This window comes from Rutidosis leptorrhynchoides, chromosome 5, assembly GCF_046630445.1.
Source record: "Rutidosis leptorrhynchoides isolate AG116_Rl617_1_P2 chromosome 5, CSIRO_AGI_Rlap_v1, whole genome shotgun sequence".
Lineage (NCBI taxonomy): Eukaryota > Viridiplantae > Streptophyta > Magnoliopsida > Asterales > Asteraceae > Rutidosis > Rutidosis leptorrhynchoides.
This window is the reverse complement of record NC_092337.1, coordinates 94,192,829-94,264,917: the sequence shown is the minus strand read 5'-3', so window position 1 is coordinate 94,264,917 and position 72,089 is coordinate 94,192,829. Positions and strand designations below refer to the sequence as shown.

At 33.8% G+C, this 72,089-nt stretch overlaps 1 protein-coding gene and 1 pseudogene across 1 annotated transcript; both read left to right on the top strand.

The window, feature by feature from the left end:
* The first annotated feature begins 41,099 nt into the window (after window positions 1-41,099).
* LOC139850493 (uncharacterized) lies at window positions 41,100-44,710 on the top strand (annotated as a pseudogene).
* A 2,190-nt stretch (window positions 44,711-46,900) lies between these two features.
* LOC139846826 (putative glucose-6-phosphate 1-epimerase) lies at window positions 46,901-49,429 on the top strand. Its single transcript, XM_071836360.1, has 8 exons — window positions 46,901-47,077; window positions 47,422-47,496; window positions 47,648-47,704; window positions 47,793-47,950; window positions 48,073-48,204; window positions 48,354-48,456; window positions 48,864-48,963; window positions 49,055-49,429. The coding sequence occupies exons 1-8, from the start codon at window positions 47,000-47,002 to the stop codon at window positions 49,270-49,272; spliced, it is 921 nt and encodes a 306-aa protein (XP_071692461.1). The 5' UTR covers window positions 46,901-46,999; the 3' UTR covers window positions 49,273-49,429.
* The last annotated feature ends 22,660 nt before the right edge of the window (window positions 49,430-72,089 follow it).

The following is a 72,089-nucleotide window of genomic DNA, read 5'->3' as shown; positions in this document are numbered from 1 at the left end:
GCTAACTTCTCCATCTTGTCATCTTCTCTTATTGGCAGGAAGTGTGCTGACTTGGTGAGACGATCAACTTTTACCCAAATAGTATCATAACCACTTGCAGTCCTTGGAAATTTAGTAATGAAATCCATGGTAATGTTTTCCCATTTCCATTCCGGGATTTCAGGTTGTTGTAGTAGACCTGATGGTTTCTGATGTTCAGCTTTGACCTTAGAACACATCAAACATTCTCCTACATATTTAGCAATATTGGCTTTCATACCTGGCCACCAATAATGTTTCTTAAGATCCTTGTACATCTTCCCCGTTCCAGGATGTATTGAGTATCTGGTTTTATGAGCTTCTCTAAGTACCATTTCTCTCATATCTCCAAATTTTGGTACCCAAATTCTTTCAGCCCTATACCGGGTTCCGTCTTCCTGAATATTAAGATGCTTCTCCGATCCTTTGGGTATTTCATCCTTTAAATTTCCTTCTTTTAAAACTCCTTGTTGCGCCTCCTTTATTTGAGTAGTAAGGTTAGTGTGAATCATTATATTCATTGATTTTACTCGAATGGGTTCTCTGTCCTTTCTGCTCAAGGCGTCGGCTACCACATTTGCCTTCCCTGGGTGGTAACGAATCTCAAAGTCGTAATCATTCAACAATTCAATCCACCTACGCTGCCTCATATTCAGTTGTTTCTGATTAAATATGTGTTGAAGACTTTTGTGGTCGGTATATATAATACTTTTGACCCCATATATGTAGTGCCTCCAAGTCTTTAATACAAAAACAACTGCGCCTAATTCCAAATCATGCGTCGTATAATTTTGCTCGTGAATCTTCGATTGTCTAGACGCATAAGCAATCACCTTCGTTCGTTGCATTAATACAAAACCGAGACCTTGCTTTGATGCGTCACAATAAATCACAAAATCATCATTCCCTTCAGGCAATGACAATATAGGTGCCGTAGTTAGATTTTTCTTCAATAATTGAAACGCCTCCTCTTGTTCATCCTTCCATTCAAATTTCTTCCCTTTATGCGTTAATGCAGTCAAGGGTTTTGCTATTTTGGAGAAATCTTGGATGAATCTTCTGTAGTAACCAGCCAATCCTAAAAATTGACGTATATGCTTCGGAGTTTTTGGGGTTTCCCACTTTTCAACGGTTTCGATCTTTTCCAGGTCCACCTGGATACCTTCTTTGTTCACTATGTGATCGAGAAATCGAACTTCTTCCAACCAAAATGCACACTTTGAAAACTTAGCGTACAGTTTTTATTTCCTCAATACTTCTAGCACTTTTCTCAAATGTTCTTCGTGCTCTTGATCATTATTTGAGTAAATAAGTATGTCATCGATGAAAACAATGACAAACTTGTCAAGATATGGCCCACACACTCGGTTCATAAGGTCCATGAACACAGCTGGTGCGTTAGTCAATCCAAACGGCATAACCGTAAACTCGTAATGACCATAACGCGTCCTAAAAGCAGTTTTTGGAATATCATCCTCCTTTACTCGCATTTGATGATATCCAGAACGTAAATCGATCTTCGAATAAACCGACGAGCCTTGTAGTTGATCAAATAAGTCGTCAATTCTCGGCAGTGGATAACGGTTTTTGATGGTAAGTTTGTTCAACTCTCTGTAGTCAATACACAACCTAAATGTACCATCCTTCTTCTTGACAAACAAAACAGGAGCTCCCCATGGTGATGTGCTTGGTCGAATGAAACTACGTTCTAATAGTTCTTGCAGTTGGCTTTGCAGTTCTTTCATCTCGCTGGGTGTGAGTCTATAAGGAGTACGAGCTATTGGTGCAGCTCCTGGTATAAGATCTATTTGAAATTCAACAGATCGATGTGGAGGTAGTCCCGGTAATTCTTTCGGAAATACATCGGGAAATTCTTTTGCGACGGGAACATCATTGATGCTCTTTTCTTCAGTTTGTACTTTCTCGACGTGTGCTAGAACAGCATAGCAACCTTTTCTTATTAGTTTTTGTGCCTTCAAATTACTAATAAGATGTAGCTTCATGTTGCCCTTTTCTCCGTACACCATTAAGGGTTCTCCTTCTTCTCGTACAATGCGATTTGTATTTTTATAACATACGATCTCTGCTTTCACCTTCTTCAGCCAGTCCATGCCAACTATTACATCAAAACTCCCTAACTCTACTGGTATCAAATCAATCTTAAATATTTCGCTACCCAGTTTAATTTCTCGATTCCGGCATATATTATCTGCTGAAATTAATTTACCGTTTGCTAATTCGAGTAAAAATTTACTATCCAACGGCATCAATGGACAACTTAATTTAGCACAAAAATCTCTACTCATATAGCTTCTATCCGCACCCGAATCAAATAAAACGTAAGCAGATTTATTGTCAATAAGAAACGTACCCGTAACAAGCTCCGGGTCTTCCTGTGCCTCTGCCGCATTAATATTGAAAACTCTTCCGCGACCTTGTCCATTCGTGTTCTCCTGGTTCGGGCAATTTCTAATAATGTGGCCCGGTTTTCCACATTTATAACAAACTACATTGGCATAACTTGCTCCGACACTACTTGCTCTGCCATTACTCGTTCCGACACCATTTGTTCCTTTCGTTCTGTTAACCCCTGGTCCGTATGTAGTGACCCGAACTTTTCCATGTTTATATATATTAATTGAGATTGATATTTACATGATTAAATGTTTCCAACATGTTAAGCAATCAAACTTGTTAAGACTTGATTAATTGAAATATGTTTCATATAGACAATTGACCACCCAAGTTGACCGGTGATTCACGAACGTTAAAACTTGTAAAAACTATATGATGACATATATATGGATATTTATATAGTTAACATGATACTATGATAAGTAAACATATCATTAAGTATATTAACAATGAACTACATATGTAAAAACAAGACTACTAACTTAATGATTTTTAAACGAGACATATATGTAACGATTATCGTTGTAAAGACATTTAATGTATATATATCATATTAAGAGATATTCATACATGATAATATCATGATAATATATTAATTTAAAATCTCATTTGATATTATAAACATTGGGTTAACAACATTTAACAAGATCGTTAACCTAAAGGTTTCAAAACAACACTTACATGTAACGACTAACGATGACTTAACGACTCAGTTAAAATGTATATACATGTAGTGTTTTAATATGTATTTATACACTTTTGAAAGACTTCAAGACACTTATCAAAATACTTCTACTTAACAAAAATGCTTACAATTACATCCTCGTTCAGTTTCATCAACAATTCTACTCGTATGCACCCGTATTCGTACTCGTACAATACACAGCTTTTAGATGTATGTACTATTGGTATATACACTCCAATGATCAGCTCTTAGCAGCCCATGTGAGTCACCTAACACATGTGGGAACCATCATTTGGCAACTAGCATGAAATATCTCATAAAATTACAAAAATATGAGTAATCATTCATGACTTATTTACATGAAAACAAAATTACATATCCTTTATATCTAATCCATACAGCAACGACCAAAAACACCTACAAACACTTTCATTCTTCAATTTTCTTCATCTAATTGATCTCTCTCAAGTTCTATCTTCAAGTTCTAAGTGTTCTTCATAAATTCCAAAAGTTCTAGTTTCATAAAATCAAGAATACTTTCAAGTTTGCTAGCTCACTTCCAATCTTGTAAGGTGATCATCCAACCTCAAGAAATCTTTGTTTCTTACAGTAGGTTATCATTCTAATACAAGGTAATATCAATATTCAAACTTTGGTTCAATTTCTATAACTATAACAATCTTATTTCAAGTGATGATCTTACTTGAACTTGTTTTCGTGTCATGATTCTGCTTCAAGAACTTCGAGCCATCCAAGGATCCGTTGAAGCTAGACCCATTTTTCTCTTTTCCAGTAGGTTTATCCAAGGAACTTAAGGTAGTAATGATGTTCATAACATCATTCGATTCATACATATTAAGCTATCTTATTCGAAGGTTTAAACTTGTAATCACTAGAACATAGTTTAGTTAATTCTAAACTTGTTCGCAAACAAAAGTTAATCCTTCTAACTTGACTTTTAAAATCAACTAAACACATGTTCTATATCTATATGATATGCTAACTTAATGATTTAAAACCTGGAAACACGAAAAACACCGTAAAACCGGATTTACGCCGTCGTAGTAACACCGCGGGCTGTTTTGGGTTAGTTAATTAAAAACTATGATAAATTTTGATTTAAAGGTTGTTATTCTGAGAAAATGATTTTTATTATGAACATGAAACTATATCCAAAAATTATGGTTAAACTCAAAGTGGAAGTATGTTTTCTAAAATGGTCATCTAGACGTCGTTCTTTCGACTGAAATGACTACCTTTACAAAAACGACTTGTAACTTATTTTTCCGAGTATAAACCTATACTTTTTCTGTTTAGATTCATAAAACAGAGTTCAATATGAAACCATAGCAATTTGATTCACTCAAAACGGATTTAAAATGAAGAAGTTATGGGTAAAACAAGATTGGATAATTTTTCTCATTTTAGCTACGTGAAAATTGGTAACAAATCTATTCCAACCATAACTTAATCAACTTGTATTGTATATTATGTAATCTTGAGATACCATAGACACGTATACAATGTTTCGACCTATCATGTCGACACATCTATATATATTTCGGAACAACCATAGACACTCTATATGTGAATGTTGGAGTTAGCTATACAAGGTTGAGGTTGATTCCAAAATATATATAGTTTGAGTTGTGATCAATACTGAGATACGTATACACTGGGTCGTGGATTGATTTAAGATAATATTTATTGATTTATTTCTGTACATCTAACTGTGGACAACTAGTTGTAGGTTACTAACGAGGACAGCTGACTTAATAAACTTAAAACATCAAAATATATTAAAAGTGTTGTAAATATATTTTGAACATACTTTGATATATATGTATATATTGTTATAGGTTCGTGAATCAACCAGTGGCCAAGTCTTACTTCCCGACGAAGTAAAAATCTGTGAAAGTGAGTTATAGTCCCACTTTTAAAATCTAATATTTTTGGGATGAGAATACATGCAGGTTTTATAAATGATTTACAAAATAGACACAAGTACGTGAAACTACATTCTATGGTTGAATTATCGAAATCGAATATGCCCCTTTTTATTAAGTCTGGTAATCTAAGAATTAGGGAACAGACACCCTAATTGACGCGAATCCTAAAGATAGATCTATTGGGCCTAACAAACCCCATCCAAAGTACCGGATGCTTTAGTACTTCGAAATTTATATCATATCCGAAGGGTGTCCCGGAATGATGGGGATATTCTTATATATGCATCTTGTTAATGTCGGTTACCAGGTGTTCACCATATGAATGATTTTTATCTCTATGTATGGGATGTGTATTGAAATATGAAATCTTGTGGTCTATTGTTATTTGATATATATAGGTTAAACCTATAACTCACCAACATTTTTGTTGACGTTTTAAGCATGTTTATTCTCAGGTGATTATTAAGAGCTTCCGCTGTCGCATACTTAAATAAGGACGAGATTTGGTGTCCATGCTTGTATGATATTGTGTAAAAACTGCATTCAAAAAAACTTATTTTGTTGTAACATATTTGTATTGTAAACCATTATGTAATGGTCGTGTGTAAACAGGATATTTTAGATTATCATTATTTGATAATCTACGTAAAGCTTTTTAAACCTTTATTGATGAAATAAAGGTTATGGTTTGTTTTAAAATGAATGCAGTCTTTAAAAAAACGTCTCATATAGAGGTCAAAACCTCGCAACGAAATCAATTAATATGGAACGTTTTTAATCAATAAGAACGGGACATTTCAGTTGGTATCCGAGCGTTGGTCTTAGAGAACCAGAATTTTGCGTTAGTGTGTCTTATCGAGTTTGTTAGGATGCATTAGTGAGTCTGGACTTCGACCGTGTTTACTTGAAAAATGATTGCTTAACAAATTTTGTTGGAAACTATATATTTTTAACATGTGAATATTATGTGATATATTAATCTCTTAACGCGTTTGATATTATGTGATAGATGTCTACCTCTAGAACAAGTCCCATTGACTCACCTAATAATAATGAAGAGTTAAATGTAAATTGGAATGATTCGTGGACTGATTCACAAGTTCCCGAAGAGGAACCGGAAGAAGAGTCGGAACCAGAAGAAGAATCGGAACCGGAAGAAGAATCGGAACCGGATGAAGAAATAGAACCGGTGGGGGAAATAATAAAACAGTTAAGTAAAAGAAAATACTCAACCAACCGACCAAGGTTAATTATGGTCAATGGTGTTTCCGCTAAGGAAGCAAAATATTGGGAGGATTACCAATTCTCCGATGAATCGGATTCTGACGAGAATTCCGATGATGTTATAGAAATTACCCCAACTGAATTTAAAAAGGCAAAAGAAAATAATAAGGGAAAGGGCATAAAAATAGAGAAATCTAATTCCAACCCCGATGAACTTTATATGTATCGTCAACCCCCGAAGTCCTTAAGTTGTAACAATGACCCGGGAACCTCTAAACCACCAGGTTTTTCTAAACCAATGTGGAAAACGACGGCTCGTATTAGGGGAGCATCATATATCCCTAGAAACTTGGCAAAACGAACCAAAACCGAAGAAGAAGAAACAAGCGAGTCGGATTAAGATAGTTGTATTCGTGTGGTGTAATATATGTAATATAGTGTGCTTATGCTTTATGTTATATGTAAAAATTGCTTGTATTAATAAATATTTTTTTTATGAATCTAACTCTTGTCTATTTTACAGTATAAAAACACAAAATGGATAGACAACCCAATATTTTAAGAGACCTACCCGGAGACATGATTGATGAAATCTTGTCTAGAGTCGGTCAGAATTCTTCGGCACAACTATTTAAGGCGAGATCAGTTTGTAAAACATTCGAAGAACGTTCCAAGAATGCCTTGGTTTATAAAAGGCTTTCGTTCGAAAGATGGGGGATATCACATTGGGAAATCCATAAGTTACGATGTGTTTACTTTGACGCATATATTGCGGGGAACCCAAATGCTATTTTACGCAATGGGTTAAGAAATTATTTTGACTCAATATATCCGAATATTGGACTTCGTGATTTAGAAAAAGTGGCTAACATGCAACATAAAGAAGCATGTTATGCTTACGGATTAGTAATGTTCACTTCTCACCAAAGTGAGAACAAGAACATCGGGCTACAACTATTAAACAAAACGTTCCCACAAGTGACGGAATCGGTAATTGGGGTAAGAAATGAGGTTTTTATATTGTTACGGGACTGTTGGACATTACGTAACCCTCGTCCCTTTGACGACGTTACAACACGCTGTCTTATCAACGGCCATAACGGTTATGTTCCACAAGACCAAGGATGGGAAGTAATCCTAGTAAAACCAGAATGCATGACTTGTTTCTGGACGTATGAATTACGTGTCTTTATTGCCTTTGCTGAACTGTGTACTAGCTAGAATTATCTTCACAACCATCTTGTATCAAATTTATTGTGTGCTATATTTCATGCTATATGTAAAATAAGCGGTATTGTAAGTTTGTAAAATATTGTGTAAAAGTTTGAACGCGAAATATTATTATAATCAGTTTTTCATATAGAATTGTAGTAGTTGAATTGTATATTAGCTACTAAGTATGAACTTAACGGGTAGGTACTACCCGAATTTAAACTTATAAAACGCTAATATGAAGAAAAAGCTTTTATAAATGAGTTCATATTATGCTACGAAATACTATTAACTACTCTTAATATTCTGTATGATTAACTTGTTCCATTTGACTATTTTGAAGGAAATGGCACCGACTACTCGACACACCGTGAATATGAATGAAGAGGAATTCCGTACTTTTCTAGCTTCAAACATAGCCGCAGTACAGGCTGCGCTACATACCAACAATAACCTTGGATCTAGCAGTACAGGAAATCGTGTAGGATGCACCTACAAAGAATTCACTGCCTGCAAACCTTTGGAATTTGATGGAACCGAAGGACCGATCGGATTGAAACGATGGACCGAGAAGGTCGAATCGGTGTTTGCCATAAGTAAGTGTACTGAAGAGGACAAAGTGAAGTACGCTACGCATACCTTCACAGGTTCTGCGTTAACATGGTGGAATAATTATCTAGAGCAAGTGGGACAAGACGATGCGTACGCACTACCGTGGTCAGCATTCAAGCACTTGATGAACGAGAAGTACCGTCCCAGAACCGAGGTCAATAAGCTCAAGACAGAACTTAGAGGGTTACGAACCCAAGGATTTGATATTACCACGTACGAAAGACGATTCACAGAATTGTGCCTATTGTGTCCGGGAGCATTCGAAGATGAGGAAGAGAAGATCTGAAAGGATTACCGGAAAGAATCCAAGAAGATATAAGTTCACACGAGCCCGCCTCCATACAACAGGCATGTAGAATGGCTCACAAACTAGTGAACCAGATTGAAGAAAGAATTAAAGAACAGACTGCTGAAGAGGCCAGTGTGAAGCAAGTCAAAAGAAAGTGGGAGGAAAACGGTGATAAGAATCACCAATACAACAACAACAGCAATTACAACAATAATCGCAACAATTATCCCAACAATCGCAACATCAATCGCAACTACAACAAACGACCCAACAACAACAACAACAACAACAACAGCAACTACAACAATCATCCCAATAACAATAATAACCGTAACAACAACAACAATCAGAAGCAGCTATGCCAAAGGTGTGAAAAGTATCACTCGGGGTTCTGCACCAAATTTTGCAACAAGTGTAAAAGAAATGGTCATAGCGCGGCAAAGTGTGAGGTCCACGGACCAGGGGTTAATAGAACGAAAGGAACAAATGGTGTCGGAACGAGTAATGGCGGAACGAGTAGTGTCGGAGCAAGTTATGCCAATGTAGTTTGTTATAAATGTGGAAAACCGGGCCACATTATTAGAAATTGCCCAAACCAGGAGAACACGAATGGACAAGGCCGCGGAAGAGTTTTCAATATTAATGCGGCAGAGGCACAGGAAGACCCGGAGCTTGTTACGGGTACGTTTCTTATTGACAATAAATCTGCTTACGTTTTATTTGATTCGGGTGCGGATAGAAGCTATATGAGTAGAGATTTTTGTGCTAAATTAAGTTGTCCATTGATGCCTTTGGATAGTAAATTTTTACTCGAATTAGCAAATGGTAAATTAATTTCAGCTGATAATATATGTCGGAATCGAGAAATTAAACTGGTTAGCGAAACATTTAAGATTGATTTGATACCAGTAGAGTTAGGGAGTTTTGATGTGATAATCGGTATGGACTGGTTGAAAGAAGTGAAAGCAGAGATCGTTTGTTACAAAAATGCAATTCGTATTATACGAGAAAAAGGAAAACCCTTAATGGTGTATGGAGAAAAGGGAAACACGAAGCTACATCTTATTAGTAATTTGAAGGCACAAAAACTAATAAGAAAAGGTTGCTATGTGGTTCTAGCACACATCGAGAAAGTACAAACTGAAGAAAAGAGCATCAATGATGTTCCCATTGCAAAAGAATCTCCCGATGTATTTCCGAAAGAATTACCGGGATTACCCCCACATCGATCCGTTGAATTTCAAATAGATCTTGTACCAGGAGCTGCACCAATAGCTCGTGCTCCTTACAGACTCGCACCCAGCGAGATGAAAGAACTGCAAAGCCAATTACAAGAACTTTTAGAGCGTGGTTTCATTCGACCAAGCACATCACCGTGGGGAGCTCCTGTTTTGTTTGTCAAGAAGAAAGATGGTACATTCAGGTTGTGTATCGACTACCGAGAGTTGAACAAACTTACCATCAAGAACCGCTACCCACTACCGAGAATCGACGACTTATTTGATCAACTACAAGGCTCGTCTGTTTATTCAAAGATTGACTTACGTTCCGGGTATCATCAAATGCGGGTGAAAGAAGATGATATTCCAAAGACTGCTTTCAGAACACGTTACGGTCATTACGAGTTTATGGTCATGCCGTTTGGTTTAACTAATGCACCAGCTGTGTTCATGGACCTTATGAACCGAGTGTGTGGACCATACCTTGACAAGTTTGTCATTGTTTTCATTGATGACATACTTATTTACTCAAAGAATGACCAAGAACACGGTGAACATTTGAGAAAGGTGTTAGAAGTATTGAGGAAGGAAGAATTGTATGCTAAGTTTTCAAAGTGTGCATTTTGGTTGGAAGAAGTTCAATTCCTCGGTCACATAGTGAACAAAGAAGGTATTAAGGTGGATCCGGCAAAGATAGAAACTGTTGAAAAGTGGGAAACCCCGAAAACTCCGAAACACATACGCCAGTTTTTAGGACTAGCTGGTTACTACAGAAGGTTCATCCAAGACTTTTCCAGAATAGCAAAACCCTTGACTGCATTAACGCATAAAGGGAAGAAATTTGAATGGAATGATGAACAAGAAAAAGCGTTTCAGTTATTGAAGAAAAAGCTAACTACGGCACCTATATTGTCATTGCCTGAAGGGAATGATGATTTTGTGATTTATTGTGACGCATCAAAGCAAGGTCTCGGTTGTGTATTAATGCAACGAACGAAGGTGATTGCTTATGCGTCTAGACAATTGAAGATTCACGAACAAAATTATACGACGCATGATATGGAATTAGGCGCGGTTGTTTTTGCATTAAAGACTTGGAGGCACTACTTATATGGGGTCAAAAGTATTATATATACCGACCACGAAAGTCTTCAACACATATTTAATCAGAAACAACTGAATATGAGGCAGCGTAGGTGGATTGAATTATTGAATGATTACGACTTTGAGATTCATTACCACCCGGGTAAGGCAAATGTGGTAGCCGGTGCCTTGAGCAGGAAGGACAGAGAACCCATTCGAGTAAAATCTATGAATATAATGATTCATAATAACCTTACTACTCAAATAAAGGAGGTGCAACAAGGAGTTTTAAAAGAGGGAAATTTAAAGGATGAAATACCCAAAGGATCTGAGAAGCATCTTAATATTCGGGAAGACGGAACCCGGTATAGGGCTGAAAGGATTTGGGTACCAAAATTTGGAGATATGAAAGAAATGGTACTTAGAGAAGCTCATAAAACCAGATACTCAATACATCCTGGAAAGGGGAAGATGTACAAGGATCTCAAGAAACATTTTTGGTGGCCGGGTATGAAAGCCGATGTTGCTAGGTCAAAGCTGAGCATCAGAAACCATCAGGTCTACTTCAACAACCCGAAATCCCAGAATGGAAATGGGAAAACATTACCATGGATTTCATCACTAAATTGCCAAGGACTGCAAGTGGTTTTGATACTATTTGGGTAATAGTTGATCGTCTCACCAAATCAGCACACTTCCTGCCAATAAGAGAAGATGACAAGATGGAGAAGTTAGCACGACTGTATTTGAAGGAAGTCGTCTCTAGACATGGAATACCAATCTCTATTATCTCTGATAGGGATGGCAGATTTATTTCAAGATTCTGGCTGACATTACAGCAAGCATTAGGAACTCGTCTAGACATGAGTACTGTCTATCATCCACAAACTGATGGGCAGAGCGAAAGGACGATACAAACGCTTGAAGACATGCTACGAGCATGTGTTATTGATTTCGGAAACAGTTGGGATCGATATCTACCGTTAGCAGAATTTTCCTACAACAACAGCTACCATTCAAGCATTGAGATGGCGCCGTTTGAAGCACTTTATGGTAGAAAGTGCAGGTCTCTGATTTGTTGGAGTGAAGTGGGGGATAGACAGATTACGGGTCCGGAGATTATACAAGAAACTACCGAGAAGATCATCCAAATTCAACAACGGTTGAAAACCGCCCAAAGTCGACAAAAGAGCTATGCTGACATTAAAAGAAAAGATATAGAATTTGAAATTGGAGAGATGATCATGCTTAAAGTTGCACCTTGGAAAGGCGTTGTTCGATTTGGTAAACGAGAGAAATTAAATCCAAGGTATATTGGACCATTCAAGATTATTGATCTTGTCGGACCAGTAGCTTACCGACTTGAGTTACCTCAACAACTCGCGGCTGTACATAACACTTTCCACGTCTCGAATTTGAAGAAATGTTTTGCTAAAGAAGATCTCACTATTCCGTTAGATGAAATCCAAATCAACAAAAAACTTCAATTCATCGAAGAACCCGTCGAAATAATGGATCGTGAGGTTAAAAGACTTAAGCAAAACAAGATACCAATTGTTAAGGTTCGATGGAATGCTCGTAGAGGACCCGAGTTCACCTGGGAGCGTGAAGATCAGATGAAGAAGAAATACCCGCATCTATTTCTAGAAGATTCGTCAAGACCTTCAACTGTTTAAAATTTCGGGACGAAATTTATTTAACGGGTAGGTACTGTAGTGACCCGAACTTTTCCATGTTTATATATATTAATTGAGATTGATATTTACATGATTAAATGTTTCCAACATGTTAAGCAATCAAACTTGTTAAGACTTGATTAATTGAAATATGTTTCATATAGACAATTGACCACCCAAGTTGACCGGTGATTCACGAACGTTAAAACTTGTAAAAACTATATGATGACATATATATGGATATATATATATATAGTTAACATGATACTATGATAAGTAAACATATCATTAAGTATATTAACAATGAACTACATATGTAAAAACAAGACTACTAACTTAATGATTTTTAAACGAGACATATATGTAACGATTATCGTTGTAAAGACATTTAATGTATATATATCATATTAAGAGATATTCATACATGATAATATCATGATAATATAATAATTTAAAATCTCATTTGATATTATAAACATTGGGTTAACAACATTTAACAAGATCGTTAACCTAAAGGTTTCAAAACAACACTTACATGTAACGACTAACGATGACTTAACGACTCAGTTAAAATGTATATACATGTAGTGTTTTAATATGTATTTATACACTTTTGAAAGACTTCAAGACACTTATCAAAATATTTCTACTTAACAAAAATGCTTACAATTACATCCTCGTTCAGTTTCATCAACAATTCTACTCGTATGCACCCGTATTCGTACTCGTACAATACACAGCTTTTAGATGTATGTACTATTGGTATATACACTCCAATGATCAGCTCTTAGCAGCCCATGTGAGTCACCTAACACATGTGGGAACCATCATTTGGCAACTAGCATGAAATATCTCATAAAATTACAAAAATATGAGTAATCATTCATGACTTATTTACATGAAAACAAAATTACATATCCTTTATATCTAATCCATACACCAACAACCAAAAACACCTACAAACACTTTCATTCTTCAATTTTCTTCATCTAATTGATCTCTCTCAAGTTCTATCTTCAAGTTCTAAGTGTTCTTCATAAATTCCAAAAGTTCTAGTTTCATAAAATCAAGAATACTTTCAAGTTTGCTAGCTCACTTCCAATCTTGTAAGGTGATCATCCAACCTCAAGAAATCTTTGTTTCTTACAGTAGGTTATCATTCTAATACAAGGTAATAATCATATTCAAACTTTGGTTCAATTTCTATAACTATAACAATCTTATTTCAAGTGATGATCTTACTTGAACTTGTTTTCGTGTCATGATTCTGCTTCAAGAACTTCGAGCCATCCAAGGATCCGTTGAAGCTAGACCCATTTTTCTCTTTTCCAGTAGGTTTATCCAAGGAACTTAAGGTAGTAATGATGTTCATAACATCATTCGATTCATACATATTAAGCTATCTTATTCGAAGGTTTAAACTTGTAATCACTAGAACATAGTTTAGTTAATTCTAAACTTGTTCGCAAACAAAAGTTAATCCTTCTAACTTGACTTTTAAAATCAACTAAACACATGTTCTATATCTATATGATATGCTAACTTAATGATTTAAAACCTGGAAACACGAAAAACACCGTAAAACCGGATTTACGCCGTCGTAGTAATACCGCGGGCTGTTTTGGGTTAGTTAATTAAAAACTATGATAAACTTTGATTTAAAAGTTGTTATTCTGAGAAAATGATTTTTATTATGAACATGAAACTATATCCAAAAATTATGGTTAAACTCAAAGTGGAAGTATGTTTTCTAAAATGGTCATCTAGACGTCGTTCTTTCGACTGAAATGACTACCTTTACAAAAACGACTTGTAACTTATTTTTCCGACTATAAACCTATACTTTTTCTGTTTAGATTCATAAAACAGAGTTCAATATGAAACCATAGCAATTTGATTCACTCAAAACGGATTTAAAATGAAGAAGTTATGGGTAAAACAAGATTGGATAATTTTTCTCATTTTAGCTACGTGAAAATTGGTAACAAATCTATTCCAACCATAACTTAATCAACTTGTATTGTATATTATGTAATCTTGAGATACCATAGACATGTATACAATGTTTCGACCTATCATGTCGACACATCTATATATATTTCGGAACAACCATAGACACTCTATATGTGAATGTTGGAGTTAGCTATACAGGGTTGAGGTTGATTCCAAAATATATATAGTTTGAGTTGTGATCAATACTGAGATACGTATACACTGGGTCATGGATTGATTTAAGATAATATTTATTGATTTATTTCTGTACATCTAACTGTGGACAACTAGTTGTAGGTTACTAACGAGGACAGCTGACTTAATAAACTTAAAACATCAAAATATATTAAAAGTGTTGTAAATATATTTTGAACATACTTTGATATATATGTATATATTATTATAGGTTCGTGAATCAACCAGTGGCCAAGTCTTACTTCCCGACGAAGTAAAAATCTGTGAAAGTGAGTTATAGTCCCACTTTTAAAATCTAATATTTTTGGGATGAGAATACATGCAGGTTTTATAAATGATTTACAAAATAGACATAAGTACGTGAAACTACATTCTATGGTTGAATTATCGAAATCGAATATGCCCCTTTTTATTAAGTCTGGTAATCTAAGAATTAGGGAACAGACACCCTAATTGACGCGAATCCTAAAGATAGATCTATTGGGCCTAACAAACCCCATCCAAAGTACCGGATGCTTTAGTACTTCGAAATTTATATCATATCCGAAGGGTGTCCCGGAATGATGGGGATATTCTTATATATGCATCTTGTTAATGTCGGTTACCAGGTGTTCACCATATGAATGATTTTTATCTCTATGTATGGGATGTGTATTGAAATATGAAATCTTGTGGTCTATTGTTATTTGATATATATAGGTTAAACCTATAACTCACCAACATTTTTGTTGACGTTTTAAGCATGTTTATTCTCAGGTGATTATTAAGAGCTTCCGCTGTCGCATACTTAAATAAGGACGAGATTTGGAGTCCATGCTTGTATGATATTGTGTAAAAACTGCATTCAAAAAAACTTATTTTGTTGTAACATATTTGTATTGTAAACCATTATGTAATGGTCGTGTGTAAACAGGATATTTTAGATTATCATTATTTGATAATCTACGTAAAGCTTTTTAAACCTTTATTGATGAAATAAAGGTTATGGTTTGTTTTAAAATGAATGCAGTCTTTAAAAAAAAGTCTCATATAGAGGTCAAAACCTCGCAACGAAATCAATTAATATGGAACGTTTTTAATCAATAAGAACGGGACATTACACTGTAGACCTCACACTTCGCCGCGCTATGACCATTTCTTTTACACTTGTTGCAAAATTTGGTGCAGAACCCCGAGTGATACTTTTCACACCTTTGGCATAGCTGCTTTTGATTGTTGTTGTTGTTGCGGTTGTTATTGTTGTTGGGATGATTGTTGTAGTTACTGTTGTTGTTGTTGTTGTTGTTGTTGTTGTTGTTGTTGTTGTTGTTGGGCCGTTTGTTGTAGTTGCGATTGATGTTGCGATTGTTGGGATAATTGTTGCGATTATTATTGTAATTGTTGTTGTTGTTGTATTGGTGATTCTTATCACCGTTTTCCTCCTACTTTCTTTTGACTTGCTTCACATTGGCCTCTTCAGCCATCTGTTCTTTAATTCTTTCCTCAATCTGGTTCACTAGTTTGTGAGCCATTCTACGTGCCTGTTGTATGGAGGCGGGCTCATGTGAACTTATATCTTCTTGGATTCTTTCCGGTAATCCTTTCACAAACGCGTCGATCTTCTCTTCCTCATCTTCGAACGCTCCCGGACACAATAGGCACAATTCTGTGAATCGTCTTTCGTACGTGGTAATATCAAATCCTTGGGTTCGTAACCCTCTAAGTTCTGTCTTAAGCTTATTGACCTCGGTTCTGGGACGGTACTTCTCATTCATCAAGTGTTTGAATGCTGATCACGGTAGTGCGTACACATCATCTTGTCCCACTTGCTCTAGATAGGTATTCCACCATGTTAACGCAGAACCTGTGAAGGTATGCGTAGCGTACTTCACTTTGTCCTCTTCAGTACAATTACTTATGGCAAACACCGATTCGACCTTCTCGGTCCACCGTTTTAATCCGATCGGTCTTTCGGTTCCATCAAATTCCAAAGGTTTGTAGGCAGTGAATTCTTTGTAGGTGCATCCTACACGATTTCCTGTACTGCTAGATCCAAGGTTATTGTTGGTATGTAGCGCAGCCTGTACTGCGTCTATGTTTGAAGCTAGAAAAGTACGGAATTCCTCTTCATTCATATTCACGGTGTGTCGAGTAGTCGGTGTCATTTTCTTCAAAATAGTCAAATGGAACAAGTTAATCATACAGAATATTAAGAGTAGTTAATAGTATTTCGTAGCATAATATGAACTCATTTATAAAAGCTTTTTCTTCATATTAGCGTTTTATAAGTTTAAATTCGGGTAGTACCTACCCGTTAAGTTCATACTTAGTAGCTAATATACAATTCAACTACTACAATTCTATATGAAAAACTGATTATAATAATATTTCGCGTTCAAACTTTTATACAATACTTTACAAACTTACAATACCGCTTATTTTACATAAAGCATGAAATATAGCACACAATAACTTTGATACAAGATAGTTGTGAAGATAATTCTAGCTAGTACACAAGTCGTTCAGCAAAGGCAATAAAGACACGTAATTCATACGTCCAGAAACAAGTCATGCATTCTGGTTTTACTAGGACTACTTCCTATCCTTGGTCTTGTGGAACATAACCTTTATGGCCGTTGATAAGACAGCGTGTTGTAACTTCGTCAAAGGGACGAGGGTTACGTAATGACCAACGGTCTCGTAATAACCTAAAAACCTCATTTCTTACCCCAATTACCGACTCCGTCACTTGTGGGAACGTTTTGTTTAATAGTTGTAGCCCGATGTTCTTTTTCTCACTTTGGTGAGAAGCGAACATTACTAACCCGTAAGCATAACATGCTTCTTTATGTTGCATGTTAGCCGCTTTTTCTAAATCATGAAGTCCTATATTCGGATACATTGAGTCAAAATAATTTCTTAACCCGTTGCGTAAAATAGCATTTGGGTTCCCCGCAATATATGCGTCAAAGTAAACACATCGTAACTTATGGGTTTCCCAATGTGATATCCCCCATCTTTCAAACGAAAGCCTTTTATAAACCAAGGCATTCTTGGAACGTTCTTCGAATGTCTTACAAACTGATTTTGCCATAAATAGTTGTGCCGAGGAATTCTGACCGACTCTAGACAAGATTTCATCAATCATGTCTCCGGATAAGTCTTCTAAAATATTGGGTTGTCTATCCATTTTGTGTTTTTATATTGTAAAATAGACAAGAGTTAGATTCATAAAAGATACTTATTAATACAAGCAATTTTTACATATATCGTAAAGCATAAGCACACTATATTACATATATTACACCGCACAAATACAACTATCTTATTCCGACTCACTCGTTTCTTCTTTTTCGAACTTGGTTCTTTTTGCTAAGTTTTTAGGGATATATGATGTTCCCCTAATACGAGCCGTCGTTTTCCACATTGGTCTAGAAAAACCTGGTGGTTTAGAGGTTCCCGGGTTATTGTTACAACTTAAGAAATACGGGTGTTGACGATACATATAAAGTTCATCGGGGTTGGAATCAGATTTCTCTATTTTTATGCCCTTTCCCTTATTGTTCTCTTTTGCCTTTTTAAATTCAGTTGGGGTAATTTCTATAACATCATCGGAATCCTCGTCGGGATCCGATTCATCGGAGAATTGGTAATCCTCCCAACATTTTGCTTCTTTGGCGGAAACACCGTTGACCATAATTAACCTTGGTCGGTTGGTTGAGGATTTTCTTTTACTTAACCGTTTTATTATTTCCCCCACCGGTTCTATTTCTTCTTCCGGTTCCTCCTCCTCCGGTTCCGATTCTTCTTCCGATTCCGATTCTTCTTCCGGTTCCTCTTCGGGAACTTGTGAATCAGTCCACAAATCATTCCAAATTACATTTGACTCTTCATTATTATTAGGTGAGTCAATGGGACTTGTATTAGAGGTAGACATCTATCACATAATATCAAACACGTTAAGAGATTAATATATCACATAATATTCACATGTTAAAAATATATAGTTTCCAACAAAATTTGTTAAGCAATCATTTTTCAAGTAAACACGATCGAAGTCCAGACTCACTAATGCATCCTAACAAACTCGATAAGACACACTAATGCAAAATTCTGGTTCTCTAAGACCAACGCTCGGATACCAACTGAAATGTCCCGTTCTTATTGATTAAAAACGTTCCATATTAATTGATTTTGTTGCGAGGTTTTAACCTCTATATGAGACATTTTTCAAAGACTGCATTCATTTTTAAAACAAACCATAACCTTTATTCCATAAATAAAGGTTTAAAAAGCTTTACGTAGATTATCAAATAATGATAATCTAAAATATCCTGTTTACACACGACCATTACATAATGGTTTACAATACAAATATGTTACATCGAAATCAGTTTCTTGAATGCAGTTTTTACACAATATCATACAAACATGGACTCCAAATCTTGTCCTTATTTTAGTATGCAACAGCGGAAGCTCTTAGTATTCACTTGAGAATAAACATGCTTTAAACGTCAACAAAAATGTTGGTGAGTTATAGGTTTAACCTATATATATCAAATCGTAACAATAGACCAAAAGATTTCATATTTCAACACACATCCCATACATAGAGATAAAAATCATTCATATGGTGAACACCTGGTAACCGACATTAACAAGATGCATATATAAGAATATCCCCATCATTCCGGGACACCCTTCGGATATGATATAAATTTCGAAGTACTAAAGCATCCGGTACTTTGGATGGGGCTTGTTGGGCCCGATAGATCTATCTTTAGGATTCGCGTCAATTAGGGTGTCTGTTCCCTAATTCTTAGATTACTAGACTTAATAAAAAGGGGCATATTCGATTTCGATAATTCAACCATAGAATGTAGTTTCACGTACTTGTGTCTATTTTGTAAATCATTTATAAAACCTGCATGTGTTCTCATCCAAAAAATATTAGATTTTAAAAGTGGGACTATAACTCACTTTCACAGGTTTTTACTTCGTCGAGAAGTAAGACTTGGCCACTGGTTGATTCACGAACCTATAACAATATATACATATATATCAAAGTATGTTCAAAATATATTTACAACACTTTTAATATATTTTGATGTTTTAAGTTTATTAAGTCAGCTGTCCTCGTTAGTAACCTACAACTAGTTGTCCATAGTTAGATGTACAGAAATAAATCGATAAATATTATCTTGAATCAATCCACGACTCAGTGTATACGTATCTCAGTATTGATCACAACTCAAACTATATATATTTTGGAATCAACCTCAACCCTGTATAGCTAACTCTAACATTCACATATAGAGTGTCTATGGTTGTTCCGAAATATATATAGATGTGTCGACATGATAGGTCGAAACATTGTATACGTGTCTATGGTATCTCAAGATTACATAATATAGAATACAAGTTTATTAAGTTATGGTTGTAATAGATTTGTTACCAATTTTTACGTAGCTAAAATGAGAAAAATTATCCAATCTTGTTTTACCCATAACTTCTTCATTTTAAATCCGTTTTGAGTGAATCAAATTGCTATGGTTTCATATTGAACTCTATTTTATGAATCTAAACAGAAAAAGTATAGGTTTATAGTGGGAAAATAAGTTACAAGTCGTTTTTGTAAAGGTAGTCATTTCAGTCGAAAGAACGACGTCTAGATGACCATTTTAGAAAACATACTTCCACTTTGAGTTTAACCATAATTTTTGGATATAGTTTCATGTTCATAATAAAAATAATTTTCCCAGAATAACAACTTTTAAATTAAAGTTTATCATAGTTTTTAATTAACTAACCCAAAACAGCCCGCGGTGTTACTACGACGGCGTAAATCCGATTTTACGGTGTTTTTCGTGTTTACAGGTTTTAAATCATTAAGTTAGCATATCATATAGATATAGAACATGTGTTTATTTGATTTTAAAAGTCAAGTTAGGAGGATTAACTTTTATTTGCGAACAAGTTTAGAATTAACTAAACTATGTTCTAGTGATTACAAGTTTAAACCTTCGAATAAGATAGCTTTATATGTATGAATCAAATGATGTTATGAACATCATTACTACCTCAAGTTCTTTGGATAAACCTACTGAAAATGAGAAAAATAGATCTAGCTTCAAAGGATTCTTGGATGGCTTGAAAGTTATTGAAGCAGAATCATGACACGAAAACAATTTCAAGTAAGATTTCCACTCGAAATAAGATTGTTATAGTTATAGAAATTGAATTAAAGTTTGAATATGATTATTACCTTGTATTAGAAAGATAACCTACTGTAAGTAACAAAGGTTTCTTGATCTTTGATGATTACTTGGAATGGATTTAGAAAACTTGGAAGTAAACTTGCAATCTTGGAAGTATTCTTGATTTTATGAAACTAGAACTTTTGGAATTTATGAAGAACACTTAGAACTTGAAGATAGAACTTAAGAGAGATCAATTAGATGAAGAAAATTGAAGAATGAAAGTGTTTGTAGGTGTTTTTGGTCGTTGGTATATGGATTAGATATAAAGGATATGTAATTTTGTTTTCATGTAAATAAGTCATGAATGATTTCTCATATTTTTTGTAATTTTATGAGATATTTTATGCTAGTTGCCAAATGATGGTTCCCACATGTGTTAGGTGACTCACATGGGCTGCTAAGAGTTGATCATTGGAGTGTATATACCAATAGTACATACATCTAAAAGCTGTGTATTGTACGAGTACGAATACCGGTGCATATGAGTAGGATTGTTGATGAAACTGAACGAGGATGTAATTTTAAGCATTTTTGTTAAGTAGAAGTATTTTGATAAGTGTCTTGAAGTCTTTCAAAAGTATATGAATACATATTAAAACACTACATGTATATACATTTTAACTGAGTCGTTAAGTCATCGTTAGTCGTTACATGTAAATGTTGTTTTGAAACCTTTAGGTTAACGATCTTGTTGAATGTTGTTAACCCATTGTTTATTATAACAAATGAGATGTTAAATTGTTATATTATCATGATATTATGATATATAATATATCTTAGTATGATATATATACAGTTAAATGTCGTTACAACGATAATCGTTACATATATGTCTCGTTTCGAAATCATTAAGTTAGTAGTCTTATTTTTACATATGTATTTCATTGTTAATACACTTAATAATATATTTACTTATCATTTAACATAATTAACCAAGTGTATCAATATCTTAATATGATTCATATGTACCTAGTAAGACGTTGTAATAACGATAATCGTTATATATATCGTTTTCGAGTTTCTTAAATTAATAGTCTCATTTTTATGTATATAACTCATTGTTAAAATACCTAATGAGATACATACTTATAATAAAATCATGTTAACTATATATATAACCATATATATGTCATCGTATAGTTTTTACAAGTTTTAACGTTCGTGAATCACCGGTCAACTTGGGTGGTCAATTGTCTATATGAAACCTATTTCAATTAATCAAGTCTTAACAAGTTTGATTGCTTAACATGTTGGAAACACTTAATCATGTAAATAACAATTTCATTTAATATATATATAAACATGGAAAAGTTCGGGTCACTACATTATCCCTCAAGAAAGACAAGCTTTTAGTTGCAATTGTCCTATTTACAAGTGATATTCGTTTAAATAATAAAAGATGAAGATAAAAGACAGATTCGATGAATTGAAGACGCAAACGACCAAAAAGCTCAAAAGTACAAAGTACAATCAAAGAGGTTCAAATTATTGATGAGAAACGTCTCAAAATTACAAGAGTACAAGACGCGAAACGCAAAGTACAAGATATTAAATTATACGCAAGGACGTTCGAAAATCCGGAACCGGGACCGGAGTCAACTCTCAACGCTCGACGCAACGGACTAAAAATTACAAGTCAACTATGCACATAAATATAATATAATATTTAAATAATTCTTATAATTATTTATATATTATATATTATATTATTAAAAACTGCCGGCAGAAAAAAAAAGGCATGTGAGCCTCTCCAGCTGGCCATGCGATCGCATGGCCTTGAAGGGCAAAGCTCATGCGATCGCATGAGCTCCTTTTCCAGCCCACATGCCTATAAAAATTCGCATTCTGGTGAACATCATATATCATCTATCAATCTCTCTATCTATATGTAAACGTATATATATATATTTATATTTTAATTTTAATTTTAATTTTAAATCCTAATAATAAGGGTATGTTAGCGAATGTTGTAAGGGTGTAAGTCGAAATTCTGTCCGTGTAACGCTACGCTATTTTTAATCATTGTAAGTTATGTTCATCCTTTTTACATTAATGTCTCGTAGCTAAGTTATTATTATGCTTATTTAAAATGAAGTAATCATGATGTTGGGCTAATTACTAAAATTGGGTAATTGGGCTTTGTACCATAATTGGGGTTTGGACAAAAGAACGACACTTGTGGAAATTAGACTATGGGCTATTAATGGGCTTTATATTTTTTTAACTAAATGATAGTTTGTTAATTTTAATATAAAGATTTACAATTGGACGTCCCTATAAATAACCATATACACTCGATCAGACACGATGGGCGGGGTATTTATATGTACGAATAGTAGTTCATTTAACCGGACACGGGAATGGATTAATAGTCACTAGAATTATTAAAACAGGGGTGAAATTATGTACAAGGACACTTGGCATAATTGATAACAAAGTATTAAAACCTTGGGTTATACGCAGTCGATAACCTGGTGTAATTATTAAACAAAGTATTAAAACCTTGTTACAGTTTAAGTCCCCAATTAGTTGGAATATTTAACTTCGGGTATAAGAATAATTTGACGAGGACACTCGCACTTTATATTTATGACTGATGGACTGTTATGGACAAAAACCAGACGGACATATTAAATAATCCAGGACAAAGGACAATTAACCCATGGGCATAAAACTAAAATCAACACGTCAAACATCATGATTACGGAAGTTTAAATAAGCATAATTCTTTTATTTCATATTTAATTTCCTTTATTTTACATTTAATTGCACTTCTAATTATCGCACTTTTATTTATTGTCATTGTATTTAATTGCACTTTTAATTAACGCACTTTTTAATTATTGTATTTTATTTCATCACACTTTTATTTATCGCAATTTCCTTATCGTTATTTACTTTACGCTTTAAATTAAGTTATATTTATTTTTATTATTTTACATTAGGTTTTAACTGCGACTAAAGTTTTTAAAATCGACAAACCGGTCATTAAACGGTAAAAACCCCCCTTTTATAATAATAATATTACTTATTTATATATTTGTATTTTTATAAATTAAAACTAATATAGCGTTAAGCTTTGTTTAAAAGATTCCCTGTGGAATGAACCGGGCTTACTAAAAACTACACTACTGTACGATTAGGTACACTGCCTATAAGTGTTGTAACAAGGTTTAAGTATATCCATTCTTTAAATAAATAAATATCTTGTGTAAAATTGTATCGTATTTAATAGTTTTTCCTAGTAAAATATAAGCTATTTCGTATACACCTCTGCGCACATCAAGTATTTTTGGCGCCGCTGCCGGGGAATCCAATTTTTGCTTAAACGCAGGAAGCGCAACGCTAATATAAAAAAAATACGCTTTTGTAAAAATACGTTTTAAATATTCGAAAATATAAAAAGAAAAACGAAAATATAAATATTTTTAAGAGTTTGTTAAATATTTAAGTTTTATAAAATTTCTTTATTTCTATTTTTAGTTTGTAAAAATATAATTTTTATTTAATTTATATAAATATATTATAAATATATAATACAGCAAAACAGAAAAAAAAATATTAAAACTCGAGTCCAGTACTGTAGCAGCCCAGTGTCTGGCCCGAAACCCTAGCCTATGCGATCGCATGGCTGGGTAACTAAGAACTCATGCGATCACATGAGCTCTGCTGACACGCCACAGTAGACTGCAACCAGCATTAATTACAGAGTTTAATTATATTATTTTTACTTTAACCCTAATTAGGGTTTTTTTTATTATTTAGTTTTGTTTATTTATTTAATTTGTATATTTAGTTTAATTAGTTTAATTAAATTGTAAAATTAATAGTTTTATAAAATAAATAATATAAAAATAATATTTTTATAAAAATTGTACTTTTTACAACTTTTAGTATATTTTTATTTTGTCTCCTTTTTAATTGTTTTAGCGTAATTTTTATATTTTTCGTTCGTATTTAGTTTTAAGACTTAGTTTTTGCCATAGTTATTTTTATTTCTAGATTTTTAGGCTTTGCCGTAAAATCCCTTAAGTGCTTTTTCTTTAGACTAAGATTTAAGTGCTTTAGAATTTTGCGACACCTTTTTAAGTTTTAGTTTCTTTTTAAGTTATTGCCATTTGGGATATAGTTTTACTTGTAAGCTTTAATATTTTTAGACGCAACTTTTAATTTTTAGTTTTTAGTTCCTTTTTAAGTTTCGACGCGCTACTTTCTTATTTTTATTTTTCGACGCCTTTTACCTATGTATCAATTATCACTCCAATTAGTAATCTCAATTTGCAATTTTAATTTTAAGTTAGTGATAATAATAAGGTTGGGATAGTCGAGTATTTTTAAAGTTTTATAAGTCACTCTTTTTCTTTCTTATTTCTCCAATTTTAATACCGACGAGCTCTTTTTCTTTCTTATTTCTCGCCATTCTAGTTTTAGGACATAGATTTTTATTCTACTTCTTATCTAAATTTCTTAAAATTACGAAAATTTATTTTAAGTGGTTAAATTGATAGACATCAAAATTTTCTGGTTCGTAGTAATAGTTGGATTTGTACGTAGACCGGGTTATTGGAGCCAAACAGTACTCAATTATATTGAGACCAAACGAATCCTGCCCCTCTGCTGCATCTTTTGGCCATTCGAAATGTGGGCAAAATCAGAAAAGTCTATTAATTGGATAACTTATATAATTTATCTTTCCTTTTAAAAACTAATAGGATATTCAGTGAATGCACCGAGCAAGACGTTCACCACCTTTTGTACGTTCACCACCTGTAACCAGATCAAGACATCTAGCAAATATTGTCGCCGTTGATTTTTCTTTAGAATCGTCATCCAGTCGACCAAGTACTCCAATTCAAATTTCCGATAATCCATTTTTTGAACCCGACCTCACAATTGAGAATCCGTAGAATATTCAAGGACAATTCATAGATCCTGAACCATTAATCTTTCCTCCGGAACCACCAATCATTCAAACAGAGAAAGTTGAGGAACGAACCATTAAATCAGAATCCTCTAGTGATTCAGATTCAACAAATTCAATCATGGAGAATCTGGAACCTCTAAGTATGAAAGACCGAATGCGAGCTAAACGCACTGGCCAAGGTCACGCAATTACTCATCCAGACATTAATGCGCCAGATTATGAAATCAAAGGACAAATTCTACACATGGTGACTAATCAATGCCAATTTAGTGGTGCGCCGAAGGAAGATCCAAATGAACATCTTCGTACCTTTAATAGGATCTGCACACTATTTAAAATCTGAGAAGTTGAGGATGAACAGATATATCTCATGTTATTTCCCTGGACTTTAAAGGGAGAAGCCAAAGATTGGTTGGAATCGTTACCTGAAGGGCGATTGATACATGGGACGTTTTAGTTGAAAAATTTCTTAAACAATTCTTTCCGGCATCTAAAGCCGTAAGACTTCAAGGAGAAATTGTTACGTTCACACAGAAACCGAATGAAACTCTATATGAGGCGTGGACAAGATTTGGAAAGTTATTGAGAGGATGTTCGCAACATGGTTTAGACACCTGTCAAATAGTACAAATATTCTACCAAGGATGCGACATCACTACAAGAAAAGACATCGATATAGCAGCTGGTGGTTCTATTATGAAGAAAACAGAAACTGATGCTTATAAAATTATTGATAACACTGCTTCCCACTCACATGAGTGGCACCAAGAAAAAGATATCGTTAGATCATCTAAAGCAGCTAGAGCCGATTCTAGCCATGACTTAGATTCCATTTCCGCAAAGATAGATGTTGTCGAGAGATGAATGGAAAAGATGACTAAGGATATACACTCAATACGAATTAGTTGTGAGCAGTGTGGAGGACCACATTTGACAAAAGATTGTCTTAGTATTGAGCTAACAATGGAACAAAGAGAGAATATTTCATACATAAACCAAAGGCCTGGAAATAATTATCAGAATAATTATCAACCGCCAAGACCAATTTACAATCAAAACCAGAATTATAACCGAAATATTTCATACAACAACCAACAAGGTCCTAGTAATCAACAAGTATCCAACAATACTTACAACCAGCAAAGACCTAATTTTCAAAACAAACCACCACAAACCGATGATAAAAAGCCGAATTTAGAAGATATGATGACGAAGCTAGTTGAATCTCAAACACAGTTTTTCACATCTCAGAAACAAACCAATGAACAAAATGCTCAAGCATTTAGAAATCAACAAGCTTCTATTCAAAATTTGGAACAAGAAGTAAGTAACCTAGCAAGGTTAATAGGTGAAAGAAAACCGGGAAGTTTATCTAGTGATACAAATGCTAACCCCCGGAATAAAACAGCTAAAGCCATTACCACAAGAAGTGGTATTACACTTAAACCACCTGAAATACCTGTAATTTCTGATGAAGCTATTCCTACTCCACAAGAACCACAACCTGAGCAAGATAAGGAAAAAGAACCGGTAGTTAAAAAGGTTAATGAAGATAACACAATTAAAGCTAAACCTTATGTTAAACCATACCAACCACCACTTTCTTACCCGAGTAAAATGAAGAAAGAGAAACTTGAAGCCGAGCAATCCAAATTCTTGGATATGTTTAAACAAATAAATGTCAATCTTCCTTTCATTGATGTGATTTCAAGAATGCCTAGATTTGCTAAATTTTTGAAAGATCTAATCTCGAATAGAAAGAAAATGGAAGAACTCTTGGCTGTTACTATGAATGCTAATTGTTCAGCAGTGCTGTTGAATAAGATACCAGAAAAATTATCAGATCCAGGAAGTTTCACAATTCCATGTTTTCTGGGTAGTCTTAGTTCAATAGAAGCATCGGCAGACTTAGGTGCAAGTATAAATTTAATGCCGTATTCACTATACACTAAACTAGACCTTGGAGAATTGAAACCAACACGAATAAGCATACAACTAGCAGATCGATCAATAAAATATCCTAGAGGGATAATGGAGAACATGCTAGTTAAAGTTGGTACTTTAGTATTTCCAGTAGATTTTGTTATTCTGGACATGGAAGAAGATTCTCAAGTTCCTCTCATATTAGGAAGACCATTCTTAAACACGGCTAAAGCAATGATAGACGTGTTTGGTAAGAAACTGACCCTAAGTATAGAGGACGAGAGTGTTACCTTTTCAGTTGATAGAGCTATGCAACAACCGCAATCTGTAGATGATACATGTAATTATATTCAAACTATAGAATCACATGCAGAATTGTTAGAAGAATTTCCAGAATTACAAGGAACAGGAGAATGTTCTTTAGGAGAAGGAACTGAACCAATTGATGAAACTGAAATGTTAGCTATACTAATATCTAATGGATATGAACCAACAACAGAAGAAATTCAAATGCTAAAAGAAGAAGACAGATATCGATACAAATCATCGATAGAAGAACCACCGACATTAGAGTTAAAGCCACTTCCAAACCATTTGGAATACGCTTATTTACATGGTGAATCTGAATTACCTGTAATAATATCGTCTTCTCTTACTAAAAATGAGAAATCACAACTCATTTCTGTGTTAAAAGCTCATAAACCAGCTATTGCATGGAAGATTCATGATATTAAAGGAATAAGTCCTTCGTATTGCACACATAAAATCCTTATGGAAGAAGGTCATAAAACGTATGTGCAACGCAAATCCTAATATGCAAGATGTAGTTAAGAAAGAAATTATTAAACTGCTTGATGCAGGTTTAATTTATCCAATTTCTGATAGTCCATGGGTAAGCCCAGTTCAATGCGTACCTAAGAAGGGTGGCATGACTGTCATCACAAATGAGAAAAATGAGCTTATTCCTACTAGAACTGTAACAGGATGGCGTGTGTGTATTGATTATAGAAAATTAAATGACGCCACCAGAAAAGATCACTTTCCCTTACCTTTCATTGATCAAATGTTGGAAAGATTAGCCAGAAATAGTTACTATTGTTTTCTTGATGGATTTTCCGGATATTTTCAAATTCCAATAGCACCCGAGGACCAAGAGAAAACCACATTCACGTGCCCTTATGGTACTTTTGCTTACAAACGCATGCCATTTGGACTTTGCAACGCCCCTGCAACCTTTCAAAGGTGCATGATGGCGATTTTTCACGACATGATAGAAGAATGCATGGAAGTTTTCATGGATGACTTTTCAGTCTTCGGTGATACATTTGAAACATGTCTAGTTAATCTGGAACGAATGCTTATTAGATGCGAACAATCAAATCTAGTACTTAATTGGGACAAATGTCATTTCATGGTTAAAGAAGGCATCGTTCTTGGACATAAAATCTCAAAGGAAGGAATTGAAGTGGATAGAGCTAAAGTAGATGTAATTGCTAAACTTCCATATCCCACCAACGTTAGAGGAGTTAGGAGTTTTCTAGGGCATGCCGGTTTTTACCGACGTTTCATAAAAAAATTTTCTAAAATTGCCACTTCTATGAATAAACTCCTAGAAAAGGGTGCTCCATTCATCTTTTCAGAAGAATGTATCAAATCTTTTAATATTGTTAAAGAGAAACTCACTAATGCGCCGATCATGATAACACCAAATTGGAATCTACCGTTTGAACTAATGTGCGATGCAAGTGATTTTGCAATGGGAGCCGTTTTAGGACAAAGGATTGAAAAACGATTTCAACCTATATATTTTCTAGTAAGACGTTACAAGGAGCACAAACGAACTACACAACTACTGAAAAAGAACTCCTTGCTATTGTCTTTACTTTTGACAAATTTCGATCATATCTCGTTCTAGCTAAAACGGTGGTCTATACCGACCATTCTGCTCTTAGATACCTATTTTCGAAACAAGATGTCAAACCAAGATTAATCCGTTGGATCTTACTCTTACAAGAGTTTGATATTGAAATCTGAGATAAAAAGGGAGCAGAAAATCTCGCCGCTGATCATCTTTCCCGTCTTGAAAATCCCGAATTAGAAGTTCTAAATGAATCGGCCATACAAGACAACTTTTCTGATAAATATCTATTGAAGATAGATTATAATGAAATTCCATAGTTTGCAGATTATGCAAACTACTTAGTTTGTGGATTCCTTGAAAAAGAATTATCATACCAAAAACGAAAGAAATTCTTTAGTGATATAAAACACTATTTCTGGGAAGATCCACATTTGTTTAAAAGTTGTCCCGATGGAATAATACGCCGATGTGTATTCGGAGATGAAGCCAATCAAATCTTAAATCGTTGTCACACAGGACCAACAGGAGGGCATTATGGGCCTCAACTAATAGCAAGAAAAGTTTATGATGCTGGATTCTATTGGCCTACAATTTACAAAGACGCACACCTTCTTTGCAAATCCTGTGATGCTTGTCAAAGGGCCGGAAAAATAAGTCAACGTGATGAAATGCCACAAAATATCATTCAAGTATGTGAAGTATTTGACATTTGGGGTATTGACTTTATGGGTCCATTTCCAAAATCTCATAATAATCTCTATATTCTAGTAACCATTGATTATGTATCTAAATGGGCGGAAGCACAAGCTCTCCCAACTAACGATGAACGAGTTGTAGTCAACTTTTTAAAACGTCTTTTTGCAAGGTTTGGAACACCGAAAGCTTTAATAAGTGATCGGGGTACTCATTTCTGTAATAATCAACTTGAGAAAGTTTTTAAAAGATATGGAGTAACTCATAAAATCTCCACCGCATATCATCCGCAAACAAGTGGATAAGTTGAAAATACCAACCGAGCTTTGAAACGTATTCTAGAGAAAATCGTAGGATCAAATCTGAAGGAATGGTCCATAAAATTGGAGGATGCACTCTGGGCTTTTAGAACAGCCTACAAAACTCCAATTGGAACCACACCTTTTAAACTTGTTTACGGAAAAGCATGTCATCTTCCAGTAGAAATTGAACACAAAGCATTTTGGGCTTTGAAGACATGTAATCTTGATTTACATGAAGCTGGACGTCTACGGTTAAGTCAATTAAACAAATTAGAAGAATTAAGACATGAAGCATACGAAAATTCATTAATCTATAAAGAAAGAACAAAGAAATGGCATGATAAAAGAATCAGAAGTTCAAAAGAATTTAAAGAAGGAGACAGAGTTCTTCTTTTCAATTCACGATTCAAGCTATTTCCTGGAAAATTGAAATCAAGATTGTCTGGACCATTCATAGTCAAAAGAGTTTTCCCATACGGAACAGTAGAATTAATAAATTCAAATGGGATTGAATTTAAGGTTAATGGTCACAGAGTTAAACATTACATAGATAGTCCAATGGAAGTTGACAACGAAGTTAATCACAATTTCGACACCACAGCTAACTAAGTGTGGGGAGAATCAAGTCTTTAAAGGATAATATGTATTTCTGTTAGAGTTAGATTTTCTGTTTTCGTGTAGTTCTCGAAAATGGAACCCGAATGGTCTTTCCATAGCAGACCCTAAAGAACTAGTCTTCTCCCCCCATTCTGAATTTTTATTTTTTTTTAGGTTTTTCGAAATGAAGACTTCCTGTGAATTAAACCATGGTCTAATGCTACACGCTTTGATCACTAAACGTAATAATGACACACTTCCAAGTGAAATCGTATCATTAATCAGAGGTAAATTGGACGGAGTAAGAAAAGAATCCAGATGCGAAGATAATAAGTTACAATTTGGTAAAGGAAAATCAAAATCCGCAGCGAAAAGAAGAGCACGACACCTTGAAAAATGTCACAAATGCGGAAAATGGTCACACGAAGGTAAATGTTCAAATAATCAAACCTATTCAAACACCGAATTTGTTACTTTATGCAGAGACGGACCGTTCATATGTTTAGAAGAAAAAACACTGAATGCTCGAGGTTACGCCTATGTAGCCATGGAAAACCAATTAGTCCGACTATCTTATGAGTGGGCTAGAGCATATCACTAAGAAATATATTTCACAGGTAAGTTTGTATAGTTTTCATTTTTATTTTTTTTTTATTTTTAACCTTTTGATAATAAACGCTAATTTGTTCGCTATAAAGTATTAAATTGGTATTCAATAAAATTAGGTCTTGCGACCGAAATTATTGATATCATACAAAAATTTATTTCATCACTGCGAAATTTAACGTTTATTCTTAAGGTATAAATATCTTTAATCAATCAACTCAAAATATTTCAAAAATTCGTTATGAGTTAAATTAGGTCATGGAACCGAAATTACTTTACCGAAAAGAGGGGCGTATATTTTTGATAATATTTGATTGATTAAAGTGGGATAAAAGCCAAAAAGATTTTTAATTTTATTTTTAAAAAAATTAATAAATTAATATTAAAATAATATTGTAAACTTTTTAAATCAATATGTTTAAAATTGTAAATATTTGGAAAATTGATATTTTTAATATAAGTTTGTATGTATAAAAACAAAAATTAAATTTAAGTTTGGTGTGAATTTTTAATATTAATTTTGAATTTTATGCATTTTAAATTTAAGTAGTGTGAATTTAAAAACAAAAATTTACTTTATTTCGCTAAGTTAAAAATATGATTTTTAAAAATTCGTCGTGAGTTGAAGACTAGGTCATTGAACCGAAATTGCTTTACCCGAGGGAGGGACGAGAACTTTTATTATCATTATTTTTAATCTTATTGAATTAAAGTATGCCAAAAACATTAAAAAACCCAAAAATCTTTACTTTTAAAACCGCGTTTAAAAAGTGACAAATTTTAAAATTTTGTCGAGGGACGGACTAGGACATCGATCCGAAACGCCCTCATCCTAAAAAGAAACAAATTTTTAAAATTTTATTAATTTTATGTTTTATTAAGTATAAGGTTTTATAAAAAAAAAAAATAAAAAAAAAAGGGTGAAAACACTGTTCCCGGACCCCCATGCGATCGCATGGGTATTGCACTCCAACTCCATGCGATTACATGGAGCTGGAAAACAGGCCTGATACAAAACTTCCAGCGAGCTATCTTCTACACCACAACACACATACATACACGAAAAACACTCAAAATCCTCTCAAATTTCATCATTTTTCCACCGTAATTCATCATTTTTCTTGCTCTAATCATGCATAGATTCTCATTCTTCAGCAAAAAGGTAAAAATTACACCCCTAAACTCATAAATTTGCTAGTTTTTGTGATAATTACCAATATTTTACCTAATGCAATTTTGTTGATTTCTAGTGTAATTAGTATTAAATTGTTAGTATTTTATGCATGTATAACCTAGATTGATGCTATTTAACATGATTTGAAGCCAAAAACTTCAAAAATTTTAGAAATCTAGGGTTTGTGTTCTTGAGCAATCTGGGGCTTTTTGATATAAACAGGTTATGGCCGATTTTTGTCATGAATTATTGCTAAATTGAGTAATGTAACATGTTTAGGTAGTTAAATGATCCAAGCATTGATCCTAAACATGATTTTTAAAGATTAAAGTGGACTTTTTAGGCGAAAATTCATGAACTTGATTAATTTGATATAATTATCAATTGAGACTTGTTTAATTGTTAGTAATGACCATTTTGACATGTTATTTGAGTTAAATGCTTATGAACTTTGTCTACATTTTCATATGTGCTTATTTGAAAAAGTGTAGAATTGTGAAAAAATTGTGAAAATGTGTATAAGTTTAATTTTGATTTAACATGTTATTGTGATTGTTTTAAATTGTTATTTTGCTAACACTAATGCATACTTGGATGCACAAACTTTGTGTTTAATGTGTTTTGCAGAAAGCCGATACTGGAGGTTCAGGAGCATCATCATCTAGACAGCCTGCTCCAGCTCCAGAACCAGAACCAGAAATGCAATATGAACCTGAACAACAACCACAACAGGAACCACAATATCAACCTGAACAGCACGTACCCTATTATGATCCGCTACAGTTACCTAATGAATTGACAGTATTTCCGCCACATCCACCTGTAGAATACCCAACGATACCGGAACACACATTGCATCCTAATTTGAGATTCGATAGACGATGTAGAGATTACCCATCATGTCAAAGTAATAAGTTCAAATTAGTAACAAAAGAGGTAGAGGTGCCGAGGGTAATTGATTGGAATCCTTTGGAAACGGTCCATCTAGCTGACCATGTTAGACAGCATTTGGTACAAAGGTATGGCAGTTCTTCTTTTACAGATTGGATACGTCTTTTCACCATTCGCAGACCTGTATATAAGGAATGGTGTGTTGATTTGATGAGTACTATAGCGTTAAATGTAGATGTAGATAGGTTAGATGATAGAAGTTTTCTTAGATTTATCCTTGGCGGTAGGATGTACAGGATGTCCATGATGGACATGGCCAGGGCATTACAGATTTACACTCCTAGTGACTACCCGATTGTATGAGTTTGATTTATCGTGGGGAAAGGGTAGATAGGAACTTTAACGCTGACGCCGTTTGGAGGCGTATGTCAAACTATAATGTTTTTACACTATGAGGGAAACATTCCTACTTACATATTAACAAAGCCGAGCTTCGTGTGATTCATAGATTTTTGGCTAACTCGATTACACAAAGAGGTCACAATAAGGAGAAACTGACCTTACATGATTTATTCTACCTAAAGTGTATTCGGGATCCGAGAAGCTTTGTTAATATCCCTTACTGTGTTGGTTTTTATTTATCTAAAATGGTCGAAGGAATGCAGGAACGGAGTATAATAGGAGGAGGTATTTTTGTTACTCTCATTGGAGAGTATTTAGGTGTTGATAGGAACCGAGGGGGTCCATTACAGCTTTGTAGAGAACAGGATGAGACCATAGGATTGCGGGTTTATGTAGGTGCTAAGGTATTGAAGAGTAGACGCAACCAGGCACTTCCCTATGAAGGTAATCATCCACAGGTAGAAAGGGGTTCAGACGAAGAAATGGAGGAAGCGGAAGACATCAGGGATGTCATTCGAGATGCTATTCTTGATGTGCACGTTCGTATAGATGAGGAAGCAATGACGAGCGCGGCCAGACATAGTATGTACGAGCAGTGGAACTCCGAGCGAGTATACGAGGATTATAGGCGATGCCAACATGATAGCTGGTTAGTTCATCAGCACCAAATCATGAGCCAGCTATCATATCAGGTACCAAATAATTACGTGCCTACTCGACCTGCTCATTTTCCGCCACACAACCCCGACATCCGACCACCCTTTAACCGGTATGACTATAACCAAGCCTATCAGAACACCTATAACCAACAATGGAACCCACCTGACGAGATGAACTGGAACCCTTATCCAGACTGATTTAGTTCCATTGGTTATTTTTATGATTTTTATATTTTTATCTTTTTAATTATTCATGTTTAAACTTATGTTGTTGGATATATTTATGTAATTTTTATCATTTTTATTATTATTGTGTACTAATATTTCACATTTAGGATTTGGAAGTGGGATATTAAGTCCCATTTCAAATTGCCATGCATGTTTATATTTGTATGTATGTATATTGTCGATTGTACAAAACAGGGTAAAACAGCGCATTTTCAAAGACTGGCATTAAGTTCAGCAAAAGCTAGTAATTTTGACGACAAAACGAAAAACAAATGTGATGAAACAACAAGACGGAATGAACAAATGATGTGCACCATTTATCATTCAGCAAACAAACGCCAATACGTTTGGAAACTTTGGTAAAATTTAATCATTTTTCTACGCTAATCACCCTCAATAATTTAAATTGTTACTGATTTCTTGCAAATGAGGGCATTGCAAGATCTTAAGTGTGGGAAGGGGTTAAATTCTTTCGGAATTTTAAAAAAAATTTAACTTAAAACACTTGGTTACCATTAAAAATACTAGTAACGCAGTAGTTGTATTAGAATCTGGTGCTCTCTGATAATAAAGAACAGCCCTAGTCTTATATACTGACTACCCAATTCTAGTAAATTTTTTTCAAAATTTTCAATTAAATGAACTCAAAATCATGTTTATACATATTTATGAACGATAAAACTAGGTGTTAACACCGAAATTATTGTTACCTCGGAAAAGACATAAATTGAGAAACAAACCAAAATGTTAGAATTCATTTAAAATGGAATAGAGGAGAATAAAAAGGCAAAGAAATGAAAATAAAAGCCAAGTGTGGGAAATTTTTACCAAGTTATTCAAAACATATATCACATATTTTTGTATAAATAATTGAAAATACTTTTGTTTTGGACTAAAATAATCAGTTTTACCCGGTTTATGGTAATACTTTTGAAAGAACGATGAATCTACACGATGAATCAATTCCATCATTAAAAGGAAGTAAAGTCTTCCGAAAAAGAAACGCGCTTCTTGATTTAGGTCATGAAGTTGTCGTCCAGACCAGCTGTAGGTTGATGAAAAATCTAGAAAAGTCATCTCTAAAATCAGCAGGAAATCCACGGACCTCAGCATCAAACAGGGTCGCCAAGTGATCAGACTTATCCTAACCATGAGAGGATCTGTCTTGTAAAATGGGGAGGACGCCGTGCAAATTAGCTTGATAAGACTAATGAATCAGATCCCCAGAAAGGATAATCTCCTTAAAGATCAAAAATCAGCTTTTAAGACTGATATTACTCAATCCTAGAGATTGACCTTAAAGATTGAGAATTACAAACTCATGGAATTCAATGATATCTAAACTCGAGCTTGAACGAGAAAATATTTTGATCAAAATTATTTGTTTTTTTAAAAACCCATTTTCAATGCATTCATTACCATTGAACGTAAAATCCTAGGAATTCACCTGGAATTCATTAGGTCACCTGAACCAAATCGGGTGTCAACCGTAAGAACGGTGGTTGCATAGCATGGTCAAAGACATGACCTTGTGCCAGACCGAAAAATTATAAGGGTGAGCTTTACTATTGCTCCTACAAAGGATAGTAATTGCGTCTGACACGTTATAAGACCATAATTAAAAGCATGTCAGGGGACATTGCCTTAACAGTTGCTTGTTCAACGTTTTCCTTTACAACCGGACGGTAGTTTACCGAAAGGTAATATACGGAGCAAGTATATTGGACGTGTTGCTTTCCCAATACAAGGTTAGTAAGTGGGTGACACAAAACCACAAGTTTTGAGCTAAAAATTTCAAATATGAAACCCACCAAACCCACAAAAAGAATTTGCAAACACCGGTGAAGGGTTATTCCGGAATACTTATCTAGGGTAAAAACTAGATTGAATTTTCAAGAGATCAAATGTTTTCATAAAGATCCAATTTCCTAAATGGATCTAAATTTTATAGTCGTGTGGGACTGTAAACCACATCGTTACTACCATTGTTTATACCGCCGTATAGAAATCACTGATGTACAAAGTGTGAAGAATAAAGAAGTGAATCTAGTATATTTCAAGACTATATTGCTTGAGGACAAGCAACGCTCAAGTGTGGGAATATTTGATAATGCTAAAAACGAACATATATTTCATAGCATTATCCCTCAAGAAAGACAAGCTTTTAGTTGCAATTGTCCTATTTACAAGTGATATTCGTTTAAATAATAAAAGATGAAGACAAAAGACAGATTCGACGAATTGAAGACGCAAACGACCAAAAAGCTCAAAAGTACAAAGTACAATCAAAGAGGTTCAAATTATTGATGAGAAACGTCTCAAAATTACAAGAGTACAAGACGCGAAACGCAAAGTACAAGATATTAAATTATACGCAAGGACGTTCGAAAATCCGGAACCGGGACCAGAGTCAACTCTCAATGCTCGACGCAACGGACTAAAAATTACAAGTCAACTATGCACATAAATATAATATAATATTTAAATAATTCTTATAATTATTTATATATTATATATTATATTATTAAAAACCGTCGGCAGAAAAAACAAAGGCATGTGAGCCTCTCGAGCTGGCCATGCGATCGCATGGCCTTGAAGGGCAAAGCTCATGCGATCGCATGAGCTCCTTTTCCAGCCCACATGCCTATAAAAATTCGCATTCTGGTGAACATCATATATCATCTATCAATATCTCTATCTATATGTAAACGTGTATATATATTTATATTTTAATTTTAATTTTAATTTTAAATCCTAATAATAAGGGTATGTTAGCGAATGTTGTAAGGGTGTAAGTCGAAATTCTGTCCGTGTAACGCTACGCTATTTTTAATCATTGTAAGTTATGTTCAACCTTTTTACATTAATGTCTCGTCGCTAAGTTATTATTATGCTTATTTAAAACGAAGTAATCATGATGTTGGGCTAATTACTAAAATTGGGTAATTGGGCTTTGTACCATAATTGGGGTTTGGACAAAAGAACTACACTTGTGGAAATTAGACTATGGGCTATTAATGGGCTTTATATTTGTTTAACTAAATGATAGTTTGTTAATTTTAATATAAAGATTTACAATTGGACGTCCCAATAAATAACCATATACACTCGATCGGACACGATGGGCGGGGTATTTATATGTATGAATAATAGTTCATTTAACCGGACACGGGAATGGATTAATAGTCACTAGAATTATTAAAACAGGGGTGAAATTATGTACAAGGACACTTGGCATAATTGATAACAAAGTATTAAAACATTGGGTTACACGCAGTCGATAACCTGGTGTAATTATTAAACAAAGTATTAAAACCTTGTTACAGTTTAAGTCCCCAATTAGTTGGAATATTTAACTTCGGGTATAAGAATAATTTGACGAGGACACTCGCACTTTATATTTATGACTGATGGACTGTTATGGACAAAAATCAGACGGACATATTAAATAATCCAGGACAAAGGACAATTAACCCATGAGCATAAAACTAAAATCAACACGTCAAACATCATGATTACGGAAGTTTAAATAAGCATAATTCTTTTATTTCATATTTAATTTCCTTTATTTTATATTTAATTGCACTTCTAATTATCGCACTTTTATTTATTGTCATTGTATTTAATTGCACTTTTAATTAACGCACTTTTTAATTATTGTATTTTATTTCATCGCACTTTTATTTATCGCAATTTCCTTATCGTTATTTACTTTACGCTTTAAATTAAGTTATATTTATTTTTATTATTTTACATTAGGTTTTAACTGCGACTAAAGTTTTTAAAATCGACAAACCGGTCATTAAACGGTAAAAACCCCCCTTTTATAATAATAATATTACTTATTTATATATTTGTATTTTTATAAATTAAAACTAATATAGCGTTAAGCTTTGTTTAAAAGATTCCCTGTGGAACGAACCGGACTTACTAAAAACTACACTACTGTACGATTAGGTACACTGCCTATAAGTGTTGTAGCAAGGTTTAAGTATATCCATTCTTTAAATAAATAAATATCTTGTGTAAAATTGTATCGTATTTAATAGTTTTTCCTAGTAAAATATAAGCTATTTCGTATACACCTCTGCGCACATCAAGTATTTTTGGCGCCGCTGCCGGGGAATCCAATTTTTGCTTAAACGCAGGAAGCGCAACGCTAATATAAAAAAAAAACGCTTTTGTAAAAATACGTTTTAAATATTCGAAAATATAAAAAGAAAAACGAAAATATAAATATTTTTAAGAGTTTGTTAAATATTTAAGTTTTGTAAAATTTCTTTATTTCTATTTTTAGTTTGTAAAAATATAATTTTTATTTAATTTATATAAATATATTATAAATATATAATACAGCAAAACAGAAAAAAAAATATTAAAACTCGAGTCCAGTACTGTAGCAGCCCAGTGTCTGGCCCGAAACCCTAGCCCATGCGATCGCATGGCTGGGTAACTAAGAACTCATGCGATCGCATGAGCTCTGCTGACACGCCACAGTAGACTGCAACCAGCATTAATTACGGAGTTTAATTATATTATTTTTACTTTAACCCTAATTAGGTTTTTTTTTATTATTTAGTTTAGTTTATTTATTTAATTTGTATATTTAGTTTAATTAAATTGTAAAATTAATAGTTTTATAAAATAAATAATATAAAAATAATATTTTTATAAAAATTGTACTTTTTACAACTTTTAGTATATTTTTATTTTGTCTCCTTTTTAATTGTTTTAGCGTAATTTTTATATTTTTCGTTCGTATTTAGTTTTAAGACTTAGTTTTTGCCATAGTTATTTTTATTTCTAGATTTTTAGGTTTTGCCGTAAAATCCCTTAAGTGCTTTTTCTTTAGACTAAGATTTAAGTGCTTTAGAATTTTGCGACACCTTTTTAAGTTTTAGTTCCTTTTTAAGTTATTGTCATTTGGGATATAGTTTTACTTGTAAGCTTTAATATTTTTAGACGCAACTTTTAATTTTTAGTTTTTAGTTCCTTTTTAAGTTTCGACGCGCTACTTTCTTATTTTTATTTTTCGACGCCTTTTACCTATGTATCAATTATCACTCCAATTAGTAATATCAAAATTTATTATTAATGATATGTTTTAAAACAACTTTTTACTGACTCATGTTTGGTGTTTTATCGATTATTTATCAATAAAAATTTAAATTGTTCCAATTGACGGGCTCATAATCTATTCGTTATTATTTAATATTAACGTTTTCGATACAAATGTTATCCTTGATTAATGAGTTATTCATTATAATTGTATTATATATTTGATAAGTATGAATAGTAACATTATCGAATTCTAATTTATACAACTATCGTGCAACACACGAGATTAATAAAAATAAAATTATATATATATATATATATATATATATAGTCATCATAAAGAGGGAAACACTTTTTTGGAGAAAAGTGAGGGGAAGTAATTTTTTTTATCATTTTTAATTTTTTTTTTCTAACATTAAGATCACATGAAAATATGAACAATTAAAAAGACACTTTGTGCCGAATGTTATTATTTTGGCGGAAAAACGTTCGAATAAATAAATGATAACATTCATCGTTAGTAATGTTTTAATTAGAGTTTTTTTCATCGTTTCTTTCATCTTGTGTGAAGTTTTTTTTTCTTCAAGATTTAACCCGATTTAGAGTTTAGGGTTTAGAATTTAGTGTTTAGGTTTAGCCCCAAAACCCAAAAACCTAAATTCTAAACCGTTCGTATTAAAAATTCAATCTAAACACTAATTTCTAAACCACAAACCCTAATTCTACACCTTAACCTTAATTTCTAAACTCTAATTTCTTACCCTTTAAAAATACTTTAATAAATATATGATGCATGTTATTATTTATTTATTCAAGCGTTTTACGATCAAAATAATAACGTTTATCTCCTTCTTAAATTTAATATTTGAAAAAAGAAAATTTCGAAAAGAAAAAAAAAGAAAAAAATTACTTTCCCAGTTCTTGTAGAGAAAATGCTTCCCTAAAACTTACGGAGTATTATCTTACAATAAACTTCTTTCATCTATATTTCCTGCTAGCAATTGAGTAACAATGGCGGTTCCTCTTTCAAACCTTACCGCCAATCTCTTTGTTTCAAAGCTCTGTTTAGGCATTATTCCTTAACAGCATCCATTTTTAACTTTATTTTTTTTCCTATTTGTATTTACATGTCTGGAAGTATATAAAGAACCTCAAAATTTGTTGTTTATCAGGAACGATGACGTTTGGTGAGCAAAATTCGTTATCTCAATCTTATAAACTTTTAGACAAAGCATTCGATTCCGGTATCAATTTCTTCGATTCAGCTGAAATGTAATCATCTGTTGATTTTTCCTATTTATTTTGCTAATTAATTAATCATTACTCGTCGTATTTATTGATGAATTTGATTAATATTGTGTTAATGAAAATGTATTTTTATCAATAGATATTTTAATTATAATCTTCAGGTATCCAGTACCACAGCGTGAAGAAACACAGGGAAGGAGTGAAGAATATTTTGGCCGTTGGATTAGAGATAGAAATATACCTCGTGATCGCGTAGTCTTCGCAACCAAGGTTTTTCTATATTCGTTTTTCTATTTTTTTTCTTTTTTCTTTTTATGTTCGTTGTGTATATGCCCGTTTAATGCATGGTCGTAAAAATCTCCTACTAGGGATTTTGAAGTAGCACGACTAGTCCTGACTTGGCCGCTTTACTTGGTCAAAGTTTTCAAAAGTTCATTTAGTCAGTCAACGTCGGATTTATCAATTTAAAGTTGGATTTGTTCAGTCAAAATCTGTCAAAAATCGTTCATAGTTGGTCAACAAAGCCAAGGTTGGTCAATGTCCGACTAGTCCCGACTAATCTCCGACTTGGTCAATTAGTCTCTACAAGGTCCCAATTAATGCAGGTTAGTGGGCCTTCTGGGCAAATGACTTGGATCCGGGGCGGCCCGACAAGCTTGGATAGCAGAAATATAACGGAGGCTATCGACAATAGGTTAGGTCAAAAAGCTGTATAATTTGACACTTTCCCAGTTTTACAAGAATATGTATAATGTTTGTGTTCGTGTACTTGGGTCGTATAGCTACTAAAATGTCAAGTATGAGTTTTGCTCCTTGTTTTCCTTAGCTCATTATATATAAGAATTCTATACATATAAATATATCGTAATGTGGCTACATCTATTTCTATTCAGTTTTTATTTTCTATACTCTATAATGCATACATTTGTTTATTCCTTAATCCTAGTGATGTTTTTGCATATTGGGGAGCTGATGCAGTTTGCTGCGAGCACAGACTGATTATATTGATCTGTATCAAATCCACTGGCCTGATCGGTTTGTATATCCATTATTACCAAGATTTGTATTTGTATGTGTGCATGTAGATCCAAAAAAAAAAAAAAAATGATATTCTTGATTTGCTTGCAGCTATGTCCCAATGTTTGGAGAAACCGATTATGATCCTACAAGACAGTTTAATCCTGTTAGTTTTGATGAACAACTTGATGCTTTAGGAAGAGCAGTTGATGCTGGTAAGGTTGGTATTCATTTCCCCAAGTATTCATTTGTATGTTGAATCAGCATTGTATAACGCTAACGCGAGGTGACAAAACAATGTGTAGATCAGATTCGTTGGTGTAAGTAATGAAACACCCTATGGGGTCATGAAGTTCCTACAGGCTGCTGAAAATAATCCCTCTTATCCAAGAATTGCGTCTGTTCAGGTGCTGTATTGTAATGCCTGATTTGGGTTTTTATGTTTTGACTCATTTGGGCAGTTGGGTCATACTCTATCAAATAGGTCAGACTTGTTAAGTTCCATTTAGCTAATATTTTATGATCAATTGGGTTGAACGGGCATTTGGGGCAGAAGTCATCTGAAGTTATTTCAAATGCACAAAAACCTTCTAATTTATTATAATAAAAGTTAGTTTGTTAATATAATATATTAGAGTAATAACTATAAAGTATTTGTTTTGAAGTCGATTAATAGGCATTTTGACCCAGTACCCAACCCACGTGATCCACCCGTTTGGCTACCTCTCGTGAAACTGTTTTCATATATGTTTATTTACGCAGAACTCGTACAACTTGCTATGCCGAAATTTTGATTCAGGATTGGCTGAGTGCTGTCATTTGGAGAGGTATTTTTGCCCCGATAACCATTAACGAACGCTTACTCGAACTTTTTTTTTTTTTTTTTTTTTTTTTTTGAAAGGCACCGCTTACTCGAACTTACAAAGACTACTTTGTTGCTGATGGTTCCTTTTGGGTATTCTTTTATTAACTTTTAGGGTTAGTTTATTGGCTTATAGCCCACTGGCAATGGGTTTGCTTTCTGGGAAGTATTTGTTGCATGGTGGTGGTGGTGGTGCTGATGATGCTCGGTTGAATCTTTTTAGAGGAAGGTATTCAGAAGGGGAATCTAGATACAATCTATCTAACCCCATTATTAGAAAATCTACAAAAGTAAATTCTATCTCTTTTATTCTAATGTTAACTTCAATGTTTATGTTTGATACTTTATAACCTCGCAATGTGGTGTGTTTTTATTCAGGGTTGTAAAAGTCCCCCAACTATACGGGATTTCGAAATAGTCCAACTGGTTTCGGGCTTGGCCAATATTTTCCATCAAAGTTGTCAAAATTACAATTTAGTCAAAACTGGTCAAAGTAGGTACAGTCAAAGTCAAAGTTAGCCAACGTCTGACTAGTCGGGATATTCAAGTTCCGAGGATCGGGATGGGAAAATTTTATATATTCGTGGTAGTGCTGTTTGCGAATACTTGCCTTTTGAAAAAATAAAATTCAAAATTTGCAGTCTCAATAAGTACAACAACAACAATACTTGAATGTGATTAAGTTGCAATCAGTGTTAGTTATAGAAGAGTTTATATTTGCATATCATGTCATTTGTATACAGTAATTTAATTTTGTTTGTAACGAGTGGATATTTTGTAAATTTATTATTTCTGGGCTAAACTATAGATTTTTCTTTAGAAATTATACTATATACTAATGACAAAACTATTTCGTTATGAACCTTTTATCGAGTAACTTCAATATAAGTGACGATAATCATGAACTCATTCTTACTTCATTTTGTAATTCAACCAATTATGCAGGCTTACGTTTCCATTGCTGAGCGTTATGGTATCCATCCAGTATCTCTTGCAATTGGTATGTTTTTTATGGTATCTCATGGCACTAGTAAACTTTTTATGGATCGATCTTGAAACATTATGCATACTGTCTTTTTAACTGAAAAGAAAATGGAAATATTATGCAAAAAATGATATATTAATGCACATGTTGTTGTAATTAGTAACCGGGCGTGGGGCCAAAAAAAGGGGAAATTACAACAAAGGGAAATGGTATTAGTGGAATGTAACTATAAACTTGTAACTAAAACTCAAAATGGACTGTGGCATACTTACCTTTGTAAATTTGTTTTTGGTGATTGTTGGCAGCCTTTGTTTTAAGACACCCTCTGGTGACAAGTGCCATTTTTGGAGCTACAAAAATATGGCAACTTGAAGAGGTTGTTAATGCATGTGATGTAAATCTTACTCCAGAAATCATTGCAGACATTAATGAGGTTCACTCAAAGTTTCCTAATCCCTGTTCCTGAGTATATATGGAATTCGTGTTGTTTTTTGTTTTGTTCTTTATTTATTTAGAAACCTTTATCATATGGTCATTTGGCCATACAAGGTTTAACAGATCGTACTTAAAGTCATGACATGCACATCGCATGTCACCCGCGCTTTGCTGTGGAGGTGTCAGGATTACGTTAACGAATAATTTTGTTACGTATATCGGATATCTATTGATTTCAGCAATACGTATGCATTTTATACAATGAATGAGCCATTATATTCCCGATCCGTTTGTCATTAGGGTGTTCATCCTCTTGTGGTTTCAGATGGATTTGGCCTTTTCATAATGTATTTTCTAATTTGTCCTGTACTTTTAAGTGGTGGGTGTCGACTGGTTCAATGTCGTTGAAACGTGTTTCACTCGTACTTTATGTTTGAAAAGGGCTGGATGAGGGGGATGGATGGAATTTTATTAAATTTTGTAGTTTGTGAGCCGGATTTTGGTTTCATTAGTTGTCAGTTCTTGCCTTCCACAGCGCTTTTCGACGATTAATTTCTGGTGAAACTTTTGATTCAAGATGTACACAGACGTGGGTGGTTGATTGTATCAATGGTTCATGTTGTTTGATTAATGTTTCTTTTGATGTTGTTAAAGTTTGATTAAATTGATAATTCATTTTAGTATAAGTAGATCGCATGATAATTCTGTATTACTTGTAACCACTGTTGTAAACGGCGTACGTTGCGTCCGTTGCGACGGCCGTTGCGGCGTTTTGGTGACTAAACCGTTTCGACCCCGTCGCGTTTTTTTATAAGCCGGTCAACGGTCAAAAGTCAAGTCAAATGCAGGAAAAATTGGGTTGACGCCGGTCAAAAGTCAGAAATCGGTTAAAATCGGTCATAAGTCAGTGAAATCAACCAAAATTGACGTAGTTTAGTATTCCATTTTGTATTATATTAACGTTAATAGCAATTATAGGTACAAACTTATCAATGAAGGGTTTTTAGCTCTAAAATATGTGTAAATGTATACTTATATATATAAAAGTCAACGTTAGTCAACATCCGTTTCGACCCCGTTTTTTCCGTTGCGACGTTTTGAGGTCGCTACGGTTTCGACCCCGTCTCGCGTCTTTTTCAACATTGCTTGTAACTCAATTAGATCATTTTTCAATTTAAGGTTCTGTTTTCCTTCTTCAAAAACAATAATGTAATAAAAATAAATGATAACAAGTTTATGAAACGGATGTAGATAGAAAAAAAGCTTGAACAGAAACAAACAAACTAGCTTGTGTTCTTTTATGTTTAGTGTTGTTTGTGTTCGGGGTCGTTTTGTCTCGGTTAGGGTCGTCTCGGTTAGGGTCGTATCGTGTATTTGTAGTTCGTTTCGACTATACTCTTATTTGGATATTTCATTTTTCAATAAAAGACATCTGATTATATAATCAGTGAAATTTGAATCCTTAATTTTGCTTGAAATCTTACAATCACATGTGATTGTCCTGCGTTTTTAATCCTAGTCAATCACATATGATTGTCCCGCATTTTTAATCCTAACCATTGATTATATTATTACAATGGTTGAAATTTAGCCCCTATTTTTTTTTAAGTAAAATTAAGGATGCAAATGAATATTTACTTATATAATTATTGTTATTATTTTTATATAATTATTAAAAAAAAAAAAAAAAAAAACTAAGGAACGCCCCTAGTCTGTACGAGTCCAATATTAAAGAAAAATTAAGCCCGACCCGACCAGGGGTTTTGAGATCACAAGATCCGGCCCGGCGTTTTTCTACTACAGTCTCAATAAAACAAAAATAAAAAATTGGAGTAACATCTAAATCAGTGACACAGTTGGTGAACTTGGTGGCCTGTTCTTCAAACAGGAAGCGGATCGATTTTGTTATTAGCCGCATAGAAAAAAATTGAACGCAACATTGTGCTAACTGCTAAGTAATATTTGTTTTTAATTTAACTTCGTGATTATACATTGTTAATTAATTATTAATAATTAATTTAATTTAACAATGATCTCTTTTATCTTATTCCATTTTTCATTATTACAAATTTCTGTATTTTATTGGACGGATGGATGAAATACGCGGTGTTTATTTGGATTGATTCTTCTATTTCTATAAATATATTTTTATTTTATTTATATGTACGTGTTTTGTTATTTTCTCTTATTAAGATTCCATATAAAAATAATATTTCTGTGTATTTTTGTCCACACCGCTTTCAAATTCTCCATTGTTGTCGTATTCCGTTAACATTCCTTTGGATTCTTCGTTTTCTGTTGCTGAAATTTGTCAAGGTTTTTAACATGGCGATCAATATCATCAATGACGGAGATCGATCGCCTCGAATTATATTGCGTGAACCTACCGGATCAACAGCCGAGGTTCGTTACGTTTTCTCTTCGTTAATGTTTATCTGCATATATATAATATATATGTATTGTTTCATTACAGAGTTTTTATTTGCACGAATTGTGTATATCTAGTTATTTATTTTGATTCCGTTTAAACTGTAGTTGATGGTTTGGTGATCAATTAGCATTGTTGTAATGATTGTAGGAATTGTAAAAGTTACATTTGAAATTATAACGAATAAAATAAAATTATATATTGTTTGAATTATCCGATGATTAAATTAATTGTTCGTTAATTGTAATGAAATACTGCTTGGATGTATCTCAATCGAATGAGCCTGATTAAATCAATGTTTTATCATTATTCATTTTAGGTGCTCTTGTATGGAGGTCAGGTTGTGTCGTGGAAGAACGAGCGGCGCGAGGAGATACTTTTCCTGAGCAGTAAGGTGAATCGGTTATATATTTTAAAGTTTAATATCTGTGCATCTCAAATTTGTTACTTATTTGAAGATTGTTTGATGTTAGTCACAATAATGGGTACAAAGTAGAGATATATATTATATCCGTTAATATGTGAGGTTATACTTTGTTTTGCAGGCTGTTTCAAAACCACCTAAACCTGTAAGAGGAGGCATACCAATTTGCTTTCCTCAGGTTAGCATTTAAAGGTGCATTATACCATATTTATTCTTTTATAATGTTGTAATTAAAAATTTTTATTAACTGGAATTTGCACATATAGGTTGCAAATTTTGGTACACTAGAGCAGCATGGATTTGCGAGGAACAGATTATGGGCTGTAGATGAAGATCCTTCGCCTTTGCCTCCAGCTAACAATCAATCAATGGTAGATCTTGTATTGAAATCAACAGAAGACGATCTGCATACATGGCCATACAGGTATTCGCATGATTTATAATAAATATTTGATTAGTTTTGGGTTTTTAGTCTTTTAATTTAGTTGGAGTTTTATACCGAACGGTGTGGAATATGCTGAAACTCATTTGTATGTTTTTTTCTAGATTTGAGTTTCGGCTACGAGTTAGTATTGGTCCAAACAAGCTCACACTGATTCCTCGTGTGAGAAATGTTGATAGCAAGACGTTCTCGTTTACTGTTATGCTGCGTAATTATTTTTCTGTTTCAGATGTCAGGTTTGTCTCATTTAACTTTGTGGTTACTCTTTTAAATTGATCATACAAAATGAATTATCGCAAACTATAATAACTGCTGGCCATTACATTAAATTCCCTACAAAACACCTTATTTTCGAAAGGTTTTATGATGCAAGTTTAATATGCAGTGAAGTACGTGTTGAGGGGCTGGAGACACTCGATTATTTAGACAATTTATCAAAGAGAGAAAGGTACACAGAGCAGGCAGATGCCATTACCTTTGATGATGAAGTAAGATTTTTTATCCATTATTTTTTAATTTTGGAATGTTCTTATTAGAGCTTGCATGTTAAACAGTTTTGGCCCAATTTCAGAAATTGTTAACCCTTATAGATCTATTCAATGAGTTAATCTTAAAGATTAACTGAAAAATGCAACATTTGTAACCAGTTGAAACTCATCTTGAATGTTTTCAGAGTTATTTGAAATTCAAAATCCTTCGAATATTTTTTATTGTAAAAGTTATTGTTTTTGTAATTATATTTAATAAATTACTTATATATTATTTATGTACTTCTGAAAGAAATTACTACGAAATAAGTTTGTTGGTTGGTCCAATCCAAATCGACCCACTCATTTTACCACCCCTAGTCCATATGATGGGTAGCTGCTTTGAGCATATCTTGTTATATTTTTAGATTGATCGAGTGTACTTGAGCACACCTACTAAGATTGCTGTAATAGACCACGAGAGGAAGAGGACAATTGTCGTGCGTAAAGAAGGCTTGGTTGATGCAGGTTTCTCATCATATTTTCATTCCAAAATTAATCTGTTAACTTGTTTTTCAAAATTGTGTTGTAACTTGTTATCATGACGTGCACTTTTTAGTCGTGTGGAATCCTTGGGACAAAAAGGCAAAGGCGATTCCAGATTTGGGTGACGAAGACTACAAAACCATGTTATGCTTGGATGCTGCAGCTATTGAAAATCCGATAACTTTAAAACCTGGTGAAGAGTGGAAAGGTCGTCAAGAGTTGTGTATCGTGTCCTCGAGTTATTTCAGCGGACAGCTGGATCCACGCAAGGTTCTTTGTGGCTTACGCTAATACCAAGTTTTTATTTTTTATTTTTATATAATTAATTTATGATTTATGATTGCTGTGCTGACTTGCATATGGCTTTGGTATTAGTATTTTTTAGAGATTATATATATAGTTCTACTATCTGATATATTTTTTTCTATTTAATGAACGTGAATGTTGCATTTTTGTCAGCAGCTGATCCACTAAATAACTCTTGACAACATAACTGGCTTAATTAAATTGAAAGCACTCTCTGTTTTGGATTAATTTAAGTGAATGTAATTTTTTTATTTTATTACAAGTGCAATAAAAGAAAATTAAATATTTGGAGTATATTTTTATGTGTATATATAAAACTGGATAGTGTTGTTGTATCTTCTTGTCTCCAACTACTGGCAGCATTCTCTGAGTCAGGACCATTTTTTTATTGTATGGCCAACTACCATGAATAATGTGCCTAAAACAATTTTTAAAACTAACCTTGTGTTGCAGTATAAGTGGTAGTGGTCTCACATTTTTTGTTAAAGGTCAGGAGTTCGACTCCCGAAAACTACAACATTACACACAAGGTTATTCCTTGATCTTGAAATCCACCCAAGGTCGCCTTTCGCACATTGTGTTGCGAGAGCAGCGGGGAAGGGTGTTTAACCGACAATACTCTTGGATTAGTCCGAGCTTTTTCCAGGGCAGCAGTTAGAGGCGGGTTATGCAACTGCGGGAGATGATCGTGTGGTGGTTAGTCCCCCTGGGTGATCCCAAATTGTCATTCAAGATAAGAAAAGCAATATTTAAAGCTATAGCTTAGCCCCGTGAGTTGTTGGAGAGCGACACCGGATCAAATCATCTCAAAATGTCAATTGAAAAAGATAATCAAGAATTGACCCACAAACAGTTTGCTCAAATCATGAAACATCTTCTAAGTTGATGAACGGGCACAACCACATTTGTACTTACAAAACTACTCTAACGTTTGTAGGGACCCAAAAGATGGGCACAACTTCATTCGTACTTACAAAACCAACGTTTGTAAGGACCCAAAAGGCTTGTTGAAGTACTGGGAGTGGGGCTCGTCCCTTACCCCGTTTCCATCGTGACGTTGTCCCCTCTCTCACCCTCGTTGCCGGTGACCGTCGACTGAGTTTCGTTGCCTAGGCGATGGTCGTTTCCACCTTTTTTCTTTCATTTTTGTTTTTCATTCTCCTTTTTTTTCCTCTTGATTTGTTTGATTTTTGCTCTGCAAAGTTGTTCAGAAGAGTTGTACAACTTTTTTTCTCTCTCTCTCTCTTTTTTTTTTTTTTTTTTTTTTTCATTCTCCTTTTCTTTTGATTTGTTTGATTTTTACTCTACAAAAAAGTAAATAAGAAGGGGTGTAGGAATCTTATTTTAAACAAAGAAAAAAAGTTAATGAAGTTAAAGAAAAAGTTAATAAAATATGTTTTTTAGGATTGCAGTTGTACCTGAGTGGTAGTGGCCTGCCTCTAACACACTTGAGGTCAGGAGTTCGACTCCACTTCAGGGCAACAATTAATGCAATTCTATCCCTGCCATGTAAGGATTCCCACATTGTGTTGGGGGTAAAGGGGAGGGGGGTTTTACTTAGTCGTGCCCTTGGATCGGTTCAAGGTTTCCTCCCAGGCAGCGATAGGGGGTGGGTTAATATCACTGCATCGACATAGTCAAAACGGGAGATGATCGCAACGGGTGGTTAAGTCCCCCTCGGGTGATCCCAAATTCGCTGTTCTAAAAAAATAAAATAAAAAAATTTATGTTTTTTTATAAAGAGTTAGTAAAATATACTGTATATGATTTTGGGGCCGAAAATGATTTACTCGGTAAAGTTTATTCCAATTTAATAGTCTACAGATAAAAAATACACAGTTTAAGAAAAAGTGACTGATACATGTAATTTTTGTCTACTTTTCAGTTTTACCTTACTTTTACTTGCATTTTTGTATAACTTAAATAAAGTAAGGTTATAAAAGTATTTTAACCAATTATTCTTATCTATTTATCGAAGTGGACTATTAATTTGTAACAAACAAAAAAGAAAACCAGGACTATCTAATTGAGACGAAGGGAGTAGTTTTTTATTTTTTTTATTTTATAAAATAAGTTTATTAAATGTTGTTCTTTATAAAAATATATTCTATTTTGACGGAATTTATTTTGTTTATTTAATTTTATTTGTTAATCTATCAACTAGATTTAAACATTAAATTATTTTAATCTATTGAATATACTAAATTAGAAAAGCTAACTTACACTAAACTGTCACACATTTCACTCTCTACTTTTTCAGACACACCGTGTCACCAAGGACATACTAACTGACTTGAGTCACCACTCCTCACATTACTTTTAGTAGGAGTGTGATACTTTATGAGAAAGCGTTTGAATTGTTTTATGAAGGTATTACAGAGTATGGGAAAATCATTTAGCAAATGACTTGAGAGCTCGAATTGATAGTGTAATCTATGAGGTCAACAAAAGTCAATGTTGTGTTAGTTAAGTGCTCACGACTAGAATTATGGGTTAAATCAGTTAAACCTATCGAAGTCACATAATTTAGTTGTTTAAAACGTTTGAACAAAAGAATAATTGTTAGATAAAAACCAATAATAATCGCTATTTAAAAGTCATTCATGTACGTTAACAACTAATAGAGTTATTGTTAGAAAAATCTAAAAAATATGTGAATATAATAATAACAATTTTAAAACTAAAATTTAAATAAAATATAACACCACTTTATAAAATTAAAAATTTAAACATTTAAGAAAAACACCAAATTAACATCGTACAACAATTTGAATAAATGTTAAATCTCAATTTATTTATTTATTTATTTTTTTACAAAACATACCCCTAACATCAGAGTACCAAACGGCTAAAAAATGCTACTATATATCTTTCTCAATGCAAAACCATAATAAATACATGCAAGAGCAAAATCCTCGGACTTATTTGCAACAAGTAAAAAAAAAAAAAAAAAAAAAATTAATAATAATCGTACGACTTATTTTTTTTGAGTAAGCGAGAAACCCTCATATGAATGAGCACATTTTCCGATCACCCTTTTATTTTGAATTTCTTTTCCTCCAACCACCACCACCACCATATTCCACCACCCAACCACCATACATCACCTCCTTCACCCTTTTCCGATCACCCTTTTTCTATTGGTTTTCCTTACCTTTACTTCTTCATTCTTCCCCGATTTTCACAGGCTTCAACATGGTTGGTAACACTCGCATCATACCCCGTAAGGACGGGTGGAATTCCAAGGAAAGACGAAACGTTAAAACCACATGGCGGAAGATTGACGTCGAGTTTAAGAGCCGATACAATAAGGATTATCAATCCTTTTATATTACCAACTTTCCTGAGTACGCTGATGTACCTTCACTGTGGAAGGTTTTCGATCACTACGGTTGTCTAGTTGATGTTTATATAGCTAAGAAACGGGCACGTTCAGGCAAACGTTTTGCCTTCATCAGGTTTATGGGTGTAAAACATGTTTTAGCTATGGAGAATCGGCTAGCTGATGTTTGGATTGGTAATTTTCATTTGTTTATTGAAGCTTCTAAAGTTGATAGTGCAGACACCAAAAAAACCAATGAATCTTATCCTCCAAAACAAACGGGCAAAACTGCTAAAAAGCCAAATCCTACTCCGGTTAAGGTTTCAGAGAAGGTGGATCAGAAGGATGTTGTAAACAAAGGCGAAACATCGTACGCTACTAAGGTGTCGGGTACAGCACCATCGTTGAAGAAACTGTATATTGATGATTCTGATTTGATTCGGGTTAATAGCAATGATCACATCATCATGGCAAAGGTAAAAGATTTTAGTTCTATTTATACAGTCTATTCAATGTGTTTAGCTGCTGGTTTTCATGATTTCAAGATTCAATATGTGGGTGGCTATTGGATCTGGATTAAATTCAATTCTGATTCGAGTAGTAAGGCATTCAGGGAGAATATTGACATCATGTCATTATTTTCTTGTGTTAAAGAGGCGTCAGATGATTTCATAGTTGATGAACGTATTGTATGGATCGAAATAGCAGGATTACCCACTTGTGCTTGGGGTACAAATGCTTGCAAAAAAGCAGCTTCAATGTTTGGCCGTTTTTTATTTTTTGAATCCAATTGTAGAGTCCCTTTGTCTTTAGGGAGGGTGTGTATTGCCACTCAGCCAAACGGCCGATCTCCACGTCGGTCATAGTAGAGATCAATGATAAAGACGTTGAAGTGTTTGGTCACGAGGTCGGAACTTGGGTTTTTGATATCGATTCTACTATTGATTCAGGAACTAGAGAAGAAACTGATCCCGAGGACGACGACTTTCTTAGTGAAGCTTCTGGTTACTCGTATGTTAACGAAACGAAGTCGAATTCAGATCATCTCAAAGAATTTATTGGAGTTAATTTAGACTCTAATTCGTTCAAACAAGATGAAAACTATAATGGTGAAGATTTGGTTAACTACTTCAACGAAGAGATCCCGGTCACTTATGATCAGGCAAGTACACAAATCAATATAGGGGGTTCGAAAGACGGGTCTCATGTCGATAAACAAGAAGATCACAAAAAGGTACAAGTTGATTCTGCAAACTCCAGCAGATCATATCCTCCTGGATATACAGACGAACACAACAAAAAGATCGAGCAACAAGTTTCAGGTTGTTTGGTTAATTGTCAAACTCCGTTCTCGTTGTTTAATCAAGATTCTAAAGCTAATGTTGGATTAGAGTCACTAGAACAAAGTGAAGATATTTTTGGGTTAGGCGAGCTCCTCGGTTACAATATTAAAGGGTGTCTAAATTTGAAGAACCGTGTTCGTGTTGATAGTGGTTTTAAATGAAGATTTTGTCGATTAATAGTTGCGGGTCAGAATTGTATGTGAAGAGACAATGGATTAAAGAAACATGTGTTACGTGGAAGATTCAATTCTTGGGAATCCAGGAGACTAAAATGTCTCGGCTCAAAATGTTTCGGCTTCGATCTTTATGGGGTAACTCTAATTTTGATTACGCTTTGTCTTTGTCTCGTGATTTTTCGGGTGGCATTGTTTCTTTGTGGGATCCTAAAGCTTTCGTTAAGAGTGGCTTATGGTGCGATGAGAATTATGTCATTGTTAAGGGCACATGGTTACGGGAAACCTTGGAGGTGTTCATGGTTAACGTTTACGCGCCTCAACCATTATCGGACAAAGTGATTTTGTGGGATAAGTTATCAAATTTCATGATTTCACATCCAGGTGACTACATTCTTATGGGTGATTGGAATGCAGTTAGAGTTAGCGAAGAACGATGTGGCACCGATTTTTGCCATCATGATGCTAGGGTTTTCAATGATTTTATCGAATCGAACGCTTTGTATGAAGTTCCCCTCGGTGGCCTACAATTCACGTGGCGTAACAAGGCGGGTAATAAACTTAGTAAACTGGATAGATTTTTCATTACTAACAATGTTTTAAATGTTGTTGATGACTTGAAAGGTTCGGTGTTGGCTCGGGGTTATTCTGATCACTCTCCTATTTTACTTTTCAAAGATAAAGTCGATTTCGGCCCTACGTATTTCAAGATCTTCGAATCATGGTTTACCCGCCCTGATTTTGAAGACACGGTACGAATTGCTTGGAGTGATATTGTAGATCGTGATATAGATATTGTGGCCAAATTTCGTGTTTTGAAAGCTCGTTTGAAAAGTTGGATTCACACTTCGAGATCTACAGAGGTCTCTCGTTTAAAAGAGATCGTGAATAAGATTAATGATATTGACATTGCTATTGATGCAGGTAACGTTGATGAGGTCTTGATTAACGATCGTAATAATTTGTGTAACGAACGTGATGACATCTCCAAATTGGCTAACCTAGACATTTTACAAAAATCTAGAGTAAAATGGGACGTAGAGGGCGACGGAAATTCTAAGTTTTTTCATTGTTCTTTGAAACACAAAAGAGGTTCTCAACAAATTCAAGGCCTGATGGTGGATGGTTCTTGGATAGTAGACCCGAATTGCATTAAAGATAAGTTTCATGATTATTTCAAAGAAAAGTTTGATTTTCACAATTCTGGTGCTGAATTCACTCTTGTCGATCCCCATTATAAACTTAGTGTTGATGAAGCTAATTTTCTTGAAAGAGATGTAGTCGATGCTGAAATCAAACGTGCAATTTGGGATTGTGGTAGTTCTAAAGCGCCTGGCCCCGATGGTATTTCTTTTCGCTTTATTAAACATTTTTGGGACATTTTTCAGGTTGAGATTTGCAAAGGTATTCGAGCTTACTTCTCGTCTCGTTTAATGCCTCATGGAGCAAAATCAGCATTTTTTTCTCTTATCCCGAAGATTCATAACCCGGTTCTTATTACGGATTTTCGACCGATCTCCTTGGTTGGTTTCTACTATAAGATTGTTACAAAATTTCTCACAAATCGCTTCCTACACGTGATAGACAAGTTAATAAGTTCCGTTCAGTCTGCCTTTATTTCTGGTCGTCAGATTCTTGACGGGCCGTTAATGTTAAGCGAGATTATTTCCTGGTTCAAAAAATCAAATAGTAAAATGCTTCTTTTCAAGGTTGATTTCGAGAAAGCGTCTGATTCAGTTAGTTGGGATTACTTGCTTTTCATGATGAAGTCTCTAGGTTTCGGTGAAACTTGGTGTGCATGGATAATGGGTTGTCTTGACTCGGCTAAAACTTCTGTTCTTGTTAACGGAAGTCCAACAAGTGAATTCTCAATTAAGAAGGGTCTTCGTCAGGGCGATTGATGCGAAGCGAGGTGTATATAAAATAGTTATTATTTTACTAGGAAAACACTATTAAATACGATACAATTTTACACAAGATATTTATTTATTTATAGAATGGATATACTTAAACCTTGCTACAACACTTATAGGCAGTGTACCTAATCGTACAGTAGTGTAGTTTTTAGTAAGTCCGGTTCGTTCCACAGGGAAATCTTTAAACAAAGCTCAACGCTATATTAGTTTACTTTTATAAAAATACAAATATATATATAAGTAATATTATTATTATAAAGGGGGGTTTTTACCGTTTAATGACCGGTTTGTCGATTTTAAGACTTTAGTCGCAGTTAAAACCTAATGTAAAAAAATAAATACAAGACTTTAAATTAAAGCGTAAAGTAAATAACGATAATGAAATTGCGAATAATAAAAATGCGATAAAATAAAATTGCGATAATTAAAAAGTACGATAATTAAAAGTGCGATTAAATAACAATAAATAAAAGTGCGATAATTAGAAGTGCAATTAAATATAAAATAAAGGAAATTAAATATGAAATAAAAGAATTATGCTTATTTAAACTTCCGTAATCATGATGTTTGACGTGTTGATTTTAGTTTTATGCCCATGGGTTAATTGTCCTTTGTCCTGGATTATTCAATATGTCCGTCTGGTTTTTGTCCATAACAGTCCATCAGTCATAAATATAAATTGCAAGTGTCCTTGTCAAATTATTATTATACCCGAAGATAAATATTCCAACTAATTGGGGATTCGAATTGTAACAAGGTTTTAATACTTTGTTTAATGAATACACCAGGTTATCGACTGCGTGTAAACCAAGGTTTTACTACTTTGTTAACAATTACACCAATTACCCTTGAATGTAATTTCACCCCTGTTTTAATTATTCTAGTGGCTATTAATCCATTCCCGTGTCCGGTTAAATGAACGATTATTCGTACATATAAATACCCCGCCCATCGTGTCCGATCGAGTGTATATGGTAATTTATAGGGACGCCCAATTGTAAATCTTTATATTAACATTAACAAACTTTCATTTAGTTAAACAAATATAAAGCCCATTATTAGCCCATAGTCTAGTTTCCACAAGTGTCGTTCTTTTATCCAAACCCCAATTATGGTACAAAGCCCAATTACCCAATTTTAGTAATTAGCCCAACATCATGATTACTTCGTTTTAAATAAGCATAATAATAACTTAGCTACGAGACATTAATGTAAAAAGGTTGAACATAACTTACAATGATTAAAAATAGCGTAGCGTTACACGGACAGAATTTCGACTTACACCCTTACAACATTCGCTAACATACCCTTATTATTAGAATTAAAATTAAAATTAAAATATAAATTATAAATATAAATATATTTACGTATGAAGAGGAAGAAAAAAAAGATGATATAATTTGATCAGAATTCGGTTGGCTTTATAGCCAGAGTTGAAAATTGGGGCTCCGCGACTCGCGGCAAAATGCCCTTAAAACTCCGCGAGTCGCGGAGATATATTTACAGCTCACACCCTTGGAGTTTCTTGCTGCCGACGGTTTTTATTATATATATATAATATATATATAATTAATATAATTAATTATATATTATATTATATTTATATACATAGTTAACTTGTAATTTTTAGTCCGTTGCGTCGAGCGTTAAGAGTTGACTCTAGTCCCGGTTCCGGATTTTCGAACGTCCTCGCGTACAATTTAATATCTTGTACTTTGCGTTTTGAATCTTGTACTCTTGTGATTTCGAGACGTTTCTTATCAATAATTGGAACCTTTTTGATTGTCTTTTGTTCTTTTGAGCTTTTTGGTCGTTTGCGTCTTCAATTCGTCGAATCTGTCTTTTGTCTTCACCTTTTATTATTTAAACGAATATCACTTGTAAATAGAACAATTGCAACTAAAAGCTTGTCTTTCTTGAGGAATAATGCTATGAAATATATGTTCGTTTTTAGCATTATCAAATATTCCCACACTTGAGCGTTGCTTGTCCTCAAGCAATATTGTCTTGAAATACTAGAATCACTTCTTTATTCTTCACACTTTGTACATCAGTGATTTCTATACGGCGGTATAAACAATGGTAGTAACGATATGGTTTACAGTCCCACATGACTATAAAAATTTAGATCCATTAAGGAAATTGGATCTTTATGAAAACATTTGATCTTTTGAAAATTAAATCTAGTTTTTACCCTAGATAAGTTTTCCGGAATAACCCTTTACCGGTGTTTGCAAAATATTTTTGTGGGTTTGGTGGGTTTCAGATTTGAAAATTTTAGCTCAAAACTTGCGGTTTTGTGTCACCCACTTGCTAACCTTGTATTTGGAAAGCAACACGTCCAGTTTACTTGTTCCGTATATTACCTTTCGGCAAACTACCGTCCGGTTGTAAAGGAAAGCGTTGAACAAGCAACTGTTTAAGGCAATGTCCCGTGACATGCTTTTGATTATGGTCTATAACGTGTCGGACGCAATTACTATCCTTGGTAGGAGCAATAGTAAAGCTCACCCTTATAATTTGTCGGTCTGGCACAAGGTCCTGTCTTTGACCATGCTATGCAACCACCGTTCTTACGGTTGACACCCGATTTAGTTCAGGTGACCTAATGAATTCCAGGTGAATTCCTAGGATTTTACGTTCAATGGTAATGAACGCATTGAAAATAGGGTTTTCAGAAAACAAATCGGTTTATAATTTTGATCAAAATATTTTCTCGTTTAAGCTCGAGTTTAGATATCATCGAATTCCATGAGTTTGTAATTCTCAATCTTTAAGGTCAATCTCAAGGATTGAGTAATATCAGGCTTAAAAGCTGATTTTTAATCTTTAAGGAGATTATCCTTTCTGGGGATCTGATTCATTAGTCTTATCAAGCTAATTTGCACGGTGCCTCCCCATTGTACGAGATAAATCCTTCTCATGGTTAGGATAAATCTGACCACTTGGCGACCCTGTTTTATGCTGAGGTCCGTGGATTTCCAGCTGATTTTAGTGATGACTTTTCTAGATTTTTCGTCAACCTACAGCTGGTCTGGACGACAACTTCATGACCTAAATCAAGAAGCGCGTGTCTTTTTCGGAAGACTTTACTTCCTTTTGATGGAATTGATTCATCGTGTAGATCCATCTCTTCTTTTCTTTCATCGGGTAAAACAGTTTAGTTTAGTCCAAAGCAAAAGTATTTTCAGTTATTTGTTACAAATATATGTGACATATGTTTAAAATAACTTGGTAAATTTTCCCACACTTGGCTTTTTATTTTTCTTTTTATCGTCCTCTATTCCATTTTAAATGAATTTTAACATTTTAATTTGTTTCTCAATTTATGTCCTTTCCGAGGTAACAATAATTTCGGTGTTAAAACCTAGTTTTATCGTTCATAAATATGTATAAACATGATTTTGAATTCATTTAATTGAAAATTTTGAAAAATTTTACTAGAATTGGGTAGTCAGTATATAAGACTAGGGCTGTTCTTTTTTATCAGAGAGCACTAGATTCTAATACAACTACTGCTTTACTAGTATTTTTAATGGTAACCAAGTGTATAAAGTAAAAAATTTTAAAATCCGAAAGAATTTAACCCCTTCCCACACTTAAGATCTTGCAATGCCCTCATTTGCAAGAAATCAGTAACAATTTAAATTATTGAGGGTGATTTGTGTGAAAATGATTAAATTTTTACCAAAGTTTCCAAATATATTGGCGTTTGTTTGCTGAATGATAAATGGTGCACATCATTTGTTCATTCCGTCTTGTTGTTATTTCACATGTATTTTGCATCTTGTCGTCAAAATTAGTTGCTTTTGCTGAACTTAATGCCAGTCTTTGAAAATGCGTTGTTTTACCCTGTTGTGTACATAAGATAAACTGCAAACATATATACATATTTTTGAAGTTTGGTATATTACCCCACATTCAAAAATTATTAAAATCTAAGAATAAAAGTTAGATAATTATAAAAATGATTACAATATTAACAAAAATATTAAATGTGTCAATAATTACAAATTACAAAATAATAAAAAATAATAAGTAAACTAAGGATGATATTGGTACCAATAGGGGTTCCACGCATAACCATAAGTGCTATAGAATGCTTCGGCAGGGTCATACGTAGGATATGGTGGCTGCATCTCTATCGACCAAGGAGGGAAGACGGGTTTCGGTGTAGGAATATAGTTTCTACCTATATGTTGGCAATGCGCTATGATCTGGTTCTGATGAACTTGCCAATCTTCAAATGCTCTCTGTCTAGCATTTTCGTATTCCTGAGAAGCTATAAACCTATGCATTTCTTGCATCTCATTCCCCCCTCCTACATTACCTTGTTCCTGGTTTCTCTCCACCTGTGGATGTCTACCATGGTGTCGTACTGCGGCGTTATTTCGCCGCTTCAAATCTTTCGCACCATGGTATACATTTAAACCTATAGTGTCGCGGGGTTCCGGCTCTTCTACTAATAATCCCCCCCAACTTATATCCACACCGAGATATTCACCAATCAAAGTAATAAAAATACCACCTCCTATTATGCTATGTGGACGCATCCCCCGAACCATAGCTGATAAATAATAACCCACACAATATGGTATACTTACAGCGCTGTGTGGGTCTCGAATACACATATGGTAAAACAAATCTTGTTCATTTACCTTTTCTTTGTTTTTACCCCTTTGTGTAATCGAATTAGCTAAAAACCTATGTATTACTCTTAATTCGGCTCTATCTATATCCAAATAAGAGTAGTTTCCCCCTTTGAAACGGTGATGGCTTGTCATTTGACTCCACACACCGTGTGTATCAAAATTCTCATCTATCTTTCTACCGTTTAGTATCAATCCTCTACAATCGGCAGACGCTAACTCCTCAGGCGTATATATACGTAAAGCCTGAGCCATGTCCAGTAAAGACATGTGGCGCATCGAACCGCCTAACAAAAATCTAATAAAAGAACGATCGGTTAAACTAGCTACCCGATCATTCAACTCTATACTACATAACAACTCTTCACACCATACTTTATATACAGGTCTGCGTATGGTGAATAAACATATCCAGTCATTAAAAGAAGAATTACCATACCTCTGTACCAGTAATTCCCTAATTGGCCCAGCCAATTCTACAGCTTCTAAGGGTCCCCATTCTATGACCCTCGGTACCTCAACAACCTTGGAATGAAGAGTATGCAAACCCCGTTGATATTTTGGATAATCTATCCAAAGTCTGTCAAATCTCAGGTTCGGGTGCAACTGTTCCAAGTGCATATCTGAAAAGGTCATGACTGGATGAGGTACATCCTGCTTGTAGTAGTTATCTACCTCCTGTTGTTCCAAGTTCTCAGCAGGAGCATGGCGGGCTTGGGATGAAGATTCACCCCTTTCATTCTGCAAAACACATCAAACACAAATTTTGTGCATCCAAATATGCATTAGTGTCAGCAAAATCATCAATCAAAATAATTACAATGACATTATCAATTTATATCAAACTTAAGCTTATTTTCACATTTTTATCCAATCTACACTTTTTCAAATAAGCATATACGAAAATTTTCGCCAAGTTCATAAGCATTCAACTCAAATAACATGTCAAAATAATCATTACTAGCAAATAAACAAGTCTCAAATGGCATTATCTTTCAAAAATCAAGTTCATGAATTTTGGACTTGAAAAAGTCCACTTTAATTCTCAAAATCATGTTTAGGCTCAAAGTTTGGATCATTTAACTACCTAGACATGTTACACTACTCAATTTAGCAACAATTCATGACAAAAATCGGCCATAACCTGTTTATATCAAAAAGCCCCAAATTGCTCAAGAACACAAACCCTAGATTATTCAAAATTTGAAGTTTAAGGCTTCTAATCATGTTAAACAGCATCAATCTAGGTTATACAAGCATAATACATAAACAATTTAAGTCTAATTACACTAAAAAGCATCAAAATCAAATTGGGGAAAAATTAGCTCAAGAACACTAAAATTCGAATTAAATGGTGTTTAGGTGTAGAAATTTACCGTTTTTCTTGAGTAGTTCTTAGATATCATCCTTCTCAACATGATTTTATCAAAAAATTTGGTGATTAACGGTTAAAAATTGAGATTTTTGGGGGTGATTTTCGGTGGTTTTCGGGTTCTTTTTTCGCAGTATTTGGGTGTTTATGTGTGTGGGAGAGTGAACTGATCGTTCAGCTCTTTTATTTTTTTTCTGATTTTTGATCCCTCCGCGAGTCGCGGAGGTTTTGTACTTCAAACTCCGCGAGTCGCGGAGTTTACTCTTTTTTTTTTTTTTTTTTTTTATAATCTTTAACTTATAAAACAATTAAGAAATTAATTTTAAAATTTTGTTTCCCTTGTTATTTAGGACGAGGTCGTTTCGGATCGATGTCCTAGTTCGTCCTTCGACAAAATTTTAAAATTTGTCTTTTTGTAGCGATTGTTTTAAAAGCTAAGATTTTTGGGTTTTTTAATGTTTTTGGCATACTTTAAATCAATAAGATTAAAAATAATGATAATAAAAGTTCTCGTCCCTCCCTCGGGTAAAGCAATTTCGGTTCAAAGACCTAGTCTTCAACTTACGACGAATTTTAAAAATCATATTTTTAACTTAATGAGATAAAGTAAATTTTTGTTTTTAAATTCACACAACATAAATATAAAATTCAAAATTAATATTAAAAATTCACACCAAACTCAAAATTTAAAATGCATAAAATTAAAAATTAATATTTTAAAAATTAAAAATTCACACCAAACTTAATTTAAAAATTTATAAATTCATATCAAACTTATATTAATTTTTCAAATATTTACAATTTTAAAAATATTGTTTTTACAAAGTTTACAATATTAATTTAAGATTTAAATATTAAGATTAAAAACATAATAAAATTAAAAATCTTTTTGTCTTTTTATCCCACTTTTAATCAATCAAATATTATCAAAAATATGCGCCCCTCTTTTCGGTAAAGTAATTTCGGTTCCAAGACCTAATTTAACTCATGACGAATTTTTGAAATATTTTTGGTTGATTGATTAAAGATATTTATACCTTAAGAATAAACGTTAAATTTCGCAGTGATGTAATAAATTTTTGAATGATATCAATAATTTCGGTCGCCAAACCTAATTTTATTTAATACCAATTTAATACTTTTTAGCGAACAAATTAGCGTTTATTATCAAAAGGTTAAAAATAAAAATAAAAATAAAAACTGTACAGACATACCTGTGAAATAGATTTTTAGTTATATGATCTATTATATTCATAAGATAGTCGGTTTAATTGGTTTTCCATGGCTGCATAGGCGTAACCTCGAGCATTCATTGTCTTTTCTTCTAAACATATGAACGGTTCGTCTCTGCATAAAGTAACAAATTCGGTATTTGAATAGGTTTGATTATTTGAACATTTACCTCCATGTGACCATTTTCCGCATTTGTGACATCGTTCTAGGTGTCGTGCTCTTCTTTTCGCTGCGGATTTTGATTTTCCTTTACCAAATTGTAACTTATTATCTTCGCATCTGGATCCTTTTCTAACTCCGTCCATTCTTTCTCTGATTACTGATACTAATTCACTCGGTAGTATGTCATTATTTCTTTTAGTGATCAAAGCGTGTAGCATTAGACCATGGTTTAATTCACAGGCAGTCTTCATTTTGTAAAAACCTAAAAAAAATAAAAATTCAGAATGGGGGGAGAAGACTAGTTCTTTAGGGTCTGCTAGGGAAAGACCATACGTGTTCCATTTTCGAGAACTACACGAAAACAGACAATCTAACTCTAACAGAAATACATATTATCCTTTAAAGACTTGATTCTCCCCACACTTAGTTAGCTGTGGTGTCGAAATTGTGATTAACTTCGTTGTCGACTTCCATCGGACCATGTATGTAATGTTTAACTCTGTGACCATTAACTTTAAATTCAATCCCATTTGAATTTATCAATTCTATCGTTCCGTATGGGAAAACTCTTTTGACTATGAATGGTCCAGACCATCTTGATTTCAATTTTCCAGGAAATAGCTTGAATCGTGAATTGAAAAGAAGAACTCTGTCTCCTTCTTTAAATTCTTTTAAACTTCTGATTCTTTTATCATGCCATTTCTTCGTTCTTTCTTTATAGATTAACGAATTTTCGTATGCTTCATGTCTTAATTCTTCTAATTCGTTTAGTTGACTTAATCGTAGACGTCCGGCTTCATGTAAATCAAGATTACATGTCTTCAAAGCCCAAAATGCTTTGTGTTCAATTTCTACTGGAAGATGACATGCTTTTCCATACACAAGTCTAAAAGGTGTGGTTCCAATTGGAGTTTTGTAGGCTGTTCTAAAAGCCCAGAGTGCATCCTCCAATTTAATGGACCATTCCTTCGGATTTGATCCTACGGTTTTCTCTAGAATACGTTTTAAAGCTCGGTTGGTATTTTCAACTTGTCCACTTGTTTGTGGATGATATGCGGTGGAGATTTTATGAGTTACTCCATATCTTTTAAGAACTTTCTCAAGTTGATTATTACAGAAATGAGTACCCCGATCACTTATTAAAGCTTTCGGTGTTCCAAACCTTGCAAAAAGACGTTTTAAAAAATTGACTACAACTCGTGCATCGTTAGTTGGGAGAGCTTGTGCTTCCGCCCATTTAGATACATAATCAATGGCTACGAGTATATATAGATTATTATGAGATTTTGGAAATGGACCCATAAAGTCAATACCCCAAATGTCAAATACTTCACATACTTGGATGACATTTTGTGGCATTTCATCACGTTGACTTATTTTTCCGGTCCTTTGACATGCATCACAGGATTTGCAAAGAAGGTGTGCGTCTTTGTAAATTGTAGGCCAATAGAATCCAGCTTCATAAACTTTTCTTGCTGTTAGTTGAGGCCCATAATGCCCTCCTGTTGGTCCTGTGTGACAATGGTTTAAAATTTTACTAGCTTCATCTCCAAATACACATCGGCGTATTATTCCATCGGGACAACTTTTAAACAGATGTGGATCTTCCCAGAAATAGTGTTTTATATCACTGAAGAATTTCTTTCGTCTTTGGTACGATAATCCTTTTTCAAGGAATCCACAAACTAAGTAGTTTGCATAGTCTGCAAACCATGGGATTTCTTTATAATCTATCTTCAATAGATATTCATCAGGAAAGTTGTTTTTTATGGCCGATTCATTCAGAACTTCTAATTCGGGATTTTCAAGACGAGAAAGATGATCAGCGGCGAGATTTTCTGCTCCTCTTTTATCTCGGATTTCAATATCAAACTCTTGTAAGAGTAAGATCCAACGGATTAATCTTGGTTTAGCATCTTGTTTTGAAAATAGGTATCTAAGAGCAGAATGGTCGGTATAGACCACCGTTTTTGCTAGAACGAGATATGATCGAAATTTGTCAAAAGCAAAGACAATAGCAAGGAGTTCTTTTTCAGTAGTTGTATAGTTCGTTTGTGCTCCTTGTAATGTCTTACTAGCATAATATATAGGTTGAAATCGTTTTTCAATCCTTTGTCCTAAAACGGCTCCCATTGCAAAATCACTTGCATCGCACATTAGTTCAAATGGTAGATTCCAATTTGGTGTTATCATGATCGGTGCATTAGTGAGTTTCTCTTTAAGAATATTAAAAGATTTGATACATTCATCTGAAAAGATAAATGGCGCATCCTTTTCTAGGAGTTTATTCATAGGAGTGGCAATTTTAGAAAAATCTTTTATGAAACGTCGGTAAAAACCGGCATGCCCTAGAAAACTCCTAACTCCTCTAACATTGGTGGGATGTGGAAGTTTAGCAATTACATCTACTTTAGCTCTATCCACTTCAATTCCTTCTTTTGAAATTTTATGTCCAAGAACGATGCCTTCTTTAACCATGAAATGGCATTTCTCCCAATTAAGTACTAGATTTGATTTTTCGCATCTAATTAGCATTCGTTCTAGATTAACTAGACATGATTTAAATGTATCACCGAAGACTGAAAAGTCATCCATGAATACTTCCATGCATTCTTCTATCATGTCGTGAAAAATCGCCATCATACACCTTTGAAAGGTTGCAGGGGCGTTACAAAGTCCAAATGGCATGCGTTTGTAAGCAAAAGTACCATAAGGGCACGTGAATGTGGTTTTCTCTTGATCTTCGGGTGCTATTGGAATTTGAAAATATCCGGAAAATCCATCTAGAAAACAATAGTAACTATTTCCGGCTAATCTTTCCAACATTTGATCTATGAAAGGTAAGGGAAAGTGATCTTTTCTGGTGGCGTCATTTAATTTTCTATAATCAATACATACACGCCATCCTGTTACAGTCCTAGTAGGAATAAGCTCATTTTTCTCATTTGTAATGACAGTCATGCCACCCTTCTTAGGCACGCATTGAACTGGGCTTACCCATGGACTATCAGAAATTGGGTAAATTAAACCTGCATCTAGCAGTTTAATAATCTCTTTCTTAACTACATCTTGCATATTAGGATTTAGTCTTCGTTGACGTTGCACATACGTTTTATGACCTTCTTCCATAAGGATTTTATGTGTGCAATACGAAGGACTTATTCCTTTAATATCATGAATCTTCCATGCAATGGCTGGTTTATGAGCTTTCAACACAGAAATGAGTTGTGATTTCTCATTTTCAGTAAGAGAAGACGATATTATTACAGGTAATTCAGATTCACCATGTAAATAAGCGTATTCCAAATGGTTTGGAAGTGGCTTTAACTCTAATTTCGGAGGTTCTTCTATCGATGATTTATATCGATATCTGTCTTCTTCTTTTAGCATTTGAATTTCTTCTGTTGTTGGTTCATATCCATTAGCTATAAGTGTAGCTAACATTTCAGCTTCATCAATTGGTTCATTGCCTTCTCCTAAAGAACATTCTCCGGTTCCTTGTAATTCTGGAAATTCTTCTAATAATTCTGCATGTGCATCTATAGTTTGAATATAATAACATGTATCATCTGCAGATTGTGGTTGTTGCATTGCTCTATCAACTGAAAAGGTAACACTCTCATCCTCTATACTTAGGGTCAGTTTCTTACCGAACACGTCTATCATTGCTTTAGCCGTGTTTAAGAATGGTCTTCCTAATATGAGAGGAACTTGAGAATCTTCTTCCATGTCCAAAACAACAAAATCTACTGGGAATACTAAAGTACCAACTTTAACTAGCATGTTTTCCATTATCCCTCTAGGATATTTTATTGATCTATCGGCTAGTTGTATGCTTATTCTGGTTGGTTTCAATTCTCCAAGGTCTAGTTTAGCGTATAGTGAATACGGCATTAGATTTATACTAGCACCTAAGTCTGCCAATGCTTCTATTGAACTAAGACTACCCAGAAAACATGGAATTGTGAAACTTCCTGGATCAGATAGTTTTTCTGGTATCTTATTCAACAGCACTGCTGAACAATTAGCATTCATAGTAACAGCCGAGAGTTCTTCCATTTTCTTTCTATTCGTGATTAGATCTTTCAAGAATTTAGCATATCTTGGCATTCCTGAAATCACATCAATGAAAGGAAGATTTACATTTATCTGTTTAAACATATCCAAGAATTTGGATTGCTCGGCTTCAAGTTTTTCTTTCTTCATTTTACTCGGGTAAGGAAGTGGTGGTTGGTATGGTTTAACATAAGGTTTATCCTTAACTGTGTTATCTTCATTAACCTTTTCAACTACCGGTTCTTTTTCCTTATCTTGATCAGGTTGTGGTTCTTGTGGAGTAGGAATAGTTTCATCAGAAGTTACAGGTATTTCAGGTGGTTTAAGTGTTGTACCACTTCTTGTGGTAATAGCTTTAGCTGTTTCATTCCGGGGGTTAGCATTTGTATCGCTTGGTAGACTTCCCGGTTTTCTTTCACCTATTAACCTTGCTAGGTTACTTACTTCTTGTTCCAGATTTTGAATAGAAGCTTGTTGATTTCTAAATGCTTGAGCATTTTGTTCATTTGTTTGTTTTTGAGATGTGAAAAACTGCGTTTGAGTTTCAACTAGCTTTGTCATCATATCTTCTAAATTCGGCTTTTTATCATCGGTTTGTTGTGGTGGTTTGTTTTGAAAATTAGGTCTTTGCTGATTGTAAGTATTATTGGATACTTGTTGATTGCTAGGACCTTGTTGGTTATTGTATGGAATATTTCGGTTATAATTCTGGTTTTGATTGTAAATCGGTCTTGGCGGTTGATAATTATTCTGATAATTATTTCCAGGCCTTTGGTTTATGTATGAAATATTCTCTCTTTGTTCCATTGTTAATTCAATACTTAGACAATCTTTTGTCAAATGTGGTCCTCCACACTGCTCACAACTAATTCGTATAGCATGAATATCTTTAGTCATCTTTTCCATTCGTCTCTCGAAAGCATCTATCTTTGCGGAAATGGAATCTAAGTCATGGCTAGAATCGGCTCTAGCTGCTTTAGATGATCTAATGATATCTTTTTCTTGATGCCACTCATGTGAGTGGGAAGCAGTATTATCAATAATTTTGTAAGCATCAGTTTCGGTTTTCTTCATAATAGAACCACCAGCTGCTATATCTATGTCTTTCCTTGTAGTGATGTCGCATCCTTCGTAGAATATTTGTACTATTTGACAGGTGTCTAAACCATGTTGCGGACATCCTCTTAACAACTTTCCATATCTTGTCCACGCCTCATATAGAGTTTCATTTGGTTTCTGTGTGAATGTAACAATTTCTGCTTGAAGTCTTACGGCTTTTGATGCAGGAAAGAATTGTTTAAGAAATTTGTCAATTAAAACATCCCATGTATCAATCGCCCCTTCAGGTAACGATTCCAACCAATCTTTGGCTTCTCCCTTTAAAGTCCAGGGAAATAACATGAGATATATCTGTTCATCCTCCACTTCTCGGATTTTAAATAGTGTGCAGATCCTATTAAAGGTACGTAGATGTTCATTTGGATCTTCCTTCGGCGCACCACTAAATTGGCATTGATTAGTCACCATGTGTAGAATTTGTCCTTTGATTTCATAATCTGGCGCATTAATGTCTGGATGAGTAATTGCGTGACCTTGGCCAGTGCGTTTAGCTCTCATTCGGTCTTCCATACTTAAAGGTTCCAGATTCTCCATAATTGAATTTGTTGAATCGGTATCACTAGATGCTTCAGATTTAATGGTTCGTTCCTCAACAATCTCTGTTTGAATGATTGGTGGTTCCGGAGGAAATTTTAATGGTTCAGGATCTACGAACCGTTCCTGAATATTTTCTGGATTCTCAATTGTGAGGTTGGGTTCAAAAAATGGATTATTGGTAATTTGAACTGAAGTACTTGGTCTACTGGATGACGATTCTAAAGAAAAATCAACGACGGTTATATTTGTTAAACGATGTCTTGATCGAGTTACAGGTGGTGAACGTACAAAAGGTGATGAACGTCTTGCTCGGTGCATTCACAGAATATCCTATTAGTTTTTAAAAAGGAAAGAAAAATTATAATAAGTTATCCAATCAATAGACTTTTCTGATTTTGCCCACGTTTCGAATAGCCAAAAGATGCAGCAGAGGGGCAGGATTCGTTTGGTCTCAATATAATTGAGGACTGTTTGGCTCCAATAACCCGGTCCACGTACAAATCCAACTATTACTACGAACCAGAAAATTTTGATGTCTATTAATTTAACCACTCAAAATAAATTTTCGTAATTTTAAGAAATTTAGATAAGAAGTAGAAAAAATTCTAAGTCCTAAAAACTAGAATGGCGAGAAATAAGAGAGAAAAAGAGTTCGTCGCAAAAGGTCGAAAAAGAAAAATGGTTGAAAAATAAAAGGTGACGGAAAAATAAAAGAAACTTATAAAACTTAAAAATACTTAACTAATTTAACCTTATTACTACAACTAACTTAAAATTATAATCGCAAATTGATATTACTAATTGGAATGATAATTGGTACATAGTAAAAGGTCTAAAAATATTAAAGCTTACAGGAAAAACTAAATCCCAAATGGAAATAACTTAAAAAGAAACTAAAACTTAAAAAGGCGTCGCAAAATTCTAAAGCACCTAAATCTTAGTCTAAAGAAAAAGCACTTAAGGAATTCTACGGCAAAGCCTAAAAATATAGGAGTAAAAATAACTATAGCTAAAACTAAGTTTAAAATTAAATATGAGCTAAAAATACAAATATTACGCTACAACGATTAAAAAGGGACAAAATATAAAAATATACAAAAAGTTGTAAAAAGTACAATTTTTATAAAAATATTATTTTTATATTATTTATTTAATAAAACTATTAATTTTATAATTTTATAAAAACTTAATTAATACTAAATACATAAATAAATAAAAAGTAAAAATAAAACTAAAACTAAAAATAATAATAATAATAATTATAATTAGGTTTAATAATTAATAATAATTAAAAATAACCCGTAATCAATGCTTGATTAGGGTTTTGTCCGTGTGTCAGAAGGTCTCCGCGAGTTGCGGCAAATAAAGAAGAACACCCCTCGAGTCGCGGGGTTCAGAAATTCTGTTGACAGATTTATCTTTTTACGCGTTTTTCTTTATTTATTTTTTTTATTATTTTCTGTTTTTAATTAAATAAAAGATATTAAAATTAAAACTTATATTTTTATAAACTAAAATAAAAATAAAGAAACTTATAAAACTTAAATATTTAACAAAATCCTAAAAATACTTATATTTTTGTTTTTTCTTTTTTTTTATATTTTTGAATAATTAAAACGTATTTTTACAAAAGCGAATTTTAATAAAAGTAAACTAAAAAAAATCTTTTTTTTTTTTTTTATATTAGCGTTGCGCTTCCGGCGTTTAAGAGTTTTTCCCCGGCAGCGGCGCCAAAAATAACTTGATGCGAAGCGAGGTGTATATAAAATAGTTATTATTTTACTAGGAAAACACTATTAAATACGATACAATTTTACACAAGATATTTATTTATTTATAGAATGGATATACTTAAACCTTACTACAACACTTATAGGCAGTGTACCTAATCGTACAGTAGTGTAGTTTTTAGTAAGTCCGGTTCGTTCCACAGGGAAATCTTTAAACAAAGCTCAACGCTATATTAGTTTACTTTTATAAAAATACAAATATATATATAAGTAATATTATTATTATAAAGGGGGGTTTTTACCGTTTAATGACCGGTTTGTCGATTTTAAGACTTTAGTCGCAGTTAAAACCTAATGTAAAAAAATAAATACAAGACTTTAAATTAAAGCGTAAAGTAAATAACGATAATGAAATTGCGAATAATAAAAATGCGATAAAATAAAATTGCGATAATTAAAAAGTACGATAATTAAAAGTGCGATTAAATAACAATAAATAAAAGTGCGATAATTAGAAGTGCAATTAAATATAAAATAAAGGAAATTAAATATGAAATAAAAGAATTATGCTTATTTAAACTTCCGTAATCATGATGTTTGACGTGTTGATTTTAGTTTTATGCCCATGGGTTAATTGTCCTTTGTCCTGGATTATTCAATATGTCCGTCTGGTTTTTGTCCATAACAGTCCATCAGTCATAAATATAAATTGCAAGTGTCCTTGTCAAATTATTATTATACCCGAAGATAAATATTCCAACTAATTGGGGATTCGAATTGTAACAAGGTTTTAATACTTTGTTTAATGAATACACCAGGTTATCGACTGCGTGTAAACCAAGGTTTTACTACTTTGTTAACAATTACACCAATTACCCTTGAATGTAATTTCACCCCTGTTTTAATTATTCTAGTGGCTATTAATCCATTCCCGTGTCCGGTTAAATGAACGATTATTCGTACATATAAATACCCCGCCCATCGTGTCCGATCGAGTGTATATGGTAATTTATAGGGACGCCCAATTGTAAATCTTTATATTAACATTAACAAACTTTCATTTAGTTAAACAAATATAAAGCCCATTATTAGCCCATAGTCTAGTTTCCACAAGTGTCGTTCTTTTATCCAAACCCCAATTATGGTACAAAGCCCAATTACCCAATTTTAGTAATTAGCCCAACATCATG

What these genes read in the sequence shown, in the direction of transcription:
- LOC139846826 (XM_071836360.1), top strand. Translation starts at nt 47,000, where the DNA reads ATGGCGATCAATATCATCAATGACGGAGATCGATCGCCTCGAATTATA. An exon ending in CTACCGGATCAACAGCCGAG is followed by an intron (nt 47,078 to 47,421) that starts GTTCGTTACGTT and finishes TATTCATTTTAG; the next exon opens with GTGCTCTTGTATGGAGGTCA. An exon ending in TACCAATTTGCTTTCCTCAG is followed by an intron (nt 47,705 to 47,792) that starts GTTAGCATTTAA and finishes TTGCACATATAG; the next exon opens with GTTGCAAATTTTGGTACACT.